The 72089-nt window shown below is 38.3% G+C and overlaps 2 protein-coding genes across 2 annotated transcripts; one reads left to right on the forward strand and one right to left on the reverse strand.

Moving 5' to 3' along the window:
* Nucleotides 1-3626: 3626 nt before the first annotated feature.
* LOC107794347 (O-fucosyltransferase 20) lies at nt 3627-7831 on the forward strand. The gene is made up of 6 exons (XM_016616827.2): nt 3627-4372; nt 4464-4632; nt 6050-6139; nt 6357-6640; nt 6728-6986; nt 7092-7831. Exons 1-6 carry the CDS (start codon nt 3780-3782, stop codon nt 7320-7322), a joined length of 1626 nt encoding a protein of 541 aa, XP_016472313.1. The 5' UTR covers nt 3627-3779; the 3' UTR covers nt 7323-7831.
* Nucleotides 7832-23540: 15709 nt separating this feature from the next.
* On the reverse strand, nt 23541-26695 carry LOC107762029 (pentatricopeptide repeat-containing protein CRR2, chloroplastic-like). The gene has a single exon (XM_016580337.2). The coding sequence runs from the start codon at nt 26209-26211 to the stop codon at nt 24334-24336; it is 1878 nt and encodes a 625-aa protein (XP_016435823.2). The 5' UTR covers nt 26212-26695; the 3' UTR covers nt 23541-24333.
* Nucleotides 26696-72089: the final 45394 nt, after the last annotated feature.

Genomic DNA, 72089 nt, shown 5'->3' on the forward strand with positions numbered 1-72089 from the left:
CGAGTGAATAAAAGTATTCACGACATTGATATTGTAAAGTCTCAAAAGAAACTTTTTGAGTTTCAAATGTATAAGTCAAAGTAGTTGGCATATTAAGACTATAAATGAAAGGAATATTGAATATTTTCATATTTCTATAATCATAACGGATAAATATGAAAGATTACCCGATTTTCTTTTTATTTGTACTACACAAATATAAGCATGATGATGGAATCATATGTCACAAGTAAACTAGAGGTTTACTAAAATAAATATTAGTTGGCATGACCGGTTGACCATCTCAGTTCAATTATAATAACAAAAAATTAATTAAAAATTACATTGACATATATTGAAAAAATATAAGATTTTTCAAGAATTCTCTTGTGCTGCTTATTCTCATGATATATCAATAAAAGTTGGGATTGAATTCTTTGATTTCTGGAACTAATAAAAGGTGATAAATATATGGGCTCAGTCACCTGTCATGTCGACCGTTTACTATTATATGATTTTAATAGATGCATCTATTCTTTGGTCACATGTGCATTTGTTATCAACTTGTAGTTTGGCTTTTGCAAGATTGATTGCTCAAATTATTAGAGCATAGTTCCAAAATATAAATTATGATTATTTATCTTAATAATACTGGTTTAAATCCAAGTTGGTTTAGCAGAAATTGTATGCCTCCAATTATAGCTAAACCATTAGTTATGAGAACAAAATTTTCAAAATAAAATTTGGTATGTGATGTATTATTTAATATACAGCAACACTTGTACGTATCTAGCCAAATTAAGATAAGTTCTCCCTATCACAATCGGTTCAAGGTCAGGAACCAAATAATTTTTATTTAGAAATATGAATGTGCTATATGATTTAATTGTTCCACCACAATGTATAAAGATGGATCCCCAAATAAGGCTAGGGATATATGTCGGTGATCCCAACAATAGAAGGAGAAAATTGGCAGCTGAAAAAGTAATGCATGTAATGAATTATTATGAGTACATCTAGATCCTTGTATGAGAAAATGTGAACTTGAAGTTCAAGGGATAATTCATTTGTAAAATATTGTTAGACGTATTTGCTTACCCAAAGTTAAATATCATATTCAGCTGTTAATGCTCCAAATAAAATAAAGTTCATAATGAATAGAGTCTATGGCATGCATGAAGTATAATAGACTAATCGGTTCCAAAGATAAAACTCCTTGAAAAAGGAGAGGAGCAAATGTTCAAGATGGTCATAATAAGGAGGCAAGTGCTCTAGAAGAGCACCACGACATAACACTTCATAAGACCTCATGGGAAAGCCTCAGGTACCTGAAAATAATAAGATAAAAAGATCTCAATAAGTTATGTCTTTATTGGGTAATAGTAGAACCGATATAAAATGATTGTCGACGATATTGTTAATATAATGTAGCGCTCAATATTATTAATATTGACGAGGATCTTGAGCTCAAATCTATCATGAAATTTGGACAGATAAATGATTAGCCAAATAAAAAATACGCAATGAAAATTGATTTCACCTGAAAAATATGAAGTTGGACGGATTGTCCCAATACCTGAAAGTATAAAGCCAGTGGAGATATAAAGCCAGTGGAGGTATAAATGCGTTCTTGTGCTGAAAAAAAAGGCAAGTCGATAAACATAAAGACGACTTGTGTCACGAGAAAATTTATAAATATCTTGGCATTGATTATATAGAGACATGTTCTCCTGTGGTGGATGTCGCCATTTCAGATTTTAATTTGGCAATACAAGAAAAACGTGATATGCGTATAATGAAAATCATTGAAGGATTTAAATTGTTCTGAAGCATATTAAGGTTTTCAAAAAAATTATTAAATAAAGCTTCAAAAATTCTTATATGGATTGAAACAATCAGGGCGCATGTGGTATAGTCCCCTGAGTGAGTACCTGTTGAAAGAAGGGTACAAGAAGGATTCAATTTATCCTTATATCTTTATAAAAAGATATGGATCTAAATTTGTTATAATCACCGTGTATGTTGATGATTTAAATATCATTGGAACTCCTAGGGAGCTTCCTAAAGCAGTAGAGCTTCCTAAAGCAGTAGACTATTTAAAGAAAGAATTTGAAATGAAAGATCTTGGAAACACAGAATTTTGTCTTGGTCTACAAATTGAGTATATGAAAGATGGAGTTTTTGACCATCAATCAGCATACACTAAAATAATTTTAAAGCAATTATATATGGATAAAGCACGTCCATTCCGACCTCATGAAAATAATGAAGAGCTTATTGGTCCCGAAGTATCATATCTTAGTGCAATTGGTGCACTAATATATCTTTCTAACATTACAAGGTCTGACATAACTTTTTCAGTTAATGTCTTAACAAGATATATCTCTGCTCCTACAAGGAGACATTGGAATGGAATCAAACACATATTGCGGTACTAAAAGAGACTACCAATATGAGATTATTTTATGGCAATGATTGTAGTCCCGATCTTGTTGGTTATGCCGATGCTGGGTATTTATATGACCCACACAAGGCTCGATCTCAAATAGGTTATGTGTTTATATATGGAGGCACTGCCATATCTTGGCGATCGACTAAGCAATCAATCGTGGCCACTTCATCTAATCATGCTGAGATAATTGCTATTCATGAAGCAAGTCGAGAATGTGTATGGTTGAGGTCTATAATACACCTTATTTGAGACAAATATGGTTTGAAGTGTGACAAACTACCCACAATTTTGTATGAAGACAATGCAACATGCATAGCCCAATTGAAGGGAGCATTTATAAAGGGGATAGGACAAAGTAAATTTCACTAAAGTTATTTTTCACACATGATCTTCAAAAGAATGGTGATATCAATGTACAACAGATCCGTTCAAGTGATAATATGGCTAATCTGTTCACCAAATCTCTACCGACGTCAACCTTCAAGAAACTAGTGTACAAGATTGGGATGCGAAGGCTCAAGGATGTGAATTGATGCTCTCATCAGGGGGAGTTAATACGCGTTGTACTCTTTTTTCCTTACAAGGTTTTGTCCCACTGGGTTTTTCTTGCAAGGTTTTTAACGAGGCAACCAAAAGGCGGATTTCTAAACATGTGTACTCTTTTTCCTTCACTAGAATTTTTTTCCCATAGGGTTTTTTCCTAATAAGGTTTTAACGAGGTACATTATCTATGGACATCCAAGGGGGAGTGTTATAAGAAAAATCAAATTATGGTAGATGTCTACTCTTCCTCCATGATCTTCTCAAATACTTAATGACATATTCAATGACATATTTCTTTGCTTAATGACATATTTAATGACATATTTTTTTTTCATGCCTATATAAAGGCTTGTAATAGATAAGAAAATACCCACAATTGAAGAAGAAAATCTCTTCCTTCTCTCTATTTCCATTTTTTGTTCATGTTTTATTAAATTATTTTTATTTCATATAATAATATATCTTGTTCATATTTTACTAAGTTGCTTTTATTTTATAACAAATATGATATTTTTGAGATCTCACAGCCCTTTTCGTTCCCCAAAGGAAAAGGCAAAGAAGGAAAGAAAACAAAAGCCATCTGACACTACACGCCTACCTTCTCTGACTTCCCCCTTTTTTTTTTTTTACTTCCAATACCAAACGCGCATTGTTCATTGTTCCCGCAGTCCTTTTTTCTAGCTTTCCAGCTACCCATTTTCTCTCTCTCTGCTTACCCATTTTCTTTCTCTAGAAACTTTCCAAGAAAATATTCTCTTAATACTATATCAATTAGAGTTCACAATCTTGTCTGTGTATTTTTGGGATGGGTGTATCAAAAAGCAACAAGAAGCATCAATGTTACATTGCAGTGCCGTCGCAGATAATCAATTCACTTTCTTCTTCAGCTCTTCAAACTCTACTAGAAGAAGCTCCCAAGAAAAAGACAAAGACTACTGATCCTTCCAAGTTGAAGCTTTTGCTCACTAATCCAAGATTCTGGATTGTCTTGCTTTTTCTCTTTGCTTTTGTTGGGATATTGTTAAATATGTGGCTCAACTTTGATCCTTTCTCACAATACCCATGTCCCATTTCTCAAGAAAAGGGTCAAATCTCTACTGCTCCTCAGCTCAGTATTGCTGCTGTGAATGAAAAAAGTATTGTGAATGAAAAGAGTAGTGAGTTCTGGAAACAACCTGATGGGTTGGGTTACATGCCTTGTTTGGAATTTAGTGCAAAGTACAGAAAGGCAAGTGTGGAGATTTTGAAGGATAGGAATAAGTATCTGATGGTGGTAGTTTCTGGAGGAATGAATCAGCAGAGAAATCAGATTGTTGATGCTGTTGTCATTGCAAGAATTCTTGGCGCTGCTTTAGTTGTTCCCATTTTCCAAGTCAATCCTATTTGGGGTGACGAAAGGTTTCTTTTTTCAACTAATTTCTGTGTATTTTTCCAGAAATGGATTTTGCTAAATTTCTTAAGGTATGGTCTGTTTTTTGCTTGGTTGCAGTGAGTTTTCTGATATTTTTGACATGGATCATTTCAAGAAAGTTTTGGCAAATGACGTGCGAATAGTTTCATCGCTTCCGTCTATACATGTTATGACAAGGCCAGTGGAGGAGAAACACACTCCACTCTATGCTTCCCCTCAATGGATACGCTCACATTATACCAGAAAGGTGAGAAAAAGATGATGGTCTTAAGGAAAGACTTTTTTCTTTTGTTGGTATCTTAGCTCTGTTCAGTTTATGATCTATGATATTTAGTAAGTCCATATTGCTACTATATGTTAGCAATAATTGGAGATTGCGAGTGGCGGATCTAGAATTTGATGACTGCGGGTGCCATTTTCTACCATTAGTGAAGGAGATTGGATTGAGTATACATTTAGTCGGTGCAATCCGTCTTGAATTGATTCGATTCCGTTGGTTCGATCCACTTTAAATTAATTTATTTTGATTTACAAGATTTTTGGTGCATAAATAAATAAGTGATCACCAAATTGAATAAGTTTTGTCTAATTCAATCTAATTCTATCGATTTAAATTCTATTGAATAATGTGATTAAAAATATAAAATAAAAATAAACTTCTAAATTAGCAAATACACCCCTTCAATCTTCAATGACTAAATTAATATTATGTGTATTGATGCCATCATTTTAAAAAATTTTGGAAATCAGGGAATAACATTATATGGATAAATAGAGAAAATAATAAAGATCACATTCACACAAAATTTTGAAGATTTTGGAAAAAAACGGAAGGAAAAATATAATTTAATACATAATAAAATGGGGTTGTATAAAGAAAGGACATACAAAGATGCATAAATTAAAAAAGAATTAAAATTGAGAAAGAAAAGAAAGAAAACGGAATATGCACGAACACAGATAAGGGAACTCGCTTTAAAAACTAATGGGAATCGATGTTGAGTCCTTTAGTTTCGAGGTTCAGCAATTTAGCCATGGCACCTGGAGTCAATTTTGCACTTTGAGTGCCAAGCTTTATATATCTAATCGTTTCAATGTAAACCGGTACATATATAAAAAAATTTCCGACCGATCGGGTGGCGTGGCACCCCAAATCAACTACATAGATCCGCCTCTGGAGGTTGCTTTTTATGCTTTGGTGTATTTCAAAGTTTGATCTTTGACAGTCATTCAACTTGTAGTTTTTTAGTTGGCTGTGCAAGGTCTTAGAATTAACTCTACGATAGCTAGAGATATACTCTTACACTGGTCATAAATGCCTGAAAAATTAAGATATAAATACTACTTCAAATCTTAGGCTAGTTAAGAAGGGATTGGTTTTCCATTCTTGTGTTGTATTCTGAGGTAAGGTCTAGCCGTCTAGTCCCCTGCTGTTCTCTTTTGCTTAATACAACACCTACCCTAACACCACAGGTTAGTATTTAACCAAAAAAAAGAATCTTAGGCTTGTCGAAAAGGATATTTCATTGGTGTATAGCTCCATTCATTAGGTTGGTTTGTCTAACTGAAATCTCTAGTGAAAGGTGATTGTAAACAAGTTGTCTATTGTTTCTAGAAGACGCCGAAGGTTCTTGTACTTATAGTTTTGTTTGATCTTGCTGCAGCTTAGAAGAGATGGTGTTCTTCTTTTGCGAGGTCTTGACTCAAGGCTATCTAAGGATCTACCATCTGATCTTCAGAAACTTCGTGGCAAGGTAAACTAAAATTTCATTATTCTATGGTTAAATGCGTGTTATTCTAGTGTATTATGGGACACAATCTTTCTGAATGTTTTGTGAAACTTGCTCCTTAACTAGTTTATAGGAGTAACAAGCAAATGGCTATTTAATCTGGATGTTCCACCCAACTTTTTCTGTCGCCATTATTCTAAAAATGTGCTGTCTTCTAATATAATCCTCTGTGAACTTGTAGGTGGCTTTTCATGCTTTGAGGTTTAACCCATCAATCTTAGAGCTCGGTAACAAACTTACAGAGAGGATGAGGAGCAAGGGACCATATCTTGCTCTTCATTTGCGAATGGAGAAGGATGTGTGGGTGAGGACTGGATGTCTTCCTGGTTTAAGTCACGAGTATGATGAAATTATAAACAATGAGCGGAAGCGCAGACCTGACCTCTTAACTTCAAGGTCAAACATGACCTACCATGACAGAAAACTTGCTGGTCTCTGCCCTTTGAACGCATTGGAAGTTACAAGGCAAGTGTCAAACTTCATGAGAAAGTGTTCTGTTGAAGCACTTTGAACATATTTCTGATTTTAACAAATTTGCAATCTCTTGTTTAGGTTGATCAAGGCTCTGGGAGCTCCAAAGGGTGCTAGAATATATTGGGCTGGTGGAATTCCGTTGGGAGGGAAAGAAGCCCTGCAGCCATTGACCAAGGAATTTCCCCATTTCTATAACAAAGAGGATCTTGCTTTGACTGGGGAGCTTGAGCCATTTGCAAAGAAGGCATCACTTATGGCTGCTATTGACTACATAGTGTCGGAGAACAGCGACGTTTTCATGCCATCTCATGGTGGAAACATGGGCCATGCCATTCAGGTACTGCCTCCAGTCTATATGTTTCTTGCTAATAGTTCAGAACATTGGTCCCGCATTATTATGAGCTTCCTTTATATCGTTGATTGTGGTTGTTTTTTGCAATAGGGACACAGGGCCTATGCTGGGCACAAAAAGACTATCACTCCTAATAAGAGACAAATGCTCCCACATTTTCTTAACTCATCTCTCTCTGAGACAGAGTTCAACAGAATTATACTGGATTTGCACAAAGATTCGTTAGGTCAGCCGGAACTCAGGAAGACAGGAAGGGATGTTACAAAGTACCCTGTCCCAGAGTGCATGTGCAACACTACTACTATCCATTCCTCCGTGTAACTCCTTTCCCACGGCACGCAGCTAACCAGACATTCTAAGCGATGATTTAAGAATCATTGAGAATGTGAATCAGGAACTTCCTGCTAGCTGCATCTGTTCAGAGGGAGGCCTCCCTCAAGATATTCTCTTAAATTCCACAAAGAGGGCATCACTGTTCAGAGGCCCTTAAGGCGGCAGAGGTTGTAACACTTAGATGCAGATGCAGATGCAGAGGGTTACTCTGATTCAAAAGCAACAACACATACAGCTTCATATTCTTTCTTGCTTCTTTCTTTGTAAGTCAATTTCTTTTGAAGTTGGAAAGCTAGGCAAAGATGAATTATTAGTTTAGCGAAAGAAGATGTCATTTATTCAATTCATTCTTTACACATCTATGTAATCCACCACAGTTGATGTATATGCAATATATGTACAAAATTGAAAATTGTACAAATTTTGGAGGTACTTGTACATTAATATTTAATTTTATTCGTCCATAGTTAAACTAATATTGCAGATCTATTGTGAAATCGAAATGAAGTGTTTATTGATTTACTAGATGTTTGCAGCCGAAAAGTCAAAATCCTTTTTATGATACATAATCAAACTTTAGTAATTAACATCAGGCAGTATGTCTTAAGTTATATACATCTTGCAAGTTAGTCCAGCAAGCTAACAGGTGCGGACATTTGCATTCTTGTGTATATATTGCAGATGAAGTATCGTTCAAACATCAGTAGTTCCTTTCTTTCCAGCTTGTCCATATGGTACTTTGGATATTTCTTTTCGCGTAAAAGCTAATGAAAACTAATACAAAGTTGGCATGAACCAAACTTTTATATTTGGGTCAGAAGCCAAAACCATATGGTACTTTGAATATTTCTTTTCTCATACCTGCATTTTCATCATCCATTTAAATTTCATCTTCTAGTGAGCAAAAAGGCATGGCCATCCTGTGTGACATGTTTATAGTATTCTTTGCATGATTTTTCTTCTGCCTGTTCTAGGCTACAGTCATAGTTATGCTTCTAAAGCTACCTATTATAAGACCTTTGATGGCAAAGGAATAACAAGCAGGTTGCCACTTTACCCTGTTGTTTCCTCCAACTGCTAAAACCTTTGAACTTGCAAAATTTGATCAGATGGAGCTTGTGGTTAAGCAGAGTATGGCAGATATTTTAATGACGGGTTGGTACACATGAATTTTTTGTCAATATGACAAGCAATATCATTTTTTATATTTTATAACCAAATTTCATTTTGTTTATTATCTATATATACATATTTAATACAGAAAAATTCGAGGAAGCAATGTCATGTGACACGGCTCGGGACAAGTTGTTTTTGCCCCTGGTTACTGCCGCATCCTAGAAGCTATAAGAATGGAGTTGGTTGTGGTGCATGCTACCAAGTACTTCCTTTTGTTTTTTTAAGGAAATGACCTAGATAAATACTTGCATATTACTTATGTCATTAAACTCTGTCTGTGTGTTTCACAAAGTAATAGCTGATTCTAAACTCGAATATAGGAAAAAGATTGTCGCAACAATGATAATATATTGGTATAATTACAAAAAAATCTTTAAATCATTTACAACCATGCCAACCAACACGAGGACCTCAACTGTGAGGAATATAATGGATGTATAGGATTCATAAGGTCAGCTCCTACTAATTTAAGAATTAAGATTGAGATAAGTTGAGTGATTATAAACGAGTTCTTGCCTATATGGAAACTTCATCATCAAGATCAATCAACACAGCTAGTACCATGGCTACCTTGCCATACTTCTACTGACCGAGTGGTGGTGCTGCCGATATCTGAGCTTTACAAGGTATATCGGCTATTTTTTCCAAAAATAAAAATAAAAATTGATGATATAACTTCTTTGATTTAGTGTTCAATCATCCCAAAATGTATTAATTCACATTTTTTTTAAAAGAGAGTCGAATGAAGTTATTACAATAATATTTTGAAGAGTTTAACATATACACACCGATAATGTAAAAGAAGTTTTATGCTATAACTTACGTATTCGTAACAATCATAATAAGTGTGATTGGTAGTCTAGAAAATAAGCTAGGCAATTACAGCTTGTTTGGATGGTTATTACTTGTTGTATTGTACCGTATTATTACTTCAAATACAATGTTTGTTTTGATTGTTACTTAAATGTTATTGTATCGTATCGTTTAAATCCATTATTACGTAACGATGAAAAATGCCACTTTATGGAACGACCGATTTGGTGTGGTCGCGTCGTTTCCTTATTTTTCTCTCATCTTACCCTTTTTTGTTATTAAATAATCATATTTTATCCTTTACCCTACCTTTTTATATAATAATATTAACTCGTACCTTACTTTTTCTTTATAATATTGCAAGTTTATTCTTCATATTATTGGTGCATGACATTATGAAACAACGTCAAACAATACAATCTATCCTAACATTGTATACATCAAAATGATACAGTATAATACAATACAATACGATACATTATGAAACGATACATAAGAACCATCCAAACAAGTTGTTAGTAAGTTGAATCTAAGGGAGTATATTTTAACAAGTGAAGATCAAATTTATTTCCATGACCTTGTTATACTTTCTTAATATATATGAGTTCTAACTTGTAAATTGACATTTTGGCAACAAAAATTTGAAGAAAATATCAACCTATCTTAAATAAATTCCAGGTAATTTTATAAGAAATTTGGGTTGATACAGGCAAAAAGCTATAAATGGATACCATATGGAGCAGGTTTCGACTTGGGCAACCCACCAAAAATAAATCTGAAGCTGAGTATTCAAGTGTGTGAAGGTGGAATGACCAAATGGGTTCAGTCCCACAAGGCGTGATCCCTGATTACTGGAAGCCTGGCACTACCATTGAAACTGGCATGCACATTCCTGAGGAATTATTCCTTCTTTTCAAAATCGACATGATAGTAACCCGAAGTAGATAATAGAAGAAATAGAACAAAGAAGTTAATATTATTGGTAATAGTTTGTGCAAGAATCTTAAACACAATTACACCAATAAAGTTATCCATATGGAGAGAACAAGGCTTCAAATAAAGTACTTTTATTTATGATAGAACATGCCTAAATAACTAGTACTAATTACATATTTATAGAACCACATAATAAGATAAGATTAGACAATTAAAAACTAAGAATAGACTAAACTGCTGGAGCAGTTCCAGGCAACAGTTGTTGGTTAACAGTTTCATTAGATGTGCATTTCAAAAACTACAGCAGTTGTACTTCATCAAGATTATTCAATTCTTTATTCTTTTGCTGATACTTTCTTCTAGAATAAGTCTTTAGAATTGGGACTCTATTAGTGCCCCAAAAAGATGCATTGTCCTCAAGGCAGAAAGAACGAAATTGAACAGCAAGCAGGTCATAGTCTTCCCAACTAGCCTCTTCAATAGGACAATGACGCCATTGAATAAGTAGTTCCAGAGTTATCACTCTAGATTCTTTCACCCAACGATGCGATAAGACTTTTTCAGGTTCCAACATGAGTTCCAATTCACCCGAAAGTGGTAAGGGTGGTGGAGAGGTAACATCAGAACAACCACGAGCAGGGCGAAGCAACGAAACATGAAAAATGGGATGAACCTTGGATGTTTGAGGCAGCTGCAATTCATAAGCAACAAGACCAACTTTGCGCACAATTTTGTACGGGCCAAAATATCGAGGAAAAAGCTTCTCATTAGGACGTTTGGCTTAACTCTTCTGCCGATAAGGTTGCAAACGAAGGAAGATATCATCACCCACATTAAAAGATAAGCCACGCCGCTTGGAACTAGTTTGAGATTTCATCCTGGATTGTGCCTTCAAGAGATTGGAACGTAGTAATGTTAACATCTGATCTCTCTCCACGAGCTGCTGTTCAAGGTCAACAATTTTAGTTTCACCATGAACAAAGGAATGCAAGGGCGGTGGCTTTCTTCAATACACAATCTTGAAAAGGGTCATATTGGCTGAAGAATGGTAACCAGTATTGAAAGAGTATTCAGCCCAAGGTAGATACTAAAGCCATGACTTTGGCTTGTCGTGTGCAAACCAGCGCAAATAGTTTCGAGGCATCGATTGACCACCTCCGTTTGACCGTCAGTAATGTTATAACACTGTATGTACCCAGTAATTATAGTAATTCCACAGCTTACTCCACCTCCCATTCATTAAAATATCTTTGCATATCTTTGTGGACACCCCATGTGATCGGAGACTATCTTTGGCACGAATGCCCTCTAATATAGTACTTGATAAAGATATGATTTTTTTAGCTTATTCTGTAGAGAGCTCGTTGTATGGGGTAGAATGTTGACCAGTCAAAAACTCTTATGTCTAGAAGATGAAGGTGTCTGAAAAAATAATGTTAAGATGGATGTGCAGGCATACTAGGTTAGACAGAATTAGGAATGCATGAAGTTATCCGGGACAAGGTGGACGTGACCTCTTTGGAGGACAAGATGCGGGAGACAAGACTTAGATGGTTCGGGCATGTGAAGAGAAGAAACACAGATGCACCGGTGAGGAGGTGTGAGAGGCTAGCCTTGAAGGGCTAACAGAGAGGTAGAGGCAGGTCGAAGAAGTATTGGAGAGAGGTAATTAGGAAGGATATGGCGATGCTCCAACTTACTGAGGACATGACCATGGATAAGAAAGTGTAGAGGTTGAGAATTACAGTAGATGGTTAGTAGTTGTCCTTGTTTGTTAAGGTAGATTTAGTGTCTTTCGTGTATTTTCGTATTCCTAGACTTCTGGTATTACTTGTTGTTACCTTCGCTTTGGTTTTCTAATTGCACTACTTAGTGTTAGTTTTGTGTTTTCTCTTGGTTTTTTGATTGGTTTGCTCGTCATTGCCCTTTCCCTTTATCTTTCCTGAGCCGAGGGTCTACCGGAAACAATCTCTCTGCCTTCTTAAAGGTAAGGGTAAGGTCTGCGTACACACTACCCTCCCCAAACCCCACTAATAAGAGTATTTGTTGTTGTCGTTGGAGAGAGCTCACTGCTTTATAAGTAAAGATCAACCTCTGCATACCTTTCTACCCTTAGTTGATGGGGCAGATTGGTAGGCCCAATAAATGCCTAGAAACATATCTGAGATATGTTACCAACAAGCGACCCAAAGACTGAACCAGATAGATATCTCTTGCATATTTATGGTACAATGTTTTTTGAAGTGCTGTAGATTCCTACCAATCCAAATTAAAGTACTATCTGTAACAATTCTTCCACTTTCCCATGGACATCAACATCTTAAGAACTCTCAGTCGTTTCCTCGGTATCAAGAATCAATGGGCTCTTGGCGTCTTCACTCTTTTCTTCCTCATTAGAGCCCTTTTCATCATCCTCTTTTCCTTCTACCTCTGATGGCTTCACTCTCGTCATCTTCATCCGGTTTTCACTTTGGTACGATGATAACTTGAGTTGAGCTTAAATAGAAAAGTGAGGATTCATATAGCTCAACTTGTTTGGGACTAAGGCGTAGTTGTTATTGTTGGTTCTCCATCTGTTTCTGATTCATTCTCTCTCATATATCGCATCTTTTCTCTCTTGTTTGTCTTCACTTTCCTCGTTCATCTTCGAAACCATCCTTCGGTAGGGCTGATATGAAGCTCATGATCGTCTATTTAGTAGTTAATCTTCTAATTCTTTCTTTCGAAACCCTAATTGCATCCAATCTATATATTAATAGCAAGTGGCAGACTAAAAAAAAGTCATGTGGCATAAATAGTTAATAATTAATTATTTAGTTAATAATTAGTTATTGGTTATTATTTTTAAATTTAAATATCTATAAAATAATAAAATAAAATATTTTATCCTTTCAAATTGGAGAATATTTTCAAGTTGGAGTTTTTAAAACATTTTAAAACAAAAAACTAAAATAACCATATAATAAAGAACTGCCAATTTAAAATTTTTTTTTAAAAAAATAATAATTTTTGTTTTCTTTTAAATAAAAAGATTATTTATTCTGAAAATATTTTTGAGAATAATAGAATAAACTAAAAGTTAAAAATATATGTATCTTCTATTATATTATAAAAAGAAAGTAGCATACAAAAATTTAAATAAAGTAATATGCTACTAAACGTTTCTATTAACAATGCAATAATACTAAATATTGAAAAATATAATAAAAACAAATACACAACAAAAAAGTTATTAGATTCCTATATAAGTCTTATTAATATAATAGAGATTTTATTCATTAAATTTCAGATAATATTATTCAGAACAATAGGATAAAATTTTAAATAAAAAAATATTTCAAGAGTAATAAAATATATATCTTCTATTATATTATAAAAATAAAGTAGTATACAAATATATTGAACAAAGTAATATGCTAATCAAATTTTCTATTAACAATGCAATAATACTAAATTATATGTTATTAAAAGGAGAGGAAAAACCCCTCTCCTTAAGCCAAGTGGTAGCCTAGAAAAATACCACATGGCCTAGGTAGTTAATAATTAGTTATTGGTGCATGATACCAGGTACTTCCTTTTGTTTTTTTAAGGAAATGACCTAGATAAATACTTGCATATTTGTCATTAAACTCTGTCTCTGTGTTTCACAAAGTACAGCTGATTCTAAGCTCGAATATAGGAAAAAGATTGTCGCAACAATAATAATATATTGGTATAATTACAATAAATTCTTTAAATCATTTACAACCTTGCCAACCAACACGAGGACCTGAACTGTGAGGAATATAATGGATGTATAGGATTCATAAGGTCAGCTCCTACTAATTTAAGAATTAAGATTGAGATAAGTTGAGTGATTATAAACGAGTTCTTGCCTATATGGAAACTTCATCATCAAGATCAATCAACACAGCTAGTACCATGGCTACCTTGCCATACTTCTACTGACCGAGTGGTGGTGCTGCCGATATCTGAGCTTTACGAGGTATATCGGCTATTTTTTCCAAAAATAAAAATAAAAATTGATGATATAACTTCTTTGATTTAGTGTTCAATCATCCCAAAATGTATTAATTCACATTTTTTTTAAAAGAGAGTCGAATGAAGTTATTACAATAATATTTGAAGAGTTTAACATATACACACCGATAATGTAAAAAAAGTTTTATGCTATAACTTACGTATACGTAACAATCATAATAAGTGTGATTGGTAGTCTAGAAAATAAGGTAGGCAATTACAGCTTGTTTGGATGGTTATTACTTGTTGTATTGTACCGTATTATTACTTTAAATATAATGTTTGTTTTGATTGTTACTTAAATGTTATTGTATCGTATCGTTTAAATCCATCATTACGTAACGATGAGAAGTGCCACTTTATGGAACGACCGATTTGGTGTGGTCGCGTCGTTTCGTTATTTTTCTCTCATCTTACCCTTTTTTTGTTATTAAATAATCATATTTTATCCTTTACCCTACCTTTTTATATAATAATATTACCTCGTACCTTACTTTTTCTTTATAATATTGTAAGTTTATTATTTATATTATTGGTGCATGACATTATGAAACAACGTCAAACAATACAATCTATCCTAACATTGTATACATCAAAACGATACAGTACAATACAATACAATACGATACATTATGAAACGATACATAAGAACCATCCAAACAAGTTGTTAGTAAGTTGAATCTAAGGGAGTATATTTTAACAAGTGAAGCTCAAATTTATTTCCATGACCTTGTTATACTTTCTTAATTTCTAACTTGTAAATTGACATTTTGGGCAACAAAAATTTGAAGAAAATATCAAACTATTTAAAATAAATTCGAGGTAATTTTATAAGAAATTTGGGTTGATACAGGCAAAAAGCTATAAATGGATACCATACGGAGCAGGGTTCGACTTGGGCAACCCACCAAAAGTAAATCTGAAGCTGAGTATTCAAGTGTGTGAAGGTGGAATGACCAAATGGGTTCAGTCCCACAAGGCGTGATCCCTGATTACTGGAAGCCTGGCACTACCATTGAAACTGGCATGCACATTCCTGAGGAATTATTCCTTCTTTTCAAAATCGACATGATAGTAACCCGAAGTAGATAATAGAAGAAATAGAACAAAGAAGTTAATATTATTGGTAATAGTTTGTGCAAGAATCTTAAACACAATTACACCAATAAAGTTATCCATATGGAGAGAACAAGGCTTCAAATAAAGTACTTTTATTTATGATAGAACATGCCTAAATAACTAGTACTAATTACATATTTATAGAACCACATAATAAGATAAGATTAGACAATTAAAAACTAAGAATAGACTAAACTGCTGGAGCAGTTCCAGGCAACAGTTGTTGGTTAACAGTTTCATTAGATGTGCATTTCAAAAACTACAGCAGTTGTACTTCATCAAGATTATTCAATTCTTTATTCTTTTGCTGATACTTTCTTCTAGAATAAGTCTTTAGAATTAGGACTCTATTAGTGCCCCGAAAAGATGCATTGTCCTCAAGGCAGAAAGAACGAAATTGAACAGCAAGCAGGTCATAGTCTTCCCAACTAGCCTCTTCAATAGGACAATGACGCCATTGAATAAGTAGTTCCAGAGTTATCACTCTAGATTCTTTCACCCAACGATGCGATAAGACTTTTTCAGGTTCCAACATGAGTTCCAATTCACCCGAAAGTGGTAAGGGTGGTGGAGAGGTAACATCAGAACAACCACGAGCAGGGCGAAGCAACGAAACATGAAAAATGGGATGAACCTTGGATGTTTGAGGCAGCTGCAATTCATAAGCAACAAGACCAACTTTGCGCACAATTTTGTACGGGCCAAAATATCGAGGAAAAAGCTTCTCATTAGGACGTTTGGCTTAACTCTTCTGCCGATAAGGTTGCAAACGAAGGAAGATATCATCACCCACATTAAAAGATAAGCCACGCCGCTTGGAACTAGTTTGAGATTTCATCCTGGATTGTGCCTTCAAGAGATTGGAACGTAGTAATGTTAACATCTGATCTCTCTCCACGAGCTGCTGTTCAAGGTCAACAATTTTAGTTTCACCATGAACAAAGGAATGCAAGGGCGGTGGCTTTCTTCAATACACAATCTTGAAAGGGGTCATATTGGCTGAAGAATGGTAACCAGTATTGAAAGAGTATTCAGCCCAAGGTAGATACTAAAGCCATGACTTTGGCTTGTCGTGTGCAAACCAGCGCAAATAGTTTCGAGGCATCGATTGACCACCTCCGTTTGACCGTCAGTAATGTTATAACACTGTATGTACCCAGTAATTATAGTAATTCCACAGCTTACTCCACCTCCCATTCATTAAAATATCTTTGCATATCTTTGTGGACACCCCATGTGATCGGAGACTATCTTTGGCACGAATGCCCTCTAATATAGTACTTGATAAAGATATGATTTTTTTAGCTTATTCTGTAGAGAGCTCGTTGTATGGGGTAGAATGTTGACCAGTCAAAACTCTTATGTCTAGAAGATGAAGGTGTCTGAAAAAATAATGTTAAGATGGATGTGCAGGCATACTAGGTTAGACAGAATTAGGAATGCATGAAGTTATCCGGGACAAGGTGGACGTGACCTCTTTGGAGGACAAGATGCGGGAGACAAGACTTAGATGGTTCGGGCATGTGAAGAGAAGAAACACAGATGCACCGGTGAGGAGGTGTGAGAGGCTAGCCTTGAAGGGCTAACAGAGAGGTAGAGGCAGGTCGAAGAAGTATTGGAGAGAGGTAATTAGGAAGGATATGGCGATGCTCCAACTTACTGAGGACATGACCATGGATAAGAAAGTGTAGAGGTTGAGAATTACAGTAGATGGTTAGTAGTTGTCCTTGTTTGTTAAGGTAGATTTAGTGTCTTTCGTGTATTTTCGTATTCCTAGACTTCTGGTATTACTTGTTGTTACCTTCGCTTTGGTTTTCTAATTGCACTACTTAGTGTTAGTTTTGTGTTTTCTCTTGGTTTTTTGATTGGTTTGCTCGTCATTGCCCTTTCCCTTTATCTTTCCTGAGCCGAGGGTCTACCGGAAACAATCTCTCTGCCTTCTTAAAGGTAAGGGTAAGGTCTGCGCACACACTACCCTCCCCAAACCCCACTAATAAGAGTATTTGTTGTTGTCGTTGGAGAGAGCTCACTGCTTTATAAGTAAAGATCAACCTCTGCATACCTTTCTACCCTTAGTTGATGGGGCAGATTGGTAGGCCCAATAAATGCCTAGAAACACATCTGAGATATGTCACCAACAAGCGACCCAAAGACTGAACCAGATAGATATCTCTTGCATATTTATGGTACAATGTTTTTTGAAGTGCTGTAGATTCCTACCAATCCAACTTAAAGTACTATCTGTAACAATTCTTCCACTTTCCCATGGACATCAACATCTTAAGAACTCTCAGTCGTTTCCTCGGTATCAAGAATCAATGGGCTCTTGGCGTCTTCACTCTTTTCTTCCTCATTAGAGCCCTTTTCATCATCCTCTTTTCCTTCTACCTCTGATGGCTTCACTCTCGTCATCTTCATCCGGTTTTCACTTTGGTACGATGATAACTTGAGTTGAGCTTAAATAGAAAAGTGAGGATTCATATAGCTCAATTTGTTTGGGACTAAGGCGTAGTTGTTATTGTTGGTTCTCCATCTGTTTCTGATTCATTCTCTCTCATATATCGCATCTTTTCTCTCTTGTTTGTCTTCACTTTCCTCGTTCATCTTCGAAACCATCCTTCGGTAGGGCTGATATGAAGCTCATGATCGTCTATTTAGTAGTTAATCTTCTAATTCTTTCTTTCGAAACCCTAATTGCATCCAATCTATATATTAATAGCAAGTGGCAGACTAAAAAAAAGTTATGTGGCCTAAATAGTTAATAATTAATTATTTAGTTAACAATTAGTTATTGGTTATTATTTTTAAATTTAAATATCTATAAAATAATAAAATAAAATATTTTATCCTTTCAAATTGGAGAGTATTTTCAAGTTGGAGTTTTTAAAACATTTTAAAACAAAAAACTAAAATAACCATATAATAAAGAACTGCCAATTTAAAATTTCTTTTTTTAAAAAAAATAATTTTTGTTTTCTTTTAAATAAAAAGATTATTTATTCTGAAAATATTTTTGAGAATAATAGAATAAACTAAAAGTTAAAAATATATGTATCTTCTATTATATTATAAAAAGAAAGTAGCATACAAAAATTTAAATAAAGTAATATGCTGCTAAACGTTTCTATTAACAATGCAATAATACTAAATATTGAAAAATATAATAAAAACAAATACACAACAAAAAATTTATTAGATTCCTATATAAGTCTTATTAATATAATAGAGATTTTATTCATTAAATTTCAGATAATATTATTCAGAACAATAGGATAAAATTTTAAATAAAAAAATATTTCAAGAGTAATAAAATATATATCTTCTATTATATTATAAAAATAAAGTAGTATACAAATATATTGAACAAAGTAATATGCTAATCAAATTTTCTATTAACAATGCAATAATACTAAATTATATGTTATTAAAAGGAGAGGAAAAACCCCTCTCCTTAAGCCAAGTGGTAGCCTAGAAAAATACCACATGGCCTAGGTAGTTAATAATTAGTTATTGGTTATTATTTTTATATTTAAATATCTATAAAATAATAAAATAAAATATTTTATCCTTTCAAATTGGAGAGTATTTTCAAGTTGGAGTTTTTAAATCATTTTAAAATAAAAAACTAAAATAACCATATAATAAAGAACTGCCAATTTAAAATTTCTTTTTTAAAAAAAAATATATTTTATGTTTTCTTTTAAATAAAAATATTATTTATTCTAAAAATATTTTTGAGAATAATAGATTAAACTAAAAGTTAAAAATATATGTATCTTCTATTATATTATAAAAAGAAAGTAGCATACAAAAATTTAAATAAAGTAATATGCTACTAAAAGTTTCTATTAACAATGCAACAATACTAAATATTGAAAAATATAATAAAAACAAATACACAACAAAAAAGTTATTAGATTCCTATATAAGTCTTATTAATATAATAGAGATTTTATTCATTAAATTTCAGATAATATTATTTAGAACAATAGGATAAAATTTAAAATAAAAAAATATTTCAAGAGTAATAAAATATATATCTTCTATTATATTATAAAAATAAAGTAGTATACAAATTTATTAAACAAAATAATATGCTAATAAAAGTTTCTATTTAATGCAATAATACTATATATTGGATAATATAATAAAGAAAAATACAAAACAAAAAAGTTATTCAATGACTATACAACTCTCTTTAATTTAATAGAGATTTTATTCATTATAATTCAGATAATATTATTGAGAACAATAGAAATTTTTTTAAAATACAAAAATATTGCAAAGTAATAAAATATATATCTTTTATTATATTACAAAAAAAGTAGTAGACAAAAATATTAAATAAAGTAATATGCTAATAAATATTTATATTAACAATGCAATTATATTAAATATTGGATAATATAATAAAAAAATACATAACAAAAAAGTTATTCTATGACTATATAAGACCCTTTAATTTAATAGAGATTTTATTCATTAAAATTCAGATAATATTATTGACAACAACTGAATAAAATTTAAAATAAAAAATATTTCAAGATTAATAAAATATATATATCTTCTCTTATATTACAAAAAGAAAGCGTGCAAACAAAAATATTAAACAAAGTAATATGCTAGTAAAAATTTCTATTAATAATGTAAAAATACTAAACATTGGATAATAGAATAAAGAAAAATATAGAATAAAAAAGTTATTCAATGACTATATAAGTCCCTTAAATTATTAGCGATTTTATTATTGGGTATATCACATTGACAAATAAGATGACAATTGAAATTTATTAAAGCAATACGATCTAATTTGTTCAAACAAACCCCATCACAATTTAATTAATATTTTTTAATATTGACCGCGCATCGCGCGGGTACGACTACTCGCTAGAGTATTAATATTGTCGTTCTTTCTTACTTATGTTCAATAAATTGGAATCATTACAAAAGGTTTGATACTTTGATTCATACCCTACTCCAACTTCAACTCTCATCTCTGTTGAATTTTATCCTTCAATAAAAAAAATATCCTCTAACTATAGTCTAATCTACAACTTCACCTCCTACTCTTAAATATGTAATTAAGTTAAACATCCATATTTGGTCTTACCATTCACCAATCTAAAGTTAATCAAAAACCTCACCCCGAGAATACAATTTCATGATTGCGGTGTTCATTGTAATACCCTTGAGAGAAAATATTCTAATTTCTTTGATTTTATTAGTTTCATGTTTGATTTGCAAACTTACACACATATCATTTTTACCAATTTTTTGCACGATCGCTTTTATCTATAAGATCCATTCCTCTCCTTCCGTTCCCACTCTTGTTAAACAACAACTTGATTATGCATCAATCAGTAGTAACTTTTTTTATGAAAAAAATAAGATATTAGTAGTAATTTATTTTTCAATCTACGGAGTAGATTTTGAAAATAAATGGATTGGAGATGCATTAATATCCATGTGCATTATGCCAACAAACTGAATCCGAAATATAAATAAGATACCCAATTGGGTCAGGCCAAATTAATTGTAATTTCTTGCTAAGCCTTTCAAATCGCCTATATAAAGATCCTTAAGGAACACTACATCCATCCATCAGAAATCAGAACCAATCCAAATAGATCCTATTCATGGCATCTCATCAATGCTACTCCAAATGTGCAAACTACGTAATCTTACGTTGTACCTTTGATGATATGCCATGACATGAATATGGACTTATTTGCAGTAAGGTTTTTGACCCACTTAAGAGTGACCAGAAATATCAAACGTGGAGATATATGTAACCCAGATTGCTACAATTCGATCATGTTCCCGGCACGGGCGGAGCCAGGAAGGTGGTTCATTCTTCGCCAGAAAGTTACACTATATATACTAAGCCAAAATTATTTTTTATGTATATATAAAAGATGTTGAGTCCCCTTGATTTCTTCATATATTTACTTTTTATATTTTGAACCCTTTTACTGAAATTCTTGACTCCCCCACTAGAACCATATTTGTGAATGGTAATGTTAGTAATGATATGTCAGGAACAATGATCAATTTATAGGAGTTTATTTCAAGATGCTTATGTCACCAGGCCGCTTTGATGTATAGATATTCTCCTTTTTCAGTTTTTTTTTTTAATTCTAACAAGATTCCTGGCTGTGAATCCAAAATGATACAAGTTTAGAGCTACAAACTAATACTCCCTCAGCCCCATTTTGACGAAATATGGTGTTTAAAATATAAAGGAGGATTTTTGACACGTAATTATAAGGGTAAAGGGCCAAATATATCTCTTTACTTTTAAAAATAATTTATATTTAACCTTCGTTATACTTTACGTACAAAAATACCCTAGACGTTAGCAAAGTTAATGAAAATATCCTTATTTTTAACGGAGATCAAATTTTAAGTTCATACTATACCCGTGTTATCTTCTAATTGGATATTTATATTTAGTTATTATCTAAAAATAATCCTTTTTCATTGAAAAATTTCATTCTGTTTCCTTTTCTTCTCTTTATTTTCTAAGTCCTTTGTCACTGCCATTTCTCTTTCCACCATTTCTTCTTTTCTTCTTTCATTCTTTTTATCTTTTTTTCTCTATCTCAATTATGATATCAGAAGTACTATTGAGAAACTTGACATTAGCCAAGTTGGGGCTCGCACTTTATGAGCAATTGCTGCAATTTGCAAAGTTAAGCTCTTGGTCAAAGATAAGTGCTATAATACATTTTGCTAGATATTTTTATTGGGTGTTAACGAATGTCATTGATACTTCGGATCTGGTGGTTTTTTTCTGGTCGGAAATCTTGTTTCTTTTGAAAATGAAAAAAAAGCCTCCGCACTACACTTAAAATCTTGCCGGAAAAAATGGTGCCGCCGGACCTTAAGCTTTCCGACCAACCAAAATTTTCTCTCAACCTTTAACCTACTTTAAATTCTCTTTTCTTTGCCTTCATTCTGTTTAGTATCAGTCCCACCATCAGATTTCTCTATAAAGAAAAAAGAAGAAGAAAGAAGTAAAGAAAAATGGCGGAATGGAACAACCAACGAAACACTTACAAAAAAGAAAGGAAGAAAGAAAGAGAAAGGAAAAAGAAAAAGAAGAAAAAGAAATAGAATAAAATTTTCAAATGAAAAAGAAATTTTGTTAAATAATACTGTCTCTGTTTCAATTTATGTGAACCTATTTCCTTTTTAGTCTATGCTAAAAAGAATGACCTCTTTACTTATTTGGAATCAATTTACCTTTATGCAATGATTTATAGCAACATAAAATATATGTGTTTCATTCTACACCACAAGTTAAAAAGTCTTCTCTCTTTTCTTAAACTCCGTGCTCAATCAAATGGGTTCACATAAATTGAAACAGAGAGAGTAATTAAATAAAGTCGTCCAGTTAGAATATGACACTTGTATTTTAGCTTGCCATGGTGGACCTCCGTTGAAAATTAGGGGTATTTTTATGTAGTATAACGGACGTTAAATGTGAATAATTTTTAAAAGTAGAAGGGTATATCTGGCCCTTTACCCTAATCTTAGCTGGCGTTTGGCCATAGATTCCCAAATTTATTCTGAAAAATCTAATTTGAGTGAAGTTTGGTTTGAAGATAAAAATGTGTTTGGACATCTGTTTTGGGTGAAGTTTGGTTGGAAAAACATGAAACATGACTTATACCCACAAGTTCTAAAAACTATCACAAATACCCAACAGTACCATTATCAATAATATTCATTATATTATCGCAAACCATAATCCTGAACATAAATAAATTTGATACAAAATTATTATTTTTATAATGAACTACATGATACACTATCATATGACCGAGAAGACGAAGCAACATCGTTACAAAATAATAAATGGTGGACTCTTTTATAAAATACAAAAGTTTGGGGCAATTTTTAAAAAATATAATAGTGATATTTTGGCTTAGCTGGTTTTGGGATTTGGGACTTGAGATTTGGCCAAAATGTAGGCAAAATATATGGCCAAACATGTGTTTGCCAAATAAAACCCAAGTTTATTTTGGCAAAATATATGGCCAAACATGTGTTTGCCAAATAAAATTCAAGTTTATTTTGACAAAATCTATGGCCAAACGGATCCTTAATGTGTAAAAAAGTCAAAAGACACTTCTCATAAGGTCCAGACAAATCATGTCAACTCATAAAAGAAACATCTCAATAAGGCACAAGTGAAAAGTAAATTTTTAGTATAAATTTGTACTATCAATCTTTTTGGGACGGACAAAAAAAAATGTAGTGCTGAACAAATTGAGATAGATGGAGTACCTGTTTTAGCATGCTAAAAATAACATGGCCAGTGGTTTGCTTGGAGAGATGTTATTCAAAGATAGAGGCTTTCGTTCATGACCAGCTGTTTGAGATAAATACCTTTGATGAGAATATAGTTGAATTGGTCTTTTGGCCATTTGACCATGACAATGCTGACTTTCCCCTCAGCCTTAGGAGTTTGACAAAGAAATACATCACAGATCGCAGTTACAAGTACCTATGAATGAGATATACACTGGCCATGTTATTCACCACTGAGATATACAGGGTAAGGCCACTAACTATCTCATGGCGAATCTATGTGAGCTGCAAGAGTAGCTGATGTTTGACGTGAAGTGAGGTGTGGCAACAAAGATTAAGTGCAGGAATGAATCAGAGTTCTCTTCAACATCCTAACGTTTTCCTTACAAGATCCAATCTTTACATTGGCCAACCCAATATCTCTTTGCCATGCAACTTCAGAATCCCAATTATAACTGTTTCCTTATTGACAGCAAGAACAGGATCACATTTAAGGAGTTTTGTGTTTTGCCAACACAATCAATGATTTTCCTTTCACGCAGTTAGAAAAGCCAATTCTTTTTCAAGGAGCAACTGGTTTCTCATCTCCCTTGTCAACACCCAAATTCCTAGACCCGTTTCACCAATAATCTCCACAAGAACAGAGGCCATCCTTGAAATGATGATAGCGATTGACATCTCTGATAGTGATTTCTCTCTCTGTTAACTTTGAGATAAACTTGATTGCAACATGACAGTCCTCGCAAACTCGGAGGTTCTTGGTGATCAAGAGCTTTGTCCCTGGGGGTGTACTAATTAGTCCAAAAGCAATCGCTAGCCTTTCACTGTGGCTGCAGACCATTCTGCTCTTCTCGTCATCTTCCACATCATGGAAAACAGGTGTAATGTTTGGTACATAACCAGCTTGTACCATTCGTGCTCCCAAACTATCTAGCTCTGCATAAATCTCATCAGACATAGGATGAGAGGTATCCCCCGAGAGAAATGCATGTACTTTGTTTTTAACTTCGATCCAACTGTACGCGATGGTTTTCTTTACACCTCTTTCATTCATTAGTTCTCTAAGCTTTGCAACACCTTCCCATCTACCTGCTTGGGCATAAATGTTTGACAAAATCACGTAATTTCCTGCGTCATCAGGCTCAAGTTCAATTAACCTCTCCAATGCCAATTCTGCAAATTCCACATGACCATGGATTTTGCACGAATTAAGCAACGCACCCCAGACACCAGCATCTGGAATAACTTTCATCTGCATCATAAGTCCATAAGCCTCATCTAAGCGACCACTATGACCTAAGAGATCAACCATGCATGTAATGTGCTGAATGGTTGGTTCAATTCCGTAATCTTTTACCATTGAATCAAAATACATTTTCCCTTCATTCAACAAACCTCCATGGTTACAAGCAGATAAAACCCCAACAAAAGTTATATGATCTGGCTGAGCCTTATCAACCATCTGATTAAACAAACTAAGTGCTGCATTAGCATGACCATGCATTGCATATCCCGTGATCATTGCATTCCAAGAAACAACTCTTTTCTCCTCGAGTGCTTCGAACAAGATCCTAGCAACATTCACAGACCCACTCTTGGCATACATATCCACGAGTGCTGTCTTCACTTTGTCCAGAGAGTCAAAACCCTGTCTCCAACTATACCCATGAAGCTCCCTTCCCTGTCGAAGGGCCGCCACATCAGCAGAAGCAGAAATAGCAGTCACTAAGGTCGCCTCCGTAGGTCTAACACCTTCACATGCCATTTCACCACATAAAGACAAACAATCCTCAGGGTGACCATTTTGTGAGTAAGCAGCAAGCATTGAATTCCAAACAACTACATCCCTCTCCGCAACATTGTCAAACACCAGCCTCGACCTACCAACACAACCACACTTAGCGTACATGTCGATAAGGGAAGCACCCACGAAAACATCCTTATCCCACTTCGTTCTTTTTGCGTGTTCATGAATATCCCTCCCCACATCTATCGCTGACAAGGCCGAGCACGCTTTTAACACAAATGGAAAGGTAAAATTATCAGGAACAAGCCCATAATCAAGCATTTGATAATACAAAGAAATTGCAGCCTGGTAAGGTCCATTCCAAGCATACCCACGAATCAAAACATTCCAAAGAAAAATATTTCCTTTAGGAATTCTATCAAACAGGTGATGGGCATTCGACAATTTATCACAAACACAATATAGATTGACCAACTTCGTTGCCAAATTAATGTTGTAGCCTAAACCCGTGAGGCAGAGATGCGCGTGGAGCTGTTTTCCAGGCTCAACTGCTTTCCGAGCGATGCAAGATTGGAGAAGAGAGGCGTAATGTTGAGTTGGGTTTTGTGAAAATGAGTGTTGATGATAGTGATGAAGTTGAATAATAATGTGTCTAATATAAGGGAATGAATTATTTAAGTGTTCTGTCGGATTAAGAGCAGAGGTGATTTTACCCTTACGAGCCGACCATCTCGCAATAATTGATAGCATTTGAAAATTTTGGTACGAGAAAAAGGAATGAATTTTTTTCTAAATAGTAGTGGTTGTAACAAATACTAAAAGGCGGGAAAGCCAAAAGCTTCCAAACATGTCGTGCTAAATGATGATAAAGATGACAGAAAACAGGTGGGAACAGTAAGAAGGTTTACTAATTTAGATTCTTCTGTTAAATATTGTTTTCAATAGTTTTTGTACTTCAACGGGAAAATTGGGCTTGAATTGCAAAAAAAAAAATTTTAGAGATGTTTTTTTAAAATGGTCCTCCACCAAAGCTTTTTACAGAAATTGAAAATCCGAAATAAACTTTGGCCGGAACTCGAACAGAAACGACGACACCCAACGATGCCTTAGACCAGAAATCCAACGATGGTACCTGAAACCTGTACGGTGCTTCGATGGTGATGCTAGGTCCTAAGTTGGTGATTGAAGCTCACTTAAATTTGAATTTGAAAATTTTGGTTTTCAAAATTAGAATCTATTTCGAGCGGGTAATGATGAAATATATTAGGTACATCTTAAATCGTTTGAATCTCAATTTTAAGATGATTTAGTGGAGATTTGAGGTAGTTTGAATTGAAATTTGAGCCGAACACCAAATTAAAAGATGAACATGGAAGAAGATAAGATGTGTATCCCTTGTGTATCCTATATATATCATTTGTATATCTCATATGTATCAAATGAAGATCCTGTGTGTATCCCTTGTATATCTATGCATATCCATGCGTGAGATACATGTCAAATGCATGTGTATTGTTGAAAAAAGGAAAAATACATAAAGTCCCTCCTAAACTTGTCCCAAAAATTTGATTGAATACTTAAACTAAACGGGTATTTCTTAACCCCTCCTAAACGCATTTACAGTGAATTATTTTTACTCCTAATAGCTGATGTGGCAAGAGAATAAGAAAAAAAAACTTGTAAGCACGTACATTTAACAAAAAGGTGGCCCCCTCTTCTTTCTCCTTTTTTCTCACCCCGTCCCTTTTTTCTTCATAGATCCTTCACCAAATCCTTCCCCAAGTCGAAACCACCCAAATCCTTCACTAAATTGCTTCAAATTTCAGATATAGACTCCACAAAATATACTCAGATTTCAACTAGACTTACTGGAAGAATTTTAAGAAGCAGCTGTAGGAATTTAAATCTATGAAAAAGCTTTGAAACACATATAGGCCAATTGAATAACCATTCAATGTCTTGCACTTTCAATTTCCGCCTCTTTCTATTCGTTATTTTTTAGCAATTCTTTTGTGAAATCTTAAGAGTTTTGGAGTCTTAACTTAAACAATAAGAGCGAATCTACGAAAATCCTAACTCAAATCTGACGTATCCAGCAAACAACATATGAAGTCTTTTTTTTTCCCCTTTGAATTGTTTCTGAAGGAGAAGACTGGCTTGTGAAGGAGAACCTGAAGCCATATGACTTCAGAAAGATAAAGAGAAAATCACAAAAACTCCAGTGCTAAAGCTCTGTTTAATAGATGATCCTGGCTTTAAGGTATCCCCACATGGTCGCTGACATGGTGCTGATGTGGCGCGCGTGTAAAATACCTCATATTGTGAAACTGGTGTTAGTGTTTCAAGGGGAAAATAATTCACTCCAAATACATTTAGAGGGAAAAAAATACCCGTTTACTTTAAGTGTTCAGTCAAGTTTTCGAGACAAGTTCAGGGGTCACTTTATGTATTTTCCCTTGAAAGAACTTTACACTCGATTTCTACTTCAAATTTTTACTCGAAATTAGTTCAAATCACTTTTAATCTTCCCCACAAAAGTGCTCTCAAAATCTCCCACGACCAAGTGAATGTGCATGGAAAAATGGACTAAGTCGCAAAATAAATGCACCTCTGCTTAGCGATTTCCCCTGAGGTCACTTAACCGCATATGCGGAACCGCAGGTGTGGTCAAAAAGCCGCATCTACAATCCCCCACAACCTTCAGCCTTCAAGCTTCTACGGACGGGGACACGCTTCTACGGGCTCGCTTCTGCGGATAACTTTCGCTTCTTCGGATCCACTTCTGCGGACTTCCTCTGCTCTTGTGATCTCAGCCAGTCGGCCCACTTTCACTTTTGCGGAGCCTCCATCGCACCTGCAGACGCGCATATGCGAAACAAACCTCACACCTGCGGCCACCCAGCTCCAGCCAAAGTCCTCTTCTTCGACCACAGGGCCGCGTCTGCGTGCTCGCACCTACGGCCATTTCCTCGCAGGTGCGATTGCACCAGATTTGAAGCCACTAGCAGTTCCCAAGTCCAAAACTAAGTCTGATTCGCACCCGAAGCCCCCCGGGACCCCATCCAACTACACCTATGCATCCAACAACATGATACGAACTAAGCCGAGGCCTCAAACCTCGTTAAACAACATCGAAACTACGATTCGCACCCCAAAACCAAATTGAATCAACTTATGAACTTCAAACTTCACAATTTGCTCCGAACACACCGAATCATATTTAGACTTCTCGGAATGACACCAAAATTTGCGTACAAGTCATAAATCACCGTACAAATCTATTTCCAGGCTCGGAATCCCAAACGAACCTCGATAACACCAAAGTCTAGTCCAAACCAAATTTAAAGAACTAGAAACTTTCAATGAACCAACTTTCCACATTAAGCGCTGAAAAACCTCCCGGATCACCTGAAACCCGATCCGAATACGCGCAAGCCCAAATTCATTATACGAACCTATTGGAACCTTCAAATTCCAGTTCCAAGGTCGTTTACTCAAAATCTTGACTCAAGTCAAACTGTCACGACCCAAATCGATGGGACGCGACGAGCACCCGGTGCCTTACTCAACCGAGTACCAACGTTACATATCTCTCTTATCGTACTATCATTTGCAAATGGGCCAAACGGCCATAACTCATAATGTATAACTATAAGTGGAAAAGCACTGTATCAATGAACCATCTTTCTTAAAACATGAATACATATAGGCCGTCAAGGCCTCTGACATACTGTACAAAATGAACCTCTATCTACAAAGCCTCTAAGAGTATTTGACATCAAATAGGACAAGGTACCGGCCTACCCATAAGTCTGTAGCAAAATTCTGACACGATGACCTATAGTCTCGGTTACACTCCGAATGAGGTGGAGTCGTACCGACCCTTCGCTGAATGCTAACCTCGTCTAGTATGAGGGTTCGTCAAATTGATTGTCTATACCTACAGGCATGAATGCAGCGTCCCTAACAAAAGGACGTCAGTACAAATAATGTACCGAGTATGTAAGACACATAAATCAGTGTATAAAAGACATGGAAGAAACATGGAGTAAATGACTTAACCTGTAAGTCTGGATAAATCTGTAAATCATGAAATACTTATAGTTTCATGCATATGCATATGAATGTCATGTCGTGCATAGGTACATATATTCATAACATCATCAAGCCTTTGAGGGCATCCCATCATATCATCTCGGTCACTGTGGGCAAAATTATCAACGTATACCAGCTAATCAGGTGGTGATGCCTACTAACTGCTTCATCATGTATTATTTAGTATTTGTGAGTTCTTAATGGAAAGAACTATTTACTTGAATCTCTTGAAAATCTAAGAGACCAAATGAAGTAAATTGGCCACACATCTCTTAAGTGTGTTTGAATGGGTGTGGGCCCACTTCAAGTGGTGACTAAGCCACTTTATTTGTCCAAAAGATGACATCTTGCATATAACGCCATCTGTTCATGGGTCAATATACATGTATAAATGCATGAAATGCATAAAAAATACGTTAATAAGATTTCTCGGAATGTCATAAAAATAATATGCATGTCGGATAAACTTTATCAAATACGTATTTTTCTGAGACCCATGAACAGAAGATATAATAATAATTCACATGGGGAATCAAGAATATAGACACCCCCAGTATTTCTATGAATGGAGTCATTTATGGAAGTTGCATATTTTGCTTGTTTCATTTGTATTATTTGGATCATGCCAAAAAGAAAGAAGGGATAGCCTTAACATACCTGAACCGATTTTCTTGAGAAAGATTGTACCGTATTCCCTTATAATTGTAAAATCTCACAACAATAACATAAATCCAATGCCTACTAAGTGCTTCATCATGCGTTATTTAGTATTGGAGTAGGAAAATGTTATGATTTCCTTCAATATAGTCTAACGTGAGTTCTTAATGGAAAGAACTATTTACTTGAATCTCTTGAAAATCTAAGAGACCAAATGAAGTAAATTGGTCACACATCTCTTAAGTGTGTTTGAATGGGTGTGGGCCCACTTCAAGTGGTGAATAAGCCACTTTAATTGTCCAAAATAAGACATCTTGCAAGACTTTTAAGTGTCATCTTAATTGCCACATTTTGCTACCACGTTTTCAAGGTTATCCAAAAGATTATAATAAGTTATCCACCCATTTCTTAATAACTTGTTAATTTTCCATTAACCAATACCCCATAATTAAGAATTATCTCAACTTACTTAAAATACTACTCACTTTTAATACACTCTATATACCTTACTATCATGGTCATGTGGTACCTCGTATGGCACTAGTCTATAAATATCAGATATTTTAGCTCGGACAGTATTTTATCCCAAAATATCAAACTTCGACGAAACTCATTTTCTTCGATTTGCTTACCCTCTCATCTACAAATTTACTTATCACTTGTTTGAAATAGCATAATACTTATAATCCCAAACTAATCTCATTCCCAAACTTACGTCGATTAACTTACGATGAAATTTTAACGTACAAAAATACGGGATGTAACATCATACCCCCCTTTGGAACATTCGTCCTCGAATGTTGACTGATGCACTTATCATTCTCATAACCCATAGCTCTTGAGAATACTTTAGTACTCCCCTTGCTATCTAGGCAACTGTTCTGTGAATGAATCCCAAACGCCAGGGCATTCTCCCCTTTAGGCCTCTTTCTCATACCACGAATCATGGTCGGAATCATTCCAATCTTCTAACTGTTGAAACCATTTTATCATGCAACCTGTGTGACTCTGACTTTGTAAGTGCGCCTATGCGACTCTTCTCTCCCTTTTCCTCTAGCTTTTAGCCAATCTCTAGGCCTCACTTCATATACAGAGCTTAATAAGATGTCCCTCTGGGCATCTATAGGTATACTTGAAGTTCTTTGCTCGGTACGTTTTTTGAACTTACAAATATTGCTATATCTTATTTCATAGGCCCGGTTATCTATCCACATGACTTTACTGCATCTAAGTAGGTCATAATATACCATAACTCTTACCTTGGTTTTATTATTATCGAGGTTTGCTACCCAATTCCAGGTTACTCTCTCGCTTCTTATCATAGATGTATAAATCCAAATCCTTCAATACTTCCTTATTATTGTTCATCTAAAGGATGGAATCCTTATCTCCTCTCATATGTTGGAGCTTTATCCATCTATTGTCGATTCACCTTAACGTTGATCCATAATCTACCACTGATAACTTGACCTCTTATGTAACACTCACGTCTTATCGGGGTCATCTGGAGTAATTAGAGTGATCCACTTAGGGACGATACCATGTTTTCATAATTGTATCTCCTAACATCCCAATGTGATTCACTGTACGTGGGTATTTTAATCCTGTACAATTCATGAAATCCCTTTCTTTTCTTCTTCAAATCATTACCCAATCGAAGTCCCAAATGTCATCCTTTATCTAACACAATTACACCTTATTCTACTATCAGGGTAGCATTCCATCTCTTCTAAATGCTACTTATGATGAGTAAGTCCTTTGAGTTCATTCAGGCTATACTGAGCTTTCTATAACTTAGAGAAATCACCAGCTCTTTTATTTTCACGGGCTTAATCCCGAGAACTTATCCATTTCTCGTCACCTTCTCACTCGCCCTTTCTTGTCATTATTCTTGTCTTCCTAAAACCTTGCCACTTTACCATACTTTAGCTTGCGTCCTACATATATCTATTTATACTACTCACAACCTTTCTTCAACTTTCTTGCATCATAGATTTCCTTATGTCATTCTAGAACATCAAGCGAGACATCACATCGTCTCTAACTCTTCTTTACTTTCTTAATTAGACTCCTCGATACCTAGAAACCATAGGCTGGAAGATATGCCACTGACGCCGCCGCTATCATTCCTGGTAATTGAATTCCCGCGCTTCTAGCCTTCTATCCAAAGTATGGACTATTCACAACCTTCTGCATTTGAGTATCGCATACGCTGTTCACCTTTACCTTACTTACCTTATAATCTTGCATCACATCTTGTATCTCTTTCATGACCTTCCTTCCACATATGTATAATTCACATCCATAACTTGAAGCTTTATTATAATACTTGCACCTCTGGTGTATACATAATCCGGCGAGAGCTTCATACTAACTTCTTATGAGGCTGGTATTCTTCTGACCCCCTTATAGAATATGGCTACTGTACTATCTCTCTTGTACCTATGATATTTAAGAGTGATCCTGCAATGTTCTCAATCATGAGGTCTATGACTTTCTAGGTCCAATAATCAGATTCTTGATTTACTTAGTTGATGTAACTCTTTAGTTTCCTTTTCTCTCCGCTCAACCTTTATGTAGGCTTAAGCTATCTTCCAATCTGTGGCTCATGGTATTAGTTATTACTTTAGCCTTTCATAGATGCTATGGAATATCCATCATACCATCATTTAATAATTCAATCCCTTGTCTATGCTCTGGACTCAATTCTTTCTTTTAACTTATACCAGAGTCTTCTACAACTATATGATTGTCAACATAGATGCTGCATGGATGATACTCTGAAATCTTGAGTGCATTCATAATGTAATTAACTATGGATCATTGATCGAATAATTCCTTTAGTTCCATCTCACCTTTCTTTAAACGTAAGCAATTACTTTTCCTGGTGTTTCTGCCCCCTTGTTGCGTGCATACTTAACTTATCTTAGTTCCCATGCATGTCGGAATTTTGTGCAATTCATATGATTTCGAATATAACTTTTGGTTTTATTTCCCGCTCATTAGCCACGCTAGGTGCCACTTCCTTATGGAGTGCATACAATGTTGTTGTGAGACTGTTGTTATAAGACCATTTCCTCTTTTGGTCACTGTGCTTAGGTTGAAGCCATTTTCCTTATTTCCTCAGCTAGTCTTTCGTTGTTGTACTTAGGGAAGACCCTCCGACTGTTGTAAAGTTGCGGGCTTATTACATCGTATACCCAATAAATTTTTTGATGTTCTTCCTCGCCTATAATTCGTAGTTACTTACTTCCATGCTCTTGTGCTTGTAGGGTTGCTTCTGTACTGATATTTTGACTGTCTTTACATTGGCACTCTCTTTTATTCCCGTAATACTCATATGGTACTTTTAACTACCCAACTCTTGGTTGAATATTTCCCAAGGATCACGATGTCATATCTACGAGACTGAATTGCCCATGTTGGGGTTCACTATATTTGTCTTGCACAATCTGTTAATTTGTCTGTGTCCACTTGTTTAGCCATAACTAGGCTCTTCCCGAATCAACTACTAACTACTCGTTGGCCCATTCTCATATCAATATTCTGCGTAATCTTTCTTGGGTTATTTCTTTTGTCTTAACTTATGTCTCACACTGGTTCCTTATCTATCAATAACATCTCGAGTAGAAACCCTTACTTCCTCTCCTTAACGTCATGCTTGCATAATGTTCTGGAATTATACCATATCTGTAGGATTTGAATGAGTGCAATCCCATCCCTTTCTCATTTTTATCGCATTTTTTCTTTACCATTCCATAGTTACTAGAACCACTTAATTCTGACTTAATGCCACATTACACCATATTCTCCCCTTTAGGGGAGCAATAAGATTTAGTGCTACGATGATCTACGTATAAATGTTTTACCTTCTCATCTTTGGCATATTTTCACATCATCGATGATCCTTACTCGCCTCGCGGTAATCCTTCTGTACCAAGGATAACGAAATTCCTCACTCGCGAGGGTGACACTTAGTGTAACTGGCACATACAGTCCCTTAAGCTTAACTTTACTCACCTTGCTTGCTTTAGGGAAGCGTCTTCCTGAATGACCTTTAAAGGGTATTCTTCTGTCGTCTATTCTATTATCGTCGGGACGTAATCTCTTAAATTCCCAAGATGCCGACTATTACTCAGTCCCTAGTTCATGTTTAGTTTATCTTGTTCATCAGTCCATGCTGATTTTTTATTACTCTGGGGTCTAAATTTTCCTTTTGGTAATCACGTTGGAGTCACAAACTTATTTCTCGAAATGGGGATATGAATTTATGGCCTATACTCTTTTGTTGTCTCAAGGCCTGTCACTTCTCGTCCTTTCCTTCACTTGACTATAGACTCTGTAATACTATCATCTTTTTGATCTACCGTTGTTATCCATGTATCACATCTTACTCATAATGCTTCATTAAATCTCTTCTTATTTCCCGTTAATTTTTATGTCTATCACTTTATTCTGAAAACTCGAACAAGACATTCTTTTGCTTTTAGCTCCCCTTTTCTCCATCCATTGGCTCTTCGGGTTGCCTAACATTCTTTCTTTACTAGGGACGGAAGTCACACTAAGATAATATTTATCCCTTCCAGGCTTCCAGTGCCTATCTTTATAGTACTCATATCTAGTTGTACTATTTTAGAGTGCACCATCTGGGTGTCTCACAAGGAGATCTATTAGCATATTTGCAATATCCTTCGGAAATATCAGCTAACGCTAACAATCCATCCACCATTTTGGGTTACCCTAACCCCAACTAGATCCTGACATCCTGCCTTCTCTTATATTAATTCTGTTAGCCCCCATAGGGCATAAATGAGATGGGTGTGGCCAATTGTACATACCTCTATTATTGTTGAAGGTAACTCAAAATGCTTATATTTCTCTGCGATAATCTTCATTAGCTAGGTAGCTCGTACCCTTTTTCATCTTGCTTCTTTTACTTGCTGAAACTTGTGTCTATCTTCCGATTCTCTTATTCTTTTTTATCGTAAGAGTGGATAGGCATTCTTGCCTTAGGGATCCTTATCAAGAAGCTTACACATCTTAGTATACATATGATCTTCTGAATACCTCATATTTATCCGTCATAAGCATGATGCAAAATCGAGTTCCTCTGACTCAACTCTTCCACGGCTATATCTCTTACCAACCGTCTTTTTGGACGTAGGTATCGTCGTATTATGAATAAGATAGAGTTTAGAAAATTGAGTTCTTACAACTGAGCTCTACCGCACGATCTAGAGTAAGAATAAAGAGTGACAGTCCTAAATTCACTGTAGCCTCCTGCTTATAAGTGTGGTGCACAACACACCCATAAATAAGACTCTACTAGACACGGCTTGTAGACTCCCTAGGACAGAACTGCTCTGATACCACTTTTGTCACGACCCAAACCGATGGGCCGCGACGAGCACCCGATGCCTTACTCAACCGAGTACCAACGTTACATATCTCTCTTATCGTACTATCATTTGCAAATGGGCCAAATGGCCATAACTCGTAATGTATAACTATAAGTGGAAAAGCATTGTATCAGTGAACCATCTTTCTTAAAACATGAATACATATGGGCCGTCGAGACCTTTGACATACTGTACAAAATGAACCTCTGCCTATAAAGCCTCTAAGAGTATTTGACATCAAATGGGACAGGGTACCGGCCTACCCATAAGTCTGTAGAAAAATTCTGACACGATGACTCAAATTCTCGGCTACACTCTAAATGAGGTGAAGTCTTACCGACCCTTCGCTGAATGCTAACCTCGTCTAGTATGAGGGCTCATCAAATTGATTGTCTATACCTGCAGGCATGAATGCAGCGTCCCTAACAAAAGGATGTCAGTACAAATAATGTACCAAGTATGTAAGACATATAAATTAGTGTATAAAAGACATGGAAGAAACATGGAGTAAATGACTTAACCTGTAAGTCTGGATAACTCTGTAAATCATGAAATACTTATAGTTTCATGCATATGCGTATGAATGTCATGTCGTGCATAGGTACATGTGTTCATAACATCATCAAGCCTCTGAGGGCATCCCATCATATCATCTCGGCCACTGTGGGCAAAATCATCAATGTATACCAGCTGATCAGGTGGTGGTGCGTATATGAAGGGTAAAAGCTTGGTGAGAAAATCAAACGTGCTGGTTTGGGTAAAAGATAAACAAGAACTTGCAACACCATCTGGTCATGGGTCAATGTACATGTATAAATGCATGAAATACATAATAAATACGTTAATAAGATTTCTTGAAATGTCATAAAAATCAATATGCCTTTCCGATAAACTTTATCCAATACGTAATTTTTTTCTGAGACCCATGAGCAGAAGATATAATAATAATTCACACAGGGAATCAAGAATATAGACACCCCTAGTATTTCTATGAATGAAGTTATTTATGAAAGTTGCGTATTTTGCTCGTTTCATTTGTATTAATTGGATCATGCCAAAAAAAAGAAGGGATAGCCTTAACATACATGAACCGATTTTCTGGAGAAAGATTACACTGTATTCCCTTATAATTACAAAATCTCATAACAATAACATAATACCAATGCCTACTAAGTGCTTCATCATGCGTTATTTAGTATTGGAGTAGGAAAATTTTATGATTTCCTTCAATATGGTCTAACGTAAGTTCTTAATGGAAAGAACTATTTACTTGAATCTCTTGAAAATCTAAGAGACCAAATGAAGTAAATTGGTCACACATCTCTTAAGTGTGTTTGAATGGGTGTGGGCCTACTTCAAGTGGTGACTAAGCCACTTTAATTGTCCAAAATAAGACATCTTGCAAGACTTTTAAGAGCCATCTTAATTGCCACATTTTGCTGCCATGTTTTCAAGGTTATCCAAAAGATTATAATAAGTTATCCACCCATTTCTTAATAACTTGTTAATTTCCCATTAACCAATACTCCATAATTAAGAATTATCTCAACTTATTTAAAATACTACTCACTTTTAACACACCTTATACACCTTACTATCATGGTCATGTGGTACCTTATATGGCACTAGTCAATAAATATCGGATATTTTAGCTCGGGCCGTATTTTACCCCAAAATATCAAACTTCGACGAAACTCATTTTTTTCGATTTGCTTACCCTCTCACCTTCACGAATTTACTTATCACTTGTTTCAAATAGAATAACGCTTATAATCCCAAACTAATCTCATTCCTGAACTTACGTCGATTAACTTACGATGAAATTTTAACGTACAAAAATACGGGATGTAACACAAACTTGGCCACCTTAGGCCACTATTAAGGAACTAAGTGTCCTGATTTCAACCCGAACCCTTCCAAACCTAAATCAATTATCCCCGCAAGTCATAAAACAGTAAAAGCACATACGAGGAGTCTTAATTAGGGTAATGGGGATCTAGGACGTAAAAAGACTGGCTGGGTCGTTACATTCTCTACCTCTTAAACAAACGTTTGTCCTCGAACGAGTATAGAATTATACCTGGAGTGCTGAATAAGTGTGGATATCTTCTCCTCATGTCCTCCTCAGCCTCCCAAGTCAATTCCTCGACTAGTTGACCCTCCACTGGACCTTTACCGCATAAATTTTCTTGGACCTCAACTGGCGAACTTGCCTGTCAACAATTGCAACTGGATCTTCCTCATAACCTAAACTTTCATCTAGCTGAACCGTGCTATAATTGGCATGGTACCTCCGGAGCATAGACACATAGAAGATCGGATGAACTCCCGATAGACTGGGAGGCAAGGCAAGCTCATAAGCAACCTTCCCAACTCGCCTCAGCACCTCAAATGGGCCAATAAAACGTGGCCTCAGCTTGTCATTCTTCCCGAACCGCATGATACCCTTCATCGGCGAGAGTTTCAAGAGAACCTTCTCGCCCACCATAAATTATAAATCACGCGCTTTCTAATCCGTATAACTCTTCTGTCTGGACTGTGCGAAGCCGCTCCTGAATCAACTTTACCTTCTCCAAGGCTTTCTTCCCTAACTCAGTGCCGTATAATTTATCCTCACCGTGCTCAAACCATCCGATGGACGAATGAAACCGCCGACCATATAAAGCCTCAAATAGATCCATCTCGATGCTGGACTGATAAGTGTTGTTGTAAGCAAACTTGGCCAAGGGCAAGAATCTATCCCACCACCCTCCGAAGTCAATGACACATGCTCTGAGCATATCCTCTAGAATCTGAACTGTCCGCTCCGACTGCCCGTCGGTCTACGGGTGAAAGGTTATGTTGAGCTCTACTCGGGTACCCAATTCACTCTATACTGCTCTTCAGAAATGTGAAGTGAATTGAGGGCCTCTATCTAGAATCTTCTCCTGAGTGTAAATCTAGGTCATCCTCTTTTAAGAGTAAGGAGTCACCACCGAAATAAAGTGTGCCGACTTGGTAAACCTATCGACAATGACCCAAACGACATCAAACTTCTCAACGTCCGCAACAACCCAACTACGAAGTCCATAGTGATGTGCTCCCACTTCAGCTTTGGTATAACCATCTGCTGGAGTAGGCCACCTGGCATCTGGTGCTCGTACTTAACCTGCTGGCAATTCAGACATCTTACTACATACTCAACTATGTCCTTCTTCATCTGTCGCCACCAATAATGCTGCCTCAGGTCGCGATACATCTTCGTAGCACCTGGATGAATAGAATACTAAGAACTATGTGTCTCCTCTAGTATCTTCTTGCGCAAACCATCAACATTAGGAACATATAGGCAACCCTGGAGTCACAGTACACCATCCCGCCCGATAGTAACCTCCTTGGCACCACCCTGTAGTACCATCGCTCCGAGAACCAATAAGTGCGGATCATCGTACTGACGAGCCTTGATCCACTCAAGTAATAAAGACTGAGCCATAACACATGCAAGAACTCGACTGGGCTTGAAAATATTCAACCTCATAAGTCTGTTAGCTAAGGACTGTATGTCCAAAGCCAATGGCCTCTCCTCTACCGAAATGAATGGCAAACTACCCATACTCTCAGCCTTCCTACTCAAGGCATACTCAACCACATTCACCTGGCTCGGATGGTAAAGGATGGTAATATCATTGTCCTTTAGTAACTCAAGCCACCTGTGCTGCCTCAAATTAATGTCCCTCTTCTTAAACAAATGCTGCAATCTGTGATGATCGGTGTAAACCTCATAGGACACCCATAGAGATAATGCCTCCAAATTTTGAGAGCATGAACTATCGCGGCCAACTCTAGATCATGTACGGGGTAATTCTTCTCCTGGGGATTTAGCTGATGTGAAACATATGCAATAACTCGCCCCTCTTGCATCAATACACAACCCAAGCCAACGCGCGAAGTGTCGCAATACACTATATACATCTCTGAACCGGAGGGTAACACTAACACTGGTGATGTAGTCAAAGCGGTCTTGAGCTTTGAAATCTTGCCTTGCAATCATCGGGCCATATGAACAGAGAACCTTTTTGGGTCAATGTAGTTAAGGGCGATGAAATAGGCGAGAAGCCCTCCACGAACTGACGATAATATTCTGCTAACCCCAGGAAACTCCAGATCTTGGTCGATGTGGAAGGACGAGGCCAACTCTGGACGGGCTTGATCTTCCTGGGATCCACCTTAATACCCTCACCTGATACAATATGCTCCAAGAAAGCCACAGAATCCAACCAGAACTCACACTTGGAGAACTTCACATAAAGCTTCTGTTCCCGCAAGGTCTGAAGCACTAATCTCAAATGCTGCTCATGCTCCTCCATACTATACGAATAGATCAATATGTCATCAATGAAGACAATGACGAATGAGTCAATATACAGCCTAAACACCCGATTCATCAAATCCATAAATGCCGTTGAGGCATTAATCAAGACAAAGGACATCACTAAAAACTCATAGTGGCCATATCTAGTTCGGAAAGCCATCTTCGAAATATCCGAAGCACGAATCCTCAGCTAATGATACCCAGATCTCGAGTCGATCTTAGAGAACACCGTGACACCCTGCAACTGGTTAAACAAATCATCAATGTCCGACAACGAGTACTTATTCTTGATGGTGACTTTGTTCAACTGGCGGTAATCAATCCACATCCGCATACTCTCATCCTTCTTCTTCACAAATAACACCGGAGCGCCCGAAGGCGACACACTAGGTCTAATGAACCCCTTATCAAGAAACTCCTGAAGCTGCTCTTTTAACTCTCTTAGCTCCTTCGGTGCCATACGATAAGGTGAAGTAGAAATAAGTTGGGTGCCTGGCAACAAATCAATGCCGAAATCGATATCCTGATCCGGCGGTATACCTGGTAGATCAGCAGGAAATACATCGGAGAACTCTTGTACCACCAACACTAAATCTAACGTGGGAGTCTCTATAGAAGTATCCCGAACAAAGGCCAAATAGGCCAAACAACCCTTCTCGACCATATGTCGAGCCTTGAAGAAAGAAATAACCCAGCTGGAAGTACCGACAGACAAACCCCTCCACTCTAATCTGGGCAACTCAGTTATCGCCAAGGTAACAGTCTTGGAATAACAATCAAGAATGGCATGGTACGGGGACAACTAGTCCATGCCTAAGATAACCTCGAAATCAACCACATCGAGAAATAGAAGATTCACTTTGGTCTCATATCCACAAAAAGTCACCACACAGGACCGATAGACCCGATCCACAACAATAGAATCACCCACTGGCGTGGACACATATACAGGAATACCCAAGGACTCTCGAGGTACATCTAGATAAGGAGAAAATAGAGAAGAAAGATAGGAGTAAGTAGACCTTGGATCAATTAATACCGAGGCATCCCTACGGCAGACAGAAATAGTACCTGTGATCACTGCATCGGAGGCGATTGCCTCTAGCCTGACAGAGATAGCATAGAATCTAGTTGGAGCGGTGGCATCCACCTCTAGGAAGACCCCTATCCACCTTCCCTCTGCCTCTGGTCGGGTGGGCGGGCGGTATGGTAGCTGGTGCGGTAATCATGGGGCAATGGTCCTGATGCTCGGCCTTGCCCCGATGTCCGGGACAAAACCTCTACATGTGGCCAAACTCCCGGCACTCGAAACAACCCCTCGGAGCAGTAGACTGCTGACCTGAAGGCTGACCCTGATGGAATGAATACCCACTGGAGGTACCCTGAATAGCTGGCAGACGGTAAGTACTCTCTGTAATGGCACTGAAGTAGGGTCGTGCTGGAGCACTCCGAGCAGGCGGTGGTGCTGACTGCATGGGCCTTCTAGGCTGACCCCTCATAAACTGACTTCTGCCCCTAGGTGGGGCACCACTGAATCCTCCAAACTGCCGGGGCCACTTGTCCTTCGGCGTAAACTCTCCGCTGCGGTTGCAAATACGCTAAATACTCTCAGCTATATCCACAACCTGATAGAAGAGAGTCCTGATAAGTGTGGATCTTGACCACTTATTAGTACCTTTTTACTTTTGTTTTAGTCCGAAAGTATTGATTTATGTTCTCAAAAACTAATAAAAGTGTGCAAATTGTAGGAATATTGGAAATTTGGGCTCTTATGAAGAAATTCAACTCAAAAAGGAGTGTTCCGACTCACAAGGCAAGAAGGGGCACAACGCACAAGAAGTGCGATCCACAGAGGTATGTATATGGCCGCAGAAGCAAGTACGGAGCACATAATTCCCTCTGCGGCCACAGAACCGGTGAAGAAACCCAGAAGTACTTTAAGCTGAAGTGCGGCCGCACAATTAAGTAAGTGCAGACCACAAAATTCGCTCTACGACCACAGAACTGATGAAGAAGCCCAATAGTACTTTAAGCAGAAGTGCGGACCGCAAATGAATTCAGCAGCCGCAAAATATAGTCCGCACTGACAAGAATTCAAAAAGTTTAGAGAGTGTGCAAATGACCAAGATTGAAGCCTTGCTTGAAGTGTGGACCGCACAAGAATTGTGCAGCCGCATACCAAATTGTGTTGCTGCAAAATCCAGTTCCTTGCAAGACCAAACAATGTGCGGATCACACATGGAGTTGTGCAGTCGCAGAACTTCCCGAGGGGCATTTTAATCAACGAATTTTGGGCCACTATAAATAGACAAGAATCACATTTTTAGGTCAAGCTTTGAAGTTTAAGCAGCTGTAGCCGTTGTAGTTTTTCATTTTAGGAAATTTGTGATCATTTTGTGATAAAAACATCACAGTTTATCATTTTAATATTATATTATGAGTTTAATTAGTATTGCTTCTTTGTTATTTTTCTTTTTCTACTATGAGTAGCTAGATGTTTACTAGGGTTGTGACCCAACCCTAGCGTGTAAAACTTATGGATATTTAATTTAATGCTTGTTTATGATTGAGTGTTGATTATTTAGCCTTGTTTATGATTTAATTTTAGAATTAATGATTTCAAACATTGATTCATGCCTTTTTGACTTGGTCTTTACTTGAGAAAGAGGGACTTAGTCTAGGAAAACTTGGCTAACAGGAAATTGGGCTAATTAAGGATCTGATTAGCCTAATTAAAGGGTTTGAATTATAGATAGGAAAAACCCGACTTGAGCTCATATCAACTATTTAGCTTGATACCCATTTGGGCTTGAGAAAGCTAAATTGGGCAAAATCACTCTATGACCGAGAGGTATTGAATGGGTAACTTAGAGTTGAGAGCTATAATAAACCTCAATCAATAAAACAAGTGTTAAGTACTTAACCTATTGGGTGAACACCTAGACGAAGGTCACATCCCTAGGCCTTTTTAACCATTTGGTAAAAACAGCAAAAACAATCACTCGCTTTCTAGTTTCTTCTCATTAGTTTATAATTGTTAGTGTTAATTTAGAAGTAAAAAACAAAACCCCTTGTTTGGTAGCGCATTTTAGTTATTTAATTTGCTCTCAACAAGTGTATACCCTAACACCCATATTAAACTTCCTGTGAAAATCGACCCCGACTCTTGTTGGATATTATTCTTCCAACGACCGTTTCCACTCTCTATTGAGTGCGTATTGGACGTGGATCAATTTTTGGTGCCGTTGCCGGGGAGTTAAAATGGTGTTAGCTATATATTTGAGTGTGTTTTTGTAATATCTTCTTTCTCTTCCATGTTACTAACTTATTTAAGAAATTATAGGTACAATAATCTCGGAAATTTGCCTTTGGGGGCATTGGATGGCGAGAAGGAACAAGTATAGGAGCTACCTCTTGAGCCTCAAGCCAATCGGAGAGGCAGGGTACCACATGACAATGTGCCCATTCCACCTCACCTCTACCACATGTGGCTCCACACTAGATATTGCCCAACGAAGGTTATGCTAGTGCAATAGTCCATCCCCGCATTAGGGAGGGAAACTTCCAAATCACCAATGTGATGCTCATTTTTCTCGAGCAACAGGGTTTCTTTACCGGTGCTCCAACTCAAAATGCGTATAAACATTTGAAGGGCTTTGTGGATACATGCTGGGGGAGCAAGAAAACTAATGTTTCTGAGGATGCATTGAGGCTAAGGCTTTTTCCCTTCTCTCTACGGGGGAAAACTTTAGATTGGTTGGAACGATTGCCTAACCATTCAATTCACACTTGGGATGAGTTGGCGGAAAAGTTCATTACTAAATTTTTCTCTCCCGGGCATATGGCTACACTTCGATATGAGATCTTGGACATTCAAGCAAGAGCCGAATGAACCACTACATGAAATATGGAAGCGCTATAGAACAATAGGTTAAGGAATATCCCAACAACGATATGACGAAAAACATGATTCAACAAACCTTTTATCGTGGGATTAACACAACCAATCAATGTGTAGTGAATCAACTAGCAGGTGGGAACATTTTGACTAAGCCTTATGCGGAGGTTTGTGAAATCTTGAATGAGATGGCGGAAACATCGTCGGCTTGGCAACCCGGCCCAATGTTCCACAAGGTGATCCAAATATGATCCACCTTCACAAAGAATTGCAAGACCATGGGCAATCCATTGCTGAATTGACCACTACCATGACTCAACTAGAAAAGGCCCAACTAAGTCAAGTGCAAGTTCCCAAGAAAGTTAATCCTATGGAGGGAGTGAATATGTTGGTGAACAAGAGAAGGACCAAGGGTCCACAAGTGAAAACTCGAGTGGAGAACTATGTGCAAAATGATGGTGGTTTTGAGCAAGTTTCTTATAATGAACAAGAGGAGGAAGTTCAATATGTGAACAATTTTCAATGGTAAAGAAACAACTACCAAGGCCCAAACCAACAACAATGGCCACCACAAAACAATCATGGCAATTGAAATTCTATCAATCAAGGGAATTGGCATAACAACAACAATCAAGGAAATTGGAGTGAAAACAACCAAGGAAATTGGGGAGGCATTAATCAAGGTAGATGGAGTAACAATAAAGGCAACCGGGGGTCGGATTTTCAAAGGCCCCCAATGTATCAACAACCGAGCAACCCATCTCCTTATCTTTCCCATGGTTCAAGTTCTTCAAACAATGAGATAGGACATATTGAAAATATGTTCAAGCAAATGATGGAAAAGAATGCAGATTCAGATGTCCAACTTGCCTCACACAGCACATTAATCTGCAACCTAGAGGTTCAAATATGGTATATCTCTCAAGCTTTAAATTCTCGTCCTAAGGGGAACTACCAAGTGACACAGTAGTAAACCCAAAGTGTGGTAATAATATGAGGCATACTATGGCGGTTATCACAAGAAGTGGAATAGGCGGGAATGCACCCACCTCAAGTAGAAGGCGACTTGTTTATGATGATGGAGTAATGCAAGAAGAAGAGATCCCGAACAATGTTGTTCAACCTAATGAAGAAGTTCGAATTGATATTGATAGTAGTGTGCAAGAGACTCAAGAGAAGGTGAAACCATCTAGGGAACACATTATTGACATACCAGAGCCGGTAGTGCAAAAGGCTAAGGAACCATTGCCTAAGCCTCCACCCCTATACCCTCAAAGACTTGCCAAGCAAAATGGTGAGAATCAATTCCAGAAGTTCATTCAAATGATGAAGAGTCTTTCAATCAATATGCCATTGAATGATTCTTTGGAAAAATTGCCTGGTTATGCAAAGTTTATGAAAGATCTTATGACAAAGAAGCATTCAATGAATTTTGAGACCATCAAAGTCACTCATTAAGTAAGCGCAATTGTTCATTCAATGGATCCTAAGTTGGAGGATCCTGGTGCTTTCACAATTCCTTGTACAATTAGAAGTGTCGAGTTTGCTAAAGCTCTCTGTGATCTTGGGGCAAGTATAAATTTGATGCGCTATTCGATTTTCAAGACTTTGGGGAATGGGAAACCAAGACCCACCTCTATGAGATTTTAAATGGTCGATCGTACCATGAAAAGGCCATTGGGTATGATCGAAGATGTTTTGGTTCGGGTTGATAAATTCATTCTTCCGGCAGATTTTTTCATTCTAGATTATGAGGTTGATTATGAGTTGCCAATTATTCTTGGGAGACCTTTCCTTGCTTCGGGCAAGGCTCTTTGTGATGTTGAAGCCAGAGAACTCACTTTTCAATTTGGTGATGAAAAAGTGGTATTCCATGTGTGTAAGTCCATGCGGCAACCAAATTGCAATGGGGTGTGTTCTTTTGTGGATTTGGTGATTGATGTCATTGTTGATGATACAAGTGCTACAATTAATGTTGGTGATATGTTGGAGGCCGTCTTGCTCAACTTTGATGATGACGATATGGATGGCTTCATGGAATGTGTGTGAACTATTTGCAAAGAATGGGGTCGTACAACTATGAACCCGGGAAATTGTCCTTAGATCTTGAAAATAGGAAGACTCCTCCTACAAAGCCTTCTATTGAATAACCACCTACCTTGGAGTTGAAGCCATAGCCTTCACATCTTCGGTTTGAATTTCTTGGCCCTTGTTCTAATTTACCGGTTATTCTTTACTCTTGTTTGACTAACGTGCAGGTAGATTACACATTGGTGATGCTACGAAAGAGGAAGAAGGCTATTGGGTGGACTTTGGCAGATATTTGGGGTATAATCCTCGCCTTTTGCATGCATAAGATCAAATTGGAGGATGGGGCTAAACCATTTATTGAACATCAAAGAAGACTCAATGAGGCTATGCAAGAAGTTGTCAAGAAGGAGATTATCAAGTGGTTGGATGTCAGGGTTATCTACCCCATCTCCGATTGTTCATGGACTTCTCTGGTTTAATGTGTCCCAAAGAAGGGGGCATGACGGTGGTCACCAATGACAAGAATAAATTGATTCCTACAAGAACGGTGACTGGATGGAGGGTGTGTATGGATTATCGCAAGTTCAACAAAGTCACAAGGAAGGATCACTTTCCACTTCCTTTCTTAGATCAAATGCTCGATAGATTGGCCGGCCGTACTTTCTATTGTTTTCTTGATGGGTACTTGGGCTACAACCAAATTCTCATTATTCCGAAAGATTAAGAGAAAACAACCTTTACATGTCCCTATGGTACTTTTGCTTTCAAGCGGATTCCATTTGGTTTATGCAATGCACCGACGACTTTTCAAAGGTGTATGATGGCTATTTTCACGAACATGGTGGAGGACAACCTTGAAGTTTTCATGGATGACTTCTCGGTGGTTGGGGATTCTTTTGATGATTGTCTTGCAAATTTGGTCAAAGTGTTGGCTAGATGTGAAGAAACCAAATTGGTACTCAATTAGGAGAAATGCCATTTCATGGTTAAGGAATGTATTGTCCTTGGCCATAAAATCTTAAGGAATGGAATTGAAGTTGACAAAGCAAAGATTGAGGTGATTTCTAAGCTTCCACCCCAACTTCGATGAAGGGTGTGCGGAGTTTCTTAGGGCATGTGGGTTTTTACCGGTGCTTTATCAAGGATTTCTCTAAGGTGGTGAACCCATTGTGCAAGCTTCTTGAGAAGGATGCCAAGTTTAATTTCAATGATGATTGCATGAGAGCTTTTGAATTGTTGAAACCCAAGTTGCTAACTACTCCCATCATCACTGCTCCAAATTGGAGTTTGCCTTTTGAACTCATGTGTGATGCAAGTGGCATAGCGGTTGGGGCTCTTTTGGGGCAACATATCAACAAGATTTTCTATCCCTTATACTATTCTAATAAGACCATGAATAGTGCCCAAGTAAACAATATCGTTACTGAGAAAGAACTCCTTGCTATTGTATTTGCAATTGAGGAGTTCCGCCCGTACTTGATGGGTACAAAAGTTATTGTCCACACGGATCATGCAACTCTTCGTTATCTTATGAGAAAAATGACTCCAAATCTCGGTTGATGAGATGGGTACTCTTGTTACAAGAATTTGATATTGACATCCAAGATAAGGAAAGGTAGTGAAAATCAAGTGGCAGACCACTTGTCTCGTTTAGAGGAGGCGGGGAGGCCGCATGATGGCCTTGAAATCAATGTCTCTTTCCTCGATGAGCAACATTTGGAAATTTCAATGAAAGAGGTGTCATGGTTCGCGGACTTAGAAAATTTTCTTGTGTGTGGAATCATTCCGGATGAGTTCTCTTCAAGCCGAAGGAAGAAGCTTAAAAGGGATTGTCAATATTATTATTAGGATGAACCATAACTTTTCCGGATTTGTACGGATGGGGTGATTAGGAGGTGTGTATCGGAAGAAGAGCAAGGTGATATTCTTAGGGATTATCATTCTTCTCCATATGGTGGACATCATGGTAGAGCAAGAACGATGACCAAGTGCTTAGTTGTGGTTTCTATTGGCCCACTATTTACAAGGATGCTAGTGAGATAGTGAAAAGATGTGATGAATGTCAACGGGCCGATGTAATCTCAAAGAAAAATGAAATGTCCTCACAACCCTTTTGGAGATTGATATTTTCGATGTGTGGGGAATTGACTTCATGGGCCCTTTGTGAGTTCTTGTAGAAATACCTATATCTTGGTCGCGGTGGATTATGTGTCCAAATAGGCTGAGGCTGTTACTTTACCCAACAATGAGGCGAGAAGTGTAGTGGCTTTCTTGAAGAAGAATATTTTCACAAGGTTTGGTACTCCACGTGCAATTATAAGCGATGGGGGGTCACACTTTTGCAACAAGGCTTTTGACATTTTACTTAGCAAGTATGGCGTTACTCACAAAGTCAAGACTCCCTATCACCTACAAGCTAGTGTCAAGTGGAAGTCTCCAACTATGAGACAAAGAGTATCTTGTCTAAAACGGTGAATGCTAATAGAACAGATTGGTCCAAGAAGCTTGATGATGCATTATAGGCTTATCAGACGACTTACTTATAAGTTGGTATTTTACCAACTTACCTCTTCTTGATACTTAGAATTTTGCATGATTTTGTTGATAAACTAAGGTATTTATTGAGGTTTATTGGCATATTTCAAGTATCATATGATTTGGAGAAGATACGGAAGAAAACAAGTCAAAATGTGTAAAATTGGAAAAAATGGACTGCTACCAGTTATTGCTCTGTGCGATCGCAGAAGGTTAAATGCTATCGTAGAAATCCAGGGGAAAGAATCTATGCGAATACGGTTGAAGTCATGCGATCGAGAAGAAGTAAAGTTGGTCATCACTGGTCAAACATTCTACGCGAACACGGCTGCCTCTAGGCGATCATGTAGCTTTGCAAACGTTGTTTATCGCGATCGCGGTTCTCTCTATGTGATCGCATATCACATTTTCTGGGCAGAAATGGAATTTCATATTTTAATCCCCAAGACATTTAATACACGACCTAGCTTATTGGAAAAAATCTTTGGCATCTTTGGAATCTTTGGCCAGTCTCTGCACATCTTTAATATCTCTTGAGAGAGAACACAAGTTTTGGGAGCTAGGGTTCTTGCACATACACTTGGGTCTTGAAGATTTGAAGCTTTTGATTGAGAATTTCTTTCCCATTTATGTTCATTTCTTCATTTCCTTGCTATGTATTGAATATCTGAGTGCATTGTTTTTTTTTCAACACTTGAATCTTGTTTATGGAAATATTCATATCTAAAGTGTGGATTAAATATCTTATTGTGCTTATGTATTGAACGATTTTTATTTATTATGAAGTGAGTTATTATTTCTTTAATTATTCTTGTTCTTTAATGTTTCCAAAGGGATTAGCTAACCCTAGGACTCGCCCATTTACTTCGTATTGATTTTGGAAAAGATAATTTGGGGTTGGGAAAGATTAATTAACAAGAACTTGAGGCGTTAACCCTCATCTTATAGATTCTATCTAGGGCTAGTATTGAACTACTTGTAGCCATATTGGGGTGTGCTTAATCTCTTAATTGTTTTAGGGATAATTCAATTAGGAAGTTTTGTTAGTCTTCGGAAGAAGCTGATATAGAATTATTACCCGAGGCTAATTAACATAAACTCTCTCATATTTGTAAAATCGTGAAATACATTGGATCATTACTTGAGTGTAATTCCCAATGCATCCATGCTTATAGCCATTGATCATTTTACTTGCTTTCTAGGTTAGTTTACATTTTCGCAATTAGTTATAAATATTTTCTCAAAACCTTTCTAAGTATTTGGCTTAGCATAATAAGTGATAATTCTCTTACATGCCTAATCGCCTACATATTGTTCTCTGTGGGATTCGACCCCAACTCATAGTTGGATAAATTATATTGCATGCAACCGTGTCCATTTACTTTTCAGTAGTGGATTTGGACGTCATCAAAATTGGCGCCGTTGCCGGGGAACAATTTGGCATATTTAGGTTGTTTGAGAAATAAATGTACGTGCTTTGGTCCAAACTTGTAAATATTTGTATAATTATTTTCTTATCTTTGTTTATTTTGTCTTGTTGTTCTTTTGTTTGTTTCTTGTTTATTTTTTTTTATTTTGAAAAATGGCATCGCATAATGAAAATTGGCCGGATTGTAGTTGTTCATACTTTGATGACCCTTGTCCTTATTGTGGAGGACCGCACTCATGAAAAAATTATTTAAATTCTCCCGGGGGCGGATTATGCGCACAATCTCAAACCCATTAGTGGAGTATTTGTGATAAGTGTGGTGGTCAAAATGGCCATTGGACTAATTGTGCTTATTTGTCCTTCCCTTCCCCAAACCCCCGCTATGATGATTCTACTTTTTGTGATGACAAGTATAGGGATATGGAAGTGGAAGAAATTGAGCATGGTCAAAATGGAGAGTTCAAGCTCATGCTGGAATGCCTACTTGAGGAGGAAACAAAGAGCAAAATACCTTGGAGGAGCTTTTGGAAAATAGTCTCCAAAATAATTTGGCTCTTGAAAGGTTGAACTCACAAATGGAAGAAATGCTTGAAGCTTTAGAGGTCCAAAAAGCCTTGAAAGTGAATGATAGCCAAGAACCTTCCTTAGAGGTTGAAGCTGAAAATCCTTCCTTGGCACTTGATCAAAACCAAGAAGAATCTCAAATGCTCAAAATGAGAGGATGATGCTCATGTTGGAGGCAATTCTTGAAAATGAGAAGAAGCACAACTTGGCACTCGAGGACTTGAAATAAGTTTTGACTCAAAATGATGAGAATATCTGCACTTTTGAAGCTCAAATAAAAATATTGGTTGAGGCCCACTATGCCCACCAACTTGAGAGTGTGGAAAGAGCTCAAGAAAAGTCCAACTTTAAGGAAGAAAGTGAGATTTATTTTGAGGAATCAAGAATTGAACATCCGCCAACCGACTCCATACTTGTTGGTGATACCAAGAAAAATATGGAATTAGATTCAACCGATGTAATTGAAAAGATGGTTGAAAATGACTCTAGTTCGGGGGAAAAAAGAGGTTGTCAAAATTCGGAAAAAGTTACAAGTTGGGAGACTTTGGACTTGTATGGTAATATGTGAATTGAACCATATGAATCCATGTGGGAGTGTAAAGAAGAAAGACAAGAGCCATACATCTTGCAATTTGAATATTCAAGAGCGCAAAATGACATTCTTCAAAAGAAAGCCAATAAATGCAAAATGAAGAAATTGATTTTTGGCTTGATCATCTACTTACCACCCCCCGTCGCTCGCAGTCACAAGCTTGATTCTAAGTTAGGTGCCCAATTTATATCGTCCAAGTGGTGAGAAAAGTGGTAAAGTTGATTTGCATCGTGCCACAACATTAAATATGGCGCTTGGTGGGAGGCAACCAATCGTTCTCAAATTTTGAGTTCATTTTTGAAGTTTTTCTTTCTTTAGAGTAGCTTAGCATATTGTTTTTGACTAATCTGCCAAGTTTTAGAATTTTTGGAGTTGGTTTGAGCAAGTCAGAGTGCCCGGACAACCAAAAGTCAGTAGCTGAGGAAAACTGCAGAGAACCGCGATCACGTGAAAAGCAACGCATTCGCGTAGAACAATTATTTCTGTTATCCTATGCAATCGCGGAAACTAAAATGCGGTCACATCTGTGAGGGAAATTTTTGTTCTTCGCGAACGCTAGAACATTGTGCGATCATGTTTCATCAGGTACTTTGAGAATAAAATGGCCTCGGGAAATGATAAAATTGTACAAGAGTCTACTCCCCAAGCTGTGAAAGAGGAATATTTTGATCGAGCCAGATTCACAACTGCTGAATATGAAAGAAACTATGACAAACTCATGTCGAAGAGCATCATCAAAGAAATGGGCATCCATTTGGAAAAACTTGAGGCTAAGATGCTGGATATTTTTCGAAGATTGACTGGTAGAGTATGGATTTGCTTCGCTCCTGAACCAATCAAAGCCAGCTACACAATAGTACGAGAATTGTATGCCAATGCCGTGAAGACCGACTTCCAAGGGGAAGTATTTACCTTTGTTAGGGGCAAGCGAGTCAACTTTGGTCCCGAGGTAATAAATGCACACTATATTCTTACTCAATGATGACAATGAGGTATACAGAGCCAGAGCAAGGGAAAGAGGAAGCCAATGGTTGGTGAAGAAGCTTCATGATAGGGTGACCTCGACTTGGGAAATATTGCACAAAGGGGTTGTTTCTGAATTCACAGCTGAAGCCAAGACTTGGCTGTCCATTATTAGTGCCAGAATCTTGCCATCTAAACATGAGTCTGAGGTGACACCTGAGAAGGCATTGATGATTGTTGCTATTATGGATGACATGCCAGTGAACGTGGACCAACACATGGTGAGTAAAATTGAGGAAGCATGTAACGGGAGGTCTAAGAGTCTATTCTTTCCCTTATTGATCACTCAGTTGTTCTATGATGCTGGGGTGCTAAAGAACCCGAATGATTCTGAGAAGGACCCGGGCACAACAATTTATCCATTGCTTAGAAAAGGGCCAACTTGCGGGAAGAAAAAGAGGAGGATTGATGTATCATCTCCTTTATTTGGGCAATTTACTGAGACTGCCGCTGGGCCCGGTGGTTCTTCCATAGCTGCAGCAGGGCTACATGACCCCATTGCTCCACTTCCTTATGGACCTCCCACTATGCACCACCTCTCCAGTTAAATCTATGGTGTCGATGCACACATTTACCAACTTGTAGCTGGCCTTCCATCTGGTCCATCTAGGGAGGGCACTTCTACTGGAATGGTAAGAAGCCATCTCTGGATGATGTAGTTTAGGAACAAAAAGCAATCAAAAATTGGTTGGAAGACATGAGCCGAAGACAACGAAAGATTGAGAGGCAACAACTGAAGTTCAAGGAGCATGAGAAAAAGAAAAGAAAATTTCTATCCAAAATGATGCACAAGCTGAGCTCATTCTATGGCTCACATGAATCAGAGGACGATGATGAGGAGGACTTGGAGCTCAAATTTCCCACCACCTCCAGCTCCAAGTGATGCAGTTTCAGGGAGCACCTCTTAAATTTTATCTTGTTTTGTTTAATTGCATTGAGGACAGTGCAACACTTTAGGTTGGGGGTGGCTCATTTATATGTGATGATGTATTTGGAGCATAACTATATTTTCTTTTTGTGAACTTGTGTAGATTGGTTAACGTTTGTAGTTTATTAGTGATATTTTGTAGTTTAATTCTAGCATGTTAGCATTAATTTTTATTTTCTTATTTTGTTACTTTATTTACTTGTTTTAGTATTAATTAAACTCCTTGATTTTTCTTTATGCCGCGGTTCTTTTTCAAGAAAATAATTTATGTCGAACCGGGTGACTTTTCCCTATGATGGATAGTGTGACAACTTTCTTAAAGGATTAGTCTTGTCTAGTTTTTTTTTAATTTTTACGTAATTATTTTTTTAGTTAGTTTAGTAGCTAGTAGTGAATAAATTGGTTTTTGGGTGTGATCTTTTTATCCATAAACCAACATGTGGCTTGTTTGGTACCCACATGATTTAAACTTTGGCATATGAAGCCTTGTTCTTTAAAATAAAAAATGATTGAAGTGATAATCCTTGTTATGATGTTTAGGTTCTATTTTGGCTCTTTGATTCATTAAATAGTCTTTTAGACTATATGTGATTTTCTTTGGGTTCATTGGTTTTAATTGGATTTTGGATTTATATGTCAATCGAGTTTGCATGTGCCATGTGTGATGAGATTTGTTGTGAGTTCTCTTGAATTATTTGTAGTCTAGAACTTACCCGAAATGTGCTTCAAAGCAAAATCCTAGACTAACTTGGTTTGAAAAATGATGTTAGGCCTTCCTTGGACCATTATTGTTTCTTAAATTTTCTACCCTTGCATATTTCCCTAGTCAACCCCTTTTGAGCCTTTAAACTTTTTATTTGGCAACCATGTTACAAGCTTTAGCCCTTCGTTCTTTATTGATCTATATTTTGGCATCCTACCTCCCTAAGTACTTTATAATCCAATCTCCAATTGGGAGGAATGAACAAAAGAAAATTGTTGTGATAATGAGGTAAATTTTGAAGCTTTAGTGTCATGACTTGGTTGCTACTTTGATTAATGTGGTGTTTGAGCACTTGAATTGAAATAAAATTTGTGAGAAATTGTTGGCAATTCATATGCTTTGAATTAATTTTTGGTACCAACCGAAGTCACTAGATTGTGTTTAATTTGAACCTTTTTTGCTTGAAATGATGTTTGGTATGTCATTGAGCTTAATTGATGATTTTATTAAAGGATGTTCTTAGTTGTTGAATTGCTTGAGGACAAGCAATAGTTTATGTTTGAGGGTTTAATAAGTTGGTATTTTACCAACTTACCTCTTCTTGATACTTAGACTTTTGCATGATTTTGTTGAGTAACTAAGGCATTTATTGAGGTTTATTGGCATATTTAAGGTATCATACGATTTGGAGAAGATACGGAATAAAACAAATCAAAATATGTTAAATTAGGAAAAATGGACTGCTGCCAGTTATTGCTCTGTGCGATTGCGGAAGGTTAAATATTATCGCAGAAGTCCAGGAGAAAGAAGCTATGCAAACGCGGTTGAAGTCATGCGATTGCGAAGAAGTAAAGTTGGTCAGTACTGGTCAAACGTTCTACGTGAACACGTCTATCTCTAGGCGATCGCGTAGCTTTGCAGACGTTGTTCATCACGATCATGGTTCTCTCTATGCGATTGCATAGCACATTTTCTGGGTAGATTCTGGGCAGAAATGGAATTTCACACTTTAATCCCTAAGTCGTTTAATACACGACCTAGCTTATTGGAAACAAATATTGTCATCTTTGGAATCTTTGGCCAGTCTCTGCACATCTTTAACATCTCTTGAGAGAGAACACAAGTTTTGGGAGCTAGAGTTCTTGCACACACACTTGGGTCTTGAAGATTTGAAGATTTTGGTTGAGAATTTCTTACCCATTTATGTTCATGTTTTCATTTCCTTGCTTTGTATTGAATATCTAAGTTTATAGTATTTTTTCCAACAGTTGAATCTTGTTTATGGGAATATTCATATTTAAAGTGTGGATTAAATATCTTGTTGTGCTTATGTATTGAGCGATTTTTATTTATTGTGAAGTGAGTTATTGTTTCTTTAATTATTCTTGTTCTTTAATATTTCCAAAGGGATTAGCTAACCCTAGGACTCGCCCATTTACTTCGAATTGATTTTGGGAAAGATAATTTGGGGTTGGGAAAGATTAATTAACAAGAACTTGAGGCGTTAACCCTCACTTTATAGATTCTACCTAGGGCTAGGATTGAACTACTTGTAGCCATAATCGGGTGTACTTAATCTCTTAATTGTTTTAGGGATAATTCAATTAGGAAGTTTTGTTAGTCTTCGGAAGAAGCTAATATAGAATTATTACCCGAGGCTAATTAACATAAACTCGCTCATATTTGTAAAATCGTGAAATACGTTGGATCGTTACTTGATTGTAATTCCCAATGCATCCATGCTTGTAGCCATTGATCATTTTACTTGCTTTTTAGGTTAGTTTACATTTTCGCAATTAGTTATAAATATTTTTTCAAATCCTTTCTAAGTATTTGGCTTAGCATAATAAGTGATAAATATCTTATACGCTTAATCGCCTACATATTGTTCTCTATGGGATTCAACCACGACTCATAGTTGGGTAAATTATATTGCATGCGACTGTGTCCATTTACTTTTTAGTAGTGGATTTGGACGTCATCACTTACAAAACGCCTATCATAATGTCGCCATACCAGTTGGTGTTAGGAAAAGCTTGTCATCTTCCGGTGGAACTAGAGCACAAGGCAATATGGGCGCTAAAGAATTTGAATCTTGATTGGGATGTAGCTGCTAATTTGAGGGTTGCACATTTGAATGAATTTGATGAGTTCTGGTACCATGCTTATGCGAGTTCATCCTAGTACAAAGAAAAGATGAAATATCTTCATGACATATACATTTGGAACAAAGAGTTCAAGGTGGGTGATCTTGTATTGTTGTTTAACTCAAGGTTGAGAATGTTTCTCATGAAGCTAAAATCCAAGTGGAGTGGTCCATTTGAAATTGTTGGTGTGATACCTTGTGGTGCATTAGACTTGAAGAACAAAAAAAATAAAGTATTCCGAGTCAATGGTCACCGGGTGAAGCACTACTTAAGCAAGGTTGGAGATAGCCACGTGGTGGTGGTCATTCACTTCACTTGAGGGTATTTTGCGTCATGCCGCGACGTTAAATAAGATGCTTGCAACCCATGTTATTTTCCTTTTTCTTTTGTAGTTAGGTGTTATTTGTGTTTTAACTTGATTTGAAGTCCGCTACAGGGATGAGTGTGACTTACAAGAAAGGTGGACAAAAATATGGCTAAGTGTTCCAAATTGTGCGGACTGCACTTTATTTGTGCGGGCCGCACATTTCTATATGCCACTGTAGAAGAGCATTACGGCCGCACATTTCTCATGCGGGGTGCACATTTGGAATATTGAAAAAGTGTCAAAATGCTAACTATCTGAAGTTTGAGCTTGTCAGTTCGGAGGCTGATGTGCGACCGCACGTGAAATCTACGGCCGCACCTAAAAATGTGCGGACTGCATATTGAGATATGAAACTTTCAACCCAGGTGACAGAGTGCGGACCACACATGAAAATGTGCGGCCACACTTAAAAATGTGCGGACCGCACATTGAGATCTGAAACCTTCAACCCAGGTGACAGTTGCGGTCGCACTCGCCTCTTTCCCCTTCTCAAATAGCTGGTATAAATAGAGGAATAGAGCTCATTTTACAATTTTCCCTCTCTGAACAAACACTGTTGCTTTGTTGATTTTCTTGAGAGATTTTAACTGTCCTCACGCACAACCACCTTGATTATTCACCCATTGAACTCACTCTATCTGGTATGCTTCAATTTCATGTGAAATATTTGTGTTAGTTTAATTTTAAATTTTTAGTTCTTTTTAGGCCATATGTTATTAGAGTTCAACTATGTGTCCATGTGGGGTAGATCTGAACTGGGTAATCTTAATACGTGCTCTAATGGGTTTGGGTTAGTGAAATTTCATGTTTTTACTATGTTGCCATGTCTATTTATGCAAGAAATTGAATAATCTAAGTAGAAAAATAAATGAGTATTCGTAACTATTGAAATCTTCGACCGCACTTGAATTTGTGTGGCCCGTAGGTTAGGATTTTTTGGCAACTCAGTGAAGCAGGGACCTGCGGCCGCAATTTAAAATGTATGAACCGCATATTTCTCTTGCGGCCGCAGATCGACCATCACACTCTCTTCAGAGACGCTGCACTTTGAGAGTCTGAAGTGCGACCGCACTTGTAAATTGTGCGGACCACACTTCCTTTCTACGGCCACACAACCAAATTTTGCGGACTGCAGTTTCTTTGTATATCCGCACATAAAAATGTGCGGTCCGCATAACCCCTTACCCGTAGACCTATGTTATACTCACAACCCCACCGTGTCCAATTGTTCCTCCCTTGCCTACATAAGTCTTGAATATGTTGAATAATGAATTGCAACTAACAATCTTCTTTGCTTTGATACAGATAATGGTTCGATCAAGAGGCCGAGGAGACACTACAAAGGGAAGGGTTGAATCTTCTAGGGGTCAAGGTAGAGGTACCTTGTCCCTTGGCCAGCTTAAGACCATTAGAAAGAAAGCCACATCAGGCAGAAGGAGAGGTGCATATATCTCCGAGTCTAGTTCTACGTCCCGTCTAGCGAAGTATCAGAGGCAACTCAACCTCTGTTCAGGAGGAGCAGACAACCACACGTTCGAGGCCATAAGGGAGATACCAGCTTAGGGATGATCCTTTTTCATCTCACAGCACCTCCGAGGGGTCGGAGAATGCTATCCAGGCCTCTGAGCCATCAACTATACAGACACCAAGGCACAGACTATACAGGAGATCTCCGATGATGGTAGAGGGGGAGATAGTACAGCCATGGGTGTGGAGAGATCAAAGAAGAAAGAGGTATAAGAGGATAGGTTTTTCAGCTTGGCCACCTTCACAGATTTTTGTATGTGGTGGCCAGTGAGGTCATTGACTCTTGTGAGACAGTTCCTATTGAAAGATTTGGAGAAGTACAACTTGGCGATCTTGAGGCAGTTTAGAGCATGAAAGGGTTGGATGTGGTTCATTGAGAGAGTTGAGAATGCCAAGGAATGCCTCGTCCGAGAATTCTATGCTAATGTTGTTCAAAGAAGGGGACGAAGTTGACCAAAGTATGCAACCTCAAGGTGAGGTTTGATCAGCATATGCTAAACTCGTACTTTGGATTTGAGGATATGGAGTCAAAAGAGTATCTGGAGAAATGTGCAATGAAGGAGGAAGTCTGACCTTTGCTGGCTGAGATCTTAGCACCACCAGGGCCACCGCCACTATGGATTACCGTTGGGGCTCCGTTCAGTGGAACACATTGAGCTTCGAGGCCAAGGGGTGACAGACCTTTATTTGTAGCAGACTGGATCCAAGTCAGAGTGAGACTCATCTTCCTACTTCCACGTGTTGTTCTTGTGGCTTCTATCATGGCCGGGTACCCAATTAATGTGGGTGCCGTGATGTTGGCCAACATTTCCTTGTTAGCAAGACAGGCTAACTCGGCCTACCTTTATCCCAACACTATCACAGAGTACCTTACCGATGCACAGGTAGAGCCAAGATCTTTTGACACCAAGGTGAAGCCGAAGAAGCCATTTGACTGGTATTTACTGATGGATGAGACCAACCCAAAGAAGAAAATCAAGCCTTCTACCACTATATGCCAGTCTGATGAGCCAACAGTGGTAGTTACTAAGATAGCAGACCTTCCATCCACCTCTGCTAAGCCCTCTTCCAGTGCCGCTGCTATGCCTCCACCATCATCCTCATCTCCTACCCTCCCAGGGCAGCCCCTGCTACAGCTCTGAGGCCAGTGCCCATGCCCACAACTCCATTATATGCGCTGCAAGTCTCCCATACATTGGCGAGTTTCAACAACTGGATACAGACAACTACTTCAAAGCTATCTGACTTATCTAATACTGTTGCAGCGCAATCTACTACACAGGCACCACATGCCCCCTCTGACATTGATGAGATGCTCAAGAAGATTTTGAATAACCATAAGACAATCATGAATACCTTGGTGCAGCACGGGTCTATTATTGAGGAGTTGGGAAAGGAAGCGAAGAAGATAAGGAAGTCCCATTAAAGCAAGAAATCAGTTGACAAGCTCAGATAGGAGGTGACAAGACTTGCTATAGCTGGGGACCTACCTTTTGATATGCTACTTGACCCGTACCAGTCCGTCCCAGATCCATCAGCACCATTTGCACCGGTAGCACCATCTGGCCAGTCTGAGGAGCTAGACCATGCTGCCGACACTGCTGAGGCAGTGTGTGCGATGTTCACCACTCCCGCCACGCCCAGATTTGACGATGATGAGATACAGTTGGCTGATCTTGAGGGAAATGATATTGCCGAGGACACTGATATGTCCAAGGATCATTAGGGAGTTTTTCTTCACCCTCTCTTCTTTCACTCTTATTTTTCTAAGCATTGGGGACAATGCTTACTTTTATTCGGGGAGGGGGGTTGGAGTTTATTTGATACATTGACACATTTTGGATACATTTGGACTGTAATAATTTGATGATTATCTTTATTTTCTTATTTGTTGTTATCTATCTTTAGTAGTTATTATTTATTAGCTTCTTTATTTTTTCACTTTAGTTCTTGTTTTGTTAAGTAGCTTCTTTTTATGCTTTCGTAGATAATAAGCCTTTGATTTTCTTAACGCCGTGGTTCTTTTCAAAGGTAGTTTTTGTGTGAACCGGGTGACTCGTCCTAACGATGGATGGCGTGACAACATTCTTAAGGGAATGAGTCTATTTTTGTGTTTAGGTAATAATAATAGTAGTAGTAATGAACAAAAAGGCCTAATCAAATTGTTCTCGAAAAAGAGTTAATCATGCTGCTTCATTTGGTACCAACACACTTAACTACGTGCTTATGGTTAGAGACAAGGTTTTTGATAGAAAATAGTTATAGTTAGTGACTTTGAGACTCTTGAGTTGACTTTGGCAATCATCGAGTAGTTTATTGGACCATAGTGATCTTTAAACTTAAGTGTGGTTGTTTTAGGCTCTTGACTCAATCCTCTTTTACGATCTAGTTGTGTGAGGGGTGAGATAAATTGTTGCTAGTCCAAATATCCGTGCGAATCATCTAGAACTTTCCCCGAATGTGCTTCAAGGCAAAATCCTAACTTTTGCTTGGTTTGAGAAATTCTTGTAGGCTTTCCTTGGCCCGTTTGAGCTTTCTATTGCCAACCAATATCGTTATCCCTAGTCAACCCCCTTTGAGCCTGTAGCCTTTCTCATTTGATAACCATATTATAAGCTTTTACCCGTTTTGTCGTGATCATCTCCTGGCACCCGGACTTTTCTTAACACTCTTGTGAAATAAGTGGCTTAAAGCATAAGTTTGGGGGAGAGATGGGGAATTTGAAAAAGATATCAAGGAACAAAAAGAGAAAATAAATTATCTCTATGAAAAGAGAAGGCAAGAAAAGAAAAGGAACAAAAACAAAAATGCAAAAAAGAGAATAAGTGGAAGGGTTGATGGATTCAAAAAGAGGTAGTGATCCCTAACAAGAGCATCAAAGGGAGAAAAATAATAAAATGAACAAGAAAGAGTGATGTCAAGTCTCTCTAGCCCCCAATAAAAAGAAAATGCCTCTAATAAATGGTAATGGTGAGCCGAGAAATGAAAATGTGGAGTGCTTAAGGAAAGGTGTAACCACTTACCCATATGGTATCCTACCCTAATCCAAAAACCTTCATTACAACCCGAAAGATGTCCTACTTGATTTCGAACCGAGTGAGCTTACATTAGTGGTGATATACATGAGGGGCAAGCCTATGGCACTTGAAGCCGTACTTGTGATATTATCTTGTGAGAGAAGAGTAAACCTTTCATGAATCTTAAGATTGAGTGCTAACTTTTTAAGTGATCTTGGCAAATGGAAGGTAGAGGAGGAAGAGTTTGGAGTCCACCGTGACCTACATGATAGAACAAGAGTCCTTGATGAGTAAAATCAATTCTTGAAGCTCATATGTCACATTAGAAATATATGTGCATGAATATTTGACTTGTTACCTTGTTGATAATGCATGAGTAGTATGGGTAATTATTGGTTCCAACTGAGTATGAATGGCTCACCATTGACTCGCTGAAATGACCTTTAACTTTGAAGAGGTGGGAACTAATCTATTTGCTTGAGGACAATCAAAGACTTAAGTTTGGGGGAGTTGATAAGTGTGGATCTTGACCACTTATTAGTACCTTTTACTTTTGTTTTAGTCCGAAAGTATCGATTTATGTTCTCAAAACTAATGAAAGTGTGCAAATTGAAGGATGTTGGAAATTTAGGCTCTTATGAAGAAATCCGACTCAAAAGGGAGTGTTTCGACTCACAAGGTAAGAAGGAGCACAACACACAAGAAGTGCGGTTCACAGAGGTATTTCTGCTGCCGCAGAAGCAAATGCGGACCACAAAATTCCCTCTGCGGCCGCAGAATTGGTAAAGAAGCCCGGCAGTACTTTAAGCAAAAGTGCGGACCGCACATGAATTGCGCGGCCGCAGAACATGGTCCGCACTGGCAAGAATTCAAAAAGTTCAGAGAGTGTGCAAATGATCAAGACTAAAGCCTTGCTTGAATTGCGGACCGCACAAGAATTGTGCGGCCGCAGACCAAATTGTGCGGCTGCAAAATCTAGTTCTTTGCAAGACCAAACAATGTGCGGACGACACATGGAATTGTGCGGCCACAGAACCTCCCGAGGGGCATTTTTGTCAGCGAATTTTAGGCCACTATAAATAGATGGGAATCACATTTTTAGATCAAGTTTTGAAGTTTAAGCAGTTGTAGCCGTTGTAGTTTTCCATTTTAGGAAATTTATGATCATTTTGGGATAAAAACATTATAGTTTATCATTTTAATCTTATATTATGAGTTTAATTAGTATTTCTTCTTTGTTTTATTTCATTTTCTACTATGAGTAACTAGACTTTTACTAGGGTTATGACCCAACCCTAGTGTGTAAACCTTATGGGTATTTAATTTAATGCTTGTTTATGATTGGGTATTGATTATGTAGCTTTGTTTATGCTTTAATTTTAGAATTAATGGTTGCAAATTTTAATTCATGCCTTTTTGACTTGGTCTTTACTTGAGAAGGAGGGACCTAGTCTAGAAAAACTTGGCTAACAAAAAATTAGGCAATTTAAGGATTTGATTAGCCTAATTAAAGGGTTTGAACTAGAGATAGGGAAAACCCAACTTGAGCTCATATCAACTATTTAGCTTGATACCCATTTGGGCTTGATAAAGCTAAATTGGGCAAAATCACTCTATGATGGAGAGCTATTGAGTGGGTAACATAGAGTTGAGAGTTATTGTAATGACCCAGCCGGATGTTTTGAGAGTTGTATCCCTGTTCCCCCATTTACTGCTCATTTTGTGCTTTATAGCTGTTATGTGACTTGCCGGGGTAGTCGGTTTGGGTCCGAAGAGGTTTCAGAATGAATTGAGACACATAGTCTCATGGTTAAAAGCTTAAGTTAAAATGGCTGACAGGTTGTTATATTATGAGTAAACGACTCCGGAATGGAGTTTCAATGGTTCTGTTAGCTCTGTTTGAGGTGATTTCAGACTTAGGGGCATCGTCTGTAGAAGTTAGAATTCCTTAGTTTCAATAAGCTTGAATTGGGGTGCGATTCTTGTTTTTGATGTTGTTTGAGGTGATTTGAGGGCCCAACTAAGTTCGTATCATGTTTTAGAACTTGTTGATAAGCTTGGTTGAGGTCCCGGAGGCCTCGGGTTGATTTCGAATGGTTAAAGGATCGAAAATGGGACTTGGTGCATAGCTGAAGCAGGGACTCTGCTGGTGTAACCGCACCTGCAGAGCTTTGATCGCAGGTGTGAGCTAGCAGGTATGGGTTGCGTTGTGCCGATGCAAATTTTGGATGGGAGTGTGCATGGGGCTGCAGGTGCGAGGGAATTGCCACACCTGTGTGACCTCAGATGCGGTAGGGGGATCGCAAAAGTGGAAATAGGCATGGGAGTTGGGTCAGCAGAAATGGCTTAGTGGCTCACAGAAGTGAGTCTGCAGGAGCGGATTAAGGGGCCGCAAGAGCGGAGGAAGCCGCAGAAGCGGGTATTTGGTCTCTTCTGCGATGCCGCAGAAGCGAGTAAGTGGCTGCAGAAGAGAGAGTGCTGGGCAGATTATTTAAAAATGAGGGTTCGCGATTTTTCTTCAAGCTCGAGTTTTGGCGGTTCTTGAGAGGAGTTTTGAGGGGTTTCTTGAGGTAAGTCCCTTGTGCTCATTTTTTATCAATAATCTTGTTTCCCCATTGAATTTTCCACTTAGTTTGTGTGTATTTAAGGTGGAATTTGGGAATGTGAGGCTAGGGATTTGGAGAGTTTGATTTGAGGATTTGAGTGATGATTTGGTGTCAGAATTTTGTACATTTAGTGTGGTTGGACTCATGGTTGGATAGGCTTTCAGGTTTTGTGACTTTTAGCACATTTCGAGACGTGGGCCCTGGGGCGACTTTTTAGTCAATTTTTGACTTTTGATTAATAACTTAGTATTTTTTTCTGGAATTGATTCCTTAGCCCCTGTTGATTATATCAAATTGTTTATGGCTAGATTCAAGGCATTCAGAGGCTGTTTCGCTAGGCAAGGGTGTGTTGGAGTAGAAATTTGCTCGGATTGAGGTAAGTATCAGTTCTAAATTTGTTTCTGAAGGTACAAAACCCTGTATTATGTGTCATGTGTTTGGTTTTGAGGTGACGTACATGCTAGGTGACTGGCGTGTGGGCATGCACCATAGGAATTGCGACTTGGTCAATTCCATGGAACTATGTAGTTGAATAATTTGTTGGTATCCGTACATTTTTTAACGTATTAGAGAAATTGAACTGCAAATCATGTTAGAAATCATGTTTAGACCATGTGTTGACACTGGAGGGACCCACATAGGTCGTGTACATATTGAATTATCTGCTAAATTGATGTTTTGTACTTTCAGTCTCTATGGTTCATTATTGTTGCATTATATTATTGCTGTTTGGGATAATTATCATGATTTCTGAGAGTCCGAGAGACTGGAGAGGTTGATGACTGAGTGAGGCCGAGGGACTAATTGTGAGGATATTTATGGAATTGGGCTGCACGCCATAATATGTTTCATTGATATATGCCATGATTGGCTTGTTATAGCGCTTGGGCTTAAGGACCCCCTCCGGGGTCTATACACACCCCCAATGAGCGCATGTACCTATTGAGTGCGAGTGCCGAGTGCTGAGCGATTGAGAGGAATGAATGACTGTAAGGAATGAGTGATTGTGAGGTTAGAGTGAATGGGAGGAAGGAGTGACTGTTGCTCTGAGATGATGCATTTGACTTTCACTTCTGTATCACTTCAGCTGTCATATATCACCATCTTGTAATTTCCGAGAGATATTATATTCTGTTTCACTTGAACTTGACATGGATTAACTATTGTGGCCTAAATTGTCGAACTTGAAAGCATGTCTACCTTCTTGTGTTGAAATTACTGAAATTGAACTATAACTGTGAAGCTCGTCACTACTTTCAGTTCTTTATATAGTCTTGTTACTTACTGAGTTGGTTGTACTCACGCTTCACCCTGTACTACATATGCAGATCCAACTATTTTCGGACACGGTGGGTGTTGATTTCTTTGCACAATTGATCGTTTGGAGATTTCAAGGTAGTTGCTCGGCGTTTCACTGACCTTGTCTCTCCTTCCCTATCTTTCCGCTTATTGTATTTAGTTTCAGACTATCATAGACAATATTTTCCAGACTTGTGATATATAGTTGCTCATGTACTTTGTGACACCCCAATTTTTGGGAACTTCTGCGTTGAGTTTTGGGTTTCTATCCTGTTTATGAGAACTTTTATTATTTAAACTACTTAAATTCTCTTTCTGTTAAAAGTGTTGGAAATATTTTTTAAATGTCGGCTTGCCTAGTACCACATTAGGCGCCATCACGATAGGTTAGGATTATGGGTCATGACAAGTTGGTATCAGAGCCTAGGTTACATAGGTCTCACAAGTCATGAGCATGTTTAGTAGAGTCTTGCGGATCGGTACAGAGACGTCTGTACTTATCTTCGAGAGGCTGCCGAACCCTTAGGAAACTTCACATTCTTGTCTTCTTGTCGTGCAGATTTATTGATTATGATAACTGAACTTTTGTATTCTATTCTCTCACAGATGGTGAGGGCACGTGCTACCAGTCAGGACGGACATCCACCAGTACTGCCAGATAGGGCCACGAGAGGCCGAGGTCGCAGTAGAGGTCGTGGTAGGGGCAGAGGTACAGCTCGTACAAAAGCTAGAGCAGCACCTGTAGATCCACCAATTTCTCTAGCTCAGGAGCAGATTCCAGATATGGTTGAGCCAGTGGGGCCAGCTCAGGCACCAACTATGCCCATTGTGATTCCAGGCCTTCAGGAGGCCTTGGCTCAGATTTTGTCAGTGTGCATCAGCCTTGCGCAGGCGGTCTCTATTCTGGCCGCATCAGCCACTTCTCAGGCCAGGGGAGGTACTCAGACTTCTGCCGCCCGTACTCCAGAGCAGGTGATGCAGGGACTTCAGACACCGAGGAACTTCCAATTCAGCCGGTTTCAACTGCTCAGGCCCAGGTGGTCCCCGTTATGACTAATGATGAGTAGAGGGGACTAGAGATAATTGGGAGGCTTCAGCCTCCGTTATTTAGCGGGGCTGAGTTAGAAGATGCCTATGATTTCTTGGATAAGTGCCAGCAAATTCTTTGCACAACGGGTATTCTGGAGACCAGTGGGGTCTCGTTCACTAGTTTTTAGTTCACTAGGGCTGCTTTCCGATGGTAGGAGGCTTATGAGAGGCGCATGCCAGTCGGTGCAGCACCACTTATATGGAAGGAGTTCTCTGTTCTCTTCTTGGAGAAGTTTGTGCCGCAGTCTCGCAGGGAGGAGTTCCGCAGATAGTTTGAGCAGTTATGTCAGGAGGGCATGTATGTGATGCAGTACGAGATGAGGTTTTCTAAGTTGGCTCGTCACGCAGTTTGGTTGGTTCCCACTAATAGGGAGATGATTAGGATGTTCATTGATGGCCTCACATATCAGCTGCGGTTGCTTATTACTCGGGAAAGGTTATCTGGTGCTACTTTCGACGAGGTGGTTGATATTACTCGGCAGATAGAGATGGTCCGTAGTTAGGAGCGTAGGGAGAGAGAGGCCAAGAGGCCTTGTGGATCGGGTGGTTCCAGCGGTGTTCCTGCTGAGGGTCAGTTCTACCACGGCAGGGGTCGTCCGTATAGGCACGCTCAGATGGCTCATCTAGATCATCGTGGTGCATCATCCATCCATGGTTCATATAATGCTCATCAGGGTCAGTCATCTCTCAGTGCCCTTCCAGCTAAGAGTTCGTCCCGTGCTCCATCGGTTCAGAGTTCATCTATGCCAGGTCCTTCTAGCAGTTATCCCGGTGCTCGGGGCTCCCTTCAGTCCCCACCACCAGCACTGGGGAGTTACTTTGAGTGCGGGGAGTTTGGACATATGTGGAGGTAGTGTCCTCATCGTCCGGGAGGTCCAGTGTAGCAGAGAAGTCAGGCTGTGACTTCCGCACCAGTTACTTCACCACCCGCTCAGCCAGCTCGGGTGGGGCCCAAGCAGCTAGAGGTCACCCTAGAGGGGGAGGCCGATCAGGTGGAGGCTAGGCCCGATTCTATGCTATTCCTGCCAGGCCAGATTTTGTTGCTTCAAATGTAGTGATCACAAGTATTGTCTCAGTATGCCACAAGGATGCTTCTGTATTATTTGACCCTGGTTCCACTTATTCGTATGTATCATCGTATTTTTCTCATTATCTGGATATGCCCCGTGAGTACTTAGTTTCATCTGTTCATGTATCTACCCCAGTGGGCGATACTATTATTGTGGACCGTGTATATCGGTCGTGTGTAGTGACTATTGGGGGATTAAAGACTAGAGTTGATCTCTTGTTGCTTAGTATGGTTGATTTTGACGTGATCTTGGGTATGGATTGGTTGTCTCCATGTCATGCTATGATGTATTGTCACGCTAAGACCGTGACATTGGCGATGACGGGGTTGCCAAGAATTAAGTGGAGAGGTTCTCTAGACTATATTCCCAGCAGAGTGATTTCATATTTGAAGGCCCAACGGATGATTGGGAAGGGTTGCTTATCTTATTTGGCCTTTGTGAGGGATGTTGGTGCTGATACTCCTACTATTGATTCTGTTCCGGTGGTGCGAGATTTTTCGGATGTGTTTCCTGTAGACCTGCCGGGCATACCGCCTGACAGGGATATTGACTTGGTGACGGGCACTCAGCCCATTTCTATTCCACCGTATCGTATGGCACCAACTGAGTTAAAGGAATTGAAAGAACAACTTCAAGAACTTCTTGATAAGAGGTTTATTAGGCCCAGTGTATCGCCTTGGGGTGCACCGGTTCTGTTTGTGAAGAACAAGGATGGTACTATGCGGATGTGCATCGATTATAGGCAGTTGAACAAAGTTACAATCAAGAACAAGTATCATTTGTCGTGCATTAATGATCTATTTGACCAGCTTCAGGGAGTGAGGATGTTATCTAAGATTGACTTGAGGTCTGGGTATCACCAGTTGAAGATTCGGGACTCAGATATTCTAAAGACAGCATTCATGACCCGTTATGGTCCTTATGAGTTTCTTGTGATGTCTTTTGGGCTGACCAACGCCCCATCAACTTTCATACATCTGATGAATAGTGTATTTCATCCTTATCTTGACTCGTTTGTCATAGTGTTCATTGATGACATCCTGGTATACTCTCGTAGCCAGGGTGAGCATCCCAGTATTTGGGGATTGTGTTGCAGCAGTTGAGGGAGGAGAGGCTATATGCCAAGTTCTCCAAATATGAGTTTTGGCGTAGTTTAGTGGCCTTCTTGGGGCACGTAGTGTCCAGTGAGGGGATTCAGGTAGATCCAAAGAAGATAGAGGAGGTTTAGAGTTGGCCCAGACGGTCCTCAACTACGGAGATTCAGAGTTTTCTCAACTTGGCCGGTTATTATCGTCGCTTCATGGACGGTTTCTCGTCTATTGCATTGCCTTTGACCAAATTGACCCAGAAGGGTTCTCCTTTCAGGTGGTCGGATGAGTGTGAGAAGATCTTTCAGAAGCTCAAGGTTGCCTTGACCACAACTCCAGTTCTAGTTCTACCTTCAGCGTTTGGTTCTTATATAGTGTATTGTGATGTTTCTCGTATCTGTATTAGGTGTGTCTTGATGTAGGAGGGTAGAGTGATTGCTTATGCTTCACATCAGTTGAAGCCCCATGAGAAGAACTACATTGTTCATGATTTGGAGTTGGCTGCCATCGTTCATGCATTGATGATTTGGAGGCATTATCTCTATGGTGTGTCTTGTGAGGTATTTACGGATCACTGGAGTCTCCAGCATTTGTTCAAACAAAAGGATCTAAATTTGAGGCAGCGGAGATGATTGTAGCTGCTAAAGGACTATGATATCACTTCTGTATCATCCCAGGAAAGCCAATGTGGTGGCCAATGCCTTGAGTAGAAAGTCAATGAGTATGGGTAGCTTTGCATTCATTCCTGTTGGTGAGAGACCTCTTGCAGTTGATGTTCAGGCCTTGGCCAACCAGTTCGTAAGATTAGATGTCTCAGAGCCCAGTCGGGTTCTAGGTTGTGTGGTTTCTCGGTCTTCCTTATATGATCGCATCAGAGAGCGCCAGTATGATGATCCCCATTTGCTTGTCCTTAAGGACACGGTTCAACACGGTGATGCCACAGATGTTACTATTAGGGATGGTGGGGTGTTGAGGATGTAGGTTCGGATTTGTGTGCCGAATGTTGATGGGATACGTGGGTTGATTCTTGAGGAGGACCACTATTCGCGGTATTCCATTAATCTGGGTGCCGCAAAGATGTACCAAGATTTGAGGCAGCACTATTTGTGGAGAAGATGAAGAAGGATATAGTGGGGTTTGTAGATCGGTGCCTAAACTGTCAGCAGGTGAAGTATGAGCATCAGAGACCGGGTGGATTGCTTCAGAGGCTAGAGATCCTAGAGTGGAAATGGGAGCGGATCACCATGGACTTTGTAGTTGGGCTCCCATGGACTTCGACGAAGTTCGATGCTATTTAGGTGATTATGGATCGGCTGACCAAGTTCGCGCACTTCATTCTAGTTAGGACTACTTATTCTTCATAGCGGTTGGCTGAGATTTACATCCGCGAGATCGTTCGCCTTCACGGTATGCCAGTGTCCATCATATCAGATCGAGGCACGCAATTTTGGAGAGCCGTGCAGCGAGAGTTGGGCATCCAGGTTGAGTTGAGCACAACATTTCACCCTCAAACGAACGGACAGTCCGAGAGCACTATTTCGATATTAGAGGACATGCTACGTGCTTGTGTCATTGATTTCGGGGGTTCATGGGATCGATTTCTGCCGCTTGCGGAGTTCGCCTACAATAGCAGTTACCAGTCTAGCATTCAGATGGCTCCATATGAGGCTTTGTATAGGAGACAGTGTAGATCTCTGGTGGGTTGGTTTGAGTCGGGTAAGGCTAGGCTATTGGGTACTGACTTGGTTCAGGATGCTTTGGACAAGGTTAAATTGATTTAGTATCGGCTTCACACGGCGCAGTCTAGACAGAAGAGTTATGCCAACATGAAGGTTCGTAATGTTGCTTTCATGGTTGGGGAAAAGGTACTGCTCAAGGTTTCACCCGTAAAGGGTGTTATGAGGTTAAGGAAGAAGGGCAAGTTGAACTCTCGGTATATTGGACCGTTTTAGGTACTTCAGAGTATTGGAGATGTGGCTTACAAGCTTGCCTTACCACCTAGTTTGTCGAGTGTGCATCCAGTATTTCATGTTTCTATGCTCCGACAGTATGTCGGCGATCCGTCTCATGTTTTGGATTTCAGCACAGTCCAGTTGGATAGTGATTTGACTTATGATGTAGAGCCGATAGCCATTTTGGATCAGCAGGTTCGAAAGTTGAGATCAAAGGACATAGCTTCAGTAAAGGTGCAGTGGAGAGGTCAGCCAATTGAGGAGGCTACATGGGAGACCGAGCGGGAGATGCGAAGCAGATATCCACACCTATTTGAGACTCCAAGTATGTTTCTAGACACCTTCGAGGATGAATATTTGTTTAAGAGGGGGAGAATATAACGGCCCGATTGGTTGTTTCAAGAGTTATAGCCTCGTTCCCCCATTTACTGCTCATTTAGTGCTTTATAGTTGTTATGTGACTTGCCGGGGTAGTTGGTTCGGGTCCAGAGAGGTTTCAAAATGAATTGAGGCACTTAGTCTCATGGTTGAAAGCTTAAGTTGAAATGGTTGACCGAATGTTGTCTTATGAGTAAACGACTCCAAAATAGAGTTTTGATGGTGCCATTAGCTCCGTTGGGTGATTTCGGTCTTAGGAGCATGTCCGGATTGTGATTTGGAGGTCCGTAGTTGAATTAGACTTGAAATGGCAAAAATTAGATTTTTAGAAAGTTTGTCCGGGAGTGGACTTTTTGATATCGGGGTCTGATTCTGATTTCGGAAGTTGGAGTAGGTCCATAATGTCAAATGTGACTTGTGTGCAAAATTTGAGGTCAATCGGATGTGATTCGATAGGTTTCGGTGTCGTTTGTAGAAGTTGGAATTCCTTAGTTTCAATAGGCTTGAATTGGGGTGCGGTTCATGTTTTTGATGTTGTTTGAGGTGATTTGAGGTCTAACTAAGTTTGTATCGTATTTTAGGACTTATTGGTAAGTTTGGTTGAGATCCCGGGGGCCTCGGGTTGATTTCGAATGGTTAACGGATCAAAAATGGGACTTGGTGCATGGCTAAAGCAGGGACTCTGCTGGTGTAACCGCACCTGAAGAGTTTTGATCACAGGTGCGGGATGTGTTTCGCATATGCGACTTTTGAAGGGGAGTGTTCAAGGGGCCGCAGGTACGGGGGAATTGCCGCACTTGCGTGACCGCAGATGCGGCAGGGGGATCTCAGAAGCAGAAATAGGCATGGGAACTGGGTCCGCAGAAGCAGCTTGGTGGCTCGCAGAAGCGAGTCCGCAAGAGCGGAGTAAGGGGACGCAGGAGCGGAGGAAGCCATAGAAGCGGGTATGTGGTCGCTTCTACGATGCCTCAGAAGTGGGTAAGTGGGCGCAGAAGCGAGAGTGCTGGACAGATTATTTAAAAATGAGGGTTCACGATTTTTCTTCATTTGCAACATTTCAAGCTTGGGTTTTGGCGATTCTTTAGAGGCTTTTCGAGGGATTTCTTAAGGTAAGTCCCTTGTGCTCATTTTTTTTATCAATAATCTTGTTTTCCCATTGAATTTTCCACCTAGTTTGTGTGTATTTAAGGTGGAATTTGGGAGTGTGAGGCTAGGGATTTGGAGAGTTTGATTTGGGGATTTGAGTGATGATTTATTGTCGCATTTTGGTAAATTTGGTATGGTTGGACTCATGGTTGGATGGGCTTTTGGGTTTTATAACTTTTAACGAATTTCGAGATGTGCACCCGGGGGCCGGCTTTTGAGTTGATTTTTGACTTTTGATTAATAACTTAGTATTTTTCTTCTGGAATTGATTCCTTAGACCGTGTTGATTATATCAAATTATTTATGGCTAGATTCGAGGCATTCGGAGGCCGTTTCGCTAGGCAAGGGTGTGTTGGAGTAGAGATTTGCTCGGATTGAGGTAAGTAACAATTCTAAATTTGGTTCTGAAGGTACGAAACCCTGTATTATGTGTCATGTGTTTGGTTTTAAGGTGACGCACGTGCTAGGTGACAGGCATGTGGGCGTGCACCGTAGGAATTGTGACTTGTCAATTCCATAGAACTGTGTAGTTGAATAATCTGTTGTTATCTGTACATTTTTTCATGTATTAGAGAAATTGAACTGCAAATCATGTTAGAAATCATGTTTAGACCATGTGTTGACACTGGAGGGACCCATATAGGTCGTGTACATGTTGAATTATCTGCTAAATTGATGTTTTGTACTCAGTCACAGTTTTACTTGCATATTATATCTCAATCTCTATGGTTCATTAT

This window comes from Nicotiana tabacum, chromosome 4 (assembly GCF_000715075.1).
Source record: "Nicotiana tabacum cultivar K326 chromosome 4, ASM71507v2, whole genome shotgun sequence".
NCBI lineage: Eukaryota > Viridiplantae > Streptophyta > Magnoliopsida > Solanales > Solanaceae > Nicotiana > Nicotiana tabacum.

What these genes read in the sequence shown, in the direction of transcription:
- LOC107794347 (XM_016616827.2), top strand. Translation starts at nt 3,780, where the DNA reads ATGGGTGTATCAAAAAGCAACAAGAAGCATCAATGTTACATTGCAGTG. An exon ending in AACGCATTGGAAGTTACAAG is followed by an intron (nt 6,641 to 6,727) that starts GCAAGTGTCAAA and finishes TCTCTTGTTTAG; the next exon opens with GTTGATCAAGGCTCTGGGAG. An exon ending in ACATGGGCCATGCCATTCAG is followed by an intron (nt 6,987 to 7,091) that starts GTACTGCCTCCA and finishes TTTTTGCAATAG; the next exon opens with GGACACAGGGCCTATGCTGG.
- LOC107762029 (XM_016580337.2), bottom strand. Translation starts at nt 26,211, where the DNA reads ATGCTATCAATTATTGCGAGATGGTCGGCTCGTAAGGGTAAAATCACC.